The sequence below is a fragment of the Vipera ursinii genome (assembly GCF_947247035.1).
Source record: "Vipera ursinii genome assembly, chromosome: 2".
Lineage (NCBI taxonomy): Eukaryota > Metazoa > Chordata > Lepidosauria > Squamata > Viperidae > Vipera > Vipera ursinii.
In genome coordinates, this window is record NC_139513.1 from 202,212,971 (window position 1) to 202,285,059 (window position 72,089).

The 72,089-nt window shown below is 39.9% G+C and overlaps 1 protein-coding gene across 1 annotated transcript; it reads right to left on the reverse strand.

Moving 5' to 3' along the window:
• Positions 1-10,978: 10,978 nt before the first annotated feature.
• Positions 10,979-40,244, reverse strand: LPL (lipoprotein lipase). Its single transcript, XM_083351235.1, has 10 exons — positions 39,963-40,244; positions 28,287-28,462; positions 25,694-25,873; positions 22,824-22,935; positions 21,064-21,297; positions 19,419-19,661; positions 18,180-18,300; positions 16,007-16,186; positions 14,818-14,922; positions 10,979-12,886 (listed from the first exon to the last, which is right to left on the reverse strand). Coding segments are annotated over exons 1-10 (1,455 nt in total). The 5' UTR covers positions 40,066-40,244; the 3' UTR covers positions 10,979-12,885.
• Between the last annotated feature and the right edge of the window lie 31,845 nt (positions 40,245-72,089).

Below are 72,089 nucleotides of genomic sequence, written 5' to 3' on the forward strand. Positions count from 1 at the left end.
AATGCTTTGGGTGCTAGAGCAAGATGAAATATGGCCCTTTGGACAACATACTTAGGCTAACTATTTGCACCCAACTCTGCTGTGATTGGTTCATTTACCGGAAAACACCAGGGAAGGGCCCGCTGCAGTGGACTGGTGTCCTAAATGGATGTAACCCATTCTGTTTATGCCTTTCCTTTTTCTGCATCATCCTCTGCAGCACCCTGCTGCTTCCAGGCAGGGTTTTAACAGGGAAAGAGCAGAGAGCCTACTTTTCTGGAGGACGGGTGTGCCGGACGTGGGGATTCCACCAATTCCAGAGATGTATCCAGCAACAGAAGCATTGTTCTGCTCAGGCATCCGCATTCAATAGGCCCTTTTTAAGGAATTGTGAGTCTCTTTTGTCCTGATGGCTAAAGAGGAATCATTGTCATTCCCAGGATTGTCCTGAGGAAGATGAAGCCACCCTGCACAACGACTTCTCGAACCTCCCACTGTAATTTTGTTTTCTTTTTCTTCTTCCTTACCTCACTTCTCTACTCCCTTTTCCCTTCCCCATCTTTTCCACTGTTTGCTTTTGTATTTTCATTGTATCATATGTTATAAGGTAATAAAACTTTACATTAAAAAAATGTAGGATAAATATAATCGCCTTTGTTCTCACACCACAAATGGCAGCCTACAATGCAGAATCATGGTGTCATGTGCAGCTGTTAGGTGGGTATAGGGAGTGATTTTCTACCTGCTACAAATCCACCCTGACTGTTCTTTAGAAGGCCAGATCCTGAAGTTGAAACTCAAATACTTTGGCCACCTAATGAGAAGGAAGGACTCACTGGAGAAGAGCCTAATGCTGGGAAAGGTTGAGGGCAAGAGAAGAAGGGGATGACAGAGAATGAGGTGGCTGGATGGAGTCACTGAAGCAGTAGGCGTGAGCCTAAATGGACTCCAGAAGATGGTAGAGGACAGGAAAGCCTGGAGGAAGGTTGTCCATGGGGTCGCGATGGGTCGGACACGACTTCGCAGCTAACAACAACACAAATGAAGCCATCTGTTGTTTTCATCCTTTTTAAATCTCTCCCCACCCTCTTTTGGAGAGAATTTTTTTTAATAAAAAAGAATCCACAGTGTCACAATGCACATTGGTGTTGCTGTAAATAAACTTAAAAGGGCATTACCTCACCCTTCTGCTTCTTCTCTTGACTGGAGTTCCTTTTTTTTTGCACAGCCTTTCTGGATCTTAAGAACTCTCAGTTTTGGGAAAGGGAAAACGAACAGTCTCCTCCATAAATAATGGGAATTAGTTGACTAGGAGCATTTAGTTTAATCTCTAACAAGACCTCTTGGATAATTACCGTAAGCAGGCAATTAGGGTAGGCTAAGAGTTTGCATGGCATCATTTCACCACCTTCCATCAGCCAGTTAAGCACTTTGTGAGAAGTAGATCCTCTGTTTGTGTGTGTCTGTGTGATTGTATATTTTCTACCCTGGATTTGTGTGTGTGTGAGAGAGAGATGTAGAAGGGATTTTTATAAGGGTCATACTTTGTTTTGTAAGAATCCCGGGATTTCCTGTTCCTACATGAAGATTTTTGAAGCATTGCACAAGACAGAAGCAGTTCTAGGGATCCCCTCTAGATCAACCTTTGATAAATAAAGAGTATAGTAATGCTATGTCACACGGAAAAGCCAGGTCCTGTTCCAAGCTGGGAGGATGCTGTAGAAATATGCTGAAGGCAGGCCGCATGTTGGAAAAGAGTCTCTTTATTTAGTTGCCAGAAACTTCAGTGACAGCAGCATGTTTCTGGGGTGGCTGACAAAATGGAGTCAAGAGTGGATGGATCTTTATGGGGCTCTGAGACTTTGAAGTGGAAATGTTTCTAGATATTTCACTAGATATTTTGATGGCAGAGTGCTTCCCATTTTTTATCATATTTTGTTGTTAGCTTCCAATCATACACCTTTTAAAAGCCGTGATGCAGGTGCCAGGCTGCTGTTTCAGCCACTTGATTTCCTTTTGACAGCTGCTTTTCTAGCTCCAGCTTTTCTTTCACGAATTTCTCTGTTGCTTCAAGTCATTTGAGGATGGCAGAAAAGATTATTGGCAGTTCCCTCCCTTCCATCTAGGACATAGCATATAAGCACTGCTTGAGCAGGGTCCGCAAGATTGTCTGGGACACTACGCATCTTTTTCATGACCTTTTTTCCTGGTTACCTTCTGGGAGGAGGCTCCGTGGTATCCGAAGCAGAACATCCATATTTGGCCTGAATCTAGCAAGAACAATGATTAATCAAAATCACTTCAGTGTAGTGTAATGTAGTGTTTTGTGTGTGTGTGTTTGTGTGTGTGCACGCTCGCACAATCCCACATGAGAGAGACACACATTTATCTGGCTAGACAGGTTTCTTGATAATGCATACATCCAACTGAGGTAGGACATAAAGTGAGACAGGACATAAAGTGAAGGCAGGACATAAAGTGAGACAGGACATAAAGTGAAGGCAGGACATAAAAGTGAGGCAATGTACCACTTTTGTCCAAAGCAAAACTGAATAGCAGCAGCAACATGTTTTTGCATTTCAAAATGTCAGTTTATCAAGACCCAACACAGAAAAACAAATATAGAAATTACCAATCAAAAAAAACTGAACTAACACCACTTGTAATACACACATTTGTGTTTGCCTACCTATCTATTCTGACCAATAGTTGCACAGATGGAAATGGGCCTTGCTATTTTATTAGTTAATACATTGAGCTATGAAGGAATTTCAAAACAGCAGCACAATCTAGAAAGCAACAAACTACTGTAGTCACAATAAAACAAAACACTTGGAACAATGCAATCTATGTTTTGTCACAAGCTCAATATGACCACTATCTAGCTGGTCAAAATTCAGAACATGAACATTTTGGTTTCACAATCAAAATGTTTTGGGCATCTCTGTTCAGTGAAAACCCTTGAAGGAACAGCTACTAACAATTCCTGAAGGAAACGAAGGCCTTGCTTACATTGGCTTTGTCAGCATTCAGTCTCTGTTTGTGAGGTGCTTTTAAATATAGATATTCTTGCACCCCACAAAGCTTCCCACTTCAGATATATATGATGGACAGAGTCCCAGAGTAATTGTACAGATCAAATACAACAGCCAACGAATGGGTGATTTTTCACCCCACACTAGCTGATGTCTAGCTTCTAATCTCAACAAAGTTTTCCAGAATTATCCCCTATCCCTCCAAAGCAACTGAGGAGTGGTATATACAGTTTTCTGCTCAAGCTGGGATTGGACTAGAAAACCTCCAAGGTTCCTTCTAACCCTATTATTCTATGTACTATGAAAACCGTTTAACTCATTCTCAGTTATTTCAAACAGGCTCGTGTTCCAAACTGGTTTTAGCCAAAGCCAGTTTTATCTTGGAGGCCACTGAAGCGTGATGCAGAACATTGTTTCTGAAGTGAATTGTGCGTCTTTTGGATGGATACCTCTGATTTTTGTTTAATAAAGGATTTAAGGGGTTGCTCATCTTTGAACTGAACTCTTAATATTTATTTAGTTTCACAGCAGAGGGGGGAAAACACCAGGTGCAAATCTTTGACTGTCAGCCTCTGAGGCCGAGGAGATTTAAACATTTTGATTATGATCAAGTATTTCAGGACAGTACCAGTTCAAAATTTCTCTACTAGTTCAATAACCCTATTTAATGAAGCAGGCTGGTGTTTAAAACTGATACTAAAAGCGGCTGCTGGCAATACTTTTATGATGTCTGCAAGAGCAAGATAAAAGGGGGTGGATTCTGTGCTCAATCCATTTTTTTCCCTTTGCATTTAAGAGCCTGCAGGAGCCTGCTAAACACTAATTTATTAGGCTTTGTGCCAAATGCATGGCAAAGTTTTCCTCTTTAATAAGGAATTTCTCAGGCTGCTCAGATTTGTTTTTCTTTGAATTATTTATTCCCTGACAGAAATACATCCATTTCCCTAAACATTGCAACTTTCTTTTAGACCAGTACTTCCCAAACCTGGGTGAATTACCTCAAATTGGGTAAATGTGTTTCTTCTTTGGGTAACGATACACAAAGTCATTACGCAATCACAACAGGGACATTTAAATGGACTTAAAGTGTTTTATTTACTTTGGGTAAACGGGATTTTCTGTTAGGTGGTTTGGGATAATGAAGGAGAAAAAAAATTGCTTTAGATGTTGTAAAATTTGACAAGGGTTTATGAGCCAAAGAGATTGGGACCCTGTCATTTTACAGTTAGATGCAGACTGGGTGTACGACCAGTTGCTTAGCAACTGTTTGAGATTCCAACGGATCTTCCTGGGAGGAGTGCTTATGACACAGATTTGAATTTGCAACGGTTAGTTCCCCCCCCCGTGGTCACGTGACTGCACATCCTGCACTCAACAAACAGGCCACATTTTATCATTGTTTGCAGCATGCCATACTCACATGACCATATTTTACAATAATTTTGCCAAAAGTGGGCATTTAATAACAGCTTTTGGCCAAACCACAGTCATAGTGAACCATTAGTTTGCTTAACAATCATGATGATTTGTTTAATGACCACCACAAAAAGGTCATAAAATCAGGTTGGTCACATGGCTAACCTTTTTTTAGGACTGTCCTAAATTTTGCCATGATGGGCAGGCTCCATTACAGCCATAACTTGAGGACTACTTTTTTAGTTATGACTAGGCGAACAAATCAAAATGGCTGGCTGCTCCTGAATTGCTAAGCGCAAGTCAATCAACTTTATTATTATGGCTTAGTGCAATATGTAAACCCACCCATCCAAGATTTAAAAATGGCACTAGAAATTTCACTCTTAATAATGCAAACCAATTAAAGGCTAGAAGCAGAACTAACTAAAACTGAAACCATCTGCTCACTGGATTTCCAAAAGCCTTTCTGAATAAAAAAAGCTTTCCACATTATATGCAAGAACAGGTACTATGGATCTGACATGTGTACAGATTCAGGTTATGCATTTTTGCAACTCACTGGAAAAGCTCAAGGAAGAAAAATATGGACAGCAGGAGGAGGAGCGGGGGTGGGTGGGGGAGAGATATATGCACCTTAATTGAAAATTCTCCTTGATTCTTTCTTTTCAAAGCCCAGCCCACAAAATGATGTGTAGGGAATTGCTGATTTGCCTATTAAAATAGAAAACAAAACTGGACACAACTATCTTATTTTTTTATTTATCAACTTGTAAGAAACAACATAATTTGAACTGAATCCAGTGACAACAAACTAGTCATTAGTGCAATTCACTGAAAATAGATATTAGATATATTAGCTGCTCTGATTGGCAGGTACAAAATCAACCAAACTGCAACTTTCTGGATCATGTGCTATTTTGGGACATGGTTCAAAGGCATTGTTTCACAGAGTACATTGCATTAATCCAATAAAGAATCTCCACAATAATTGATACCATTGAAAAGAGATGGGATTTATTTTGATATAGCAATGAGTCTTGAGTTGACTTGATATATTTGGCTTTTGAGACTGACAATCCAGCCTACTGCAGTGTATCTCTTGTTCTCTTCTGCATCTTTCTTCCAAATATGTGTACAAAGTGCGTACATGTTTGGGATCAGCATTTTTTTAATGCTAGTTCATTCCCAAGAGGCATATAATCAGATATTGCACTGTGCCCAGGGCCCCAGTCTGTTCTGTTTAACTTTGCTATTTAACAGATCTTAATTCTCAGTGCGTTTCTTCACACTTGCCCTAGACGTAATGGCATCCAACCAGAGTAAATGGTAGACTCCAAAACAGACATTTATTTTAATTTATCACCAGGACAAATGCAAGTAGTAATAATGAATAGAAGGTGGTTCTTGTATTTGAAGTGTCTCACCTCATCTGCATTTCTTTTCAACCTCGATAGGAGTTTTGCAGAAAATTGTCAAATAATATAGTCATACTTCTGTCCCAAAGCAAGTAACAAAACACAAACAGCCAGTAGATAGGAGATATATTTCATATCATTTAGACCAGGGGTCTTCAAACCTGGCCCTTTTATGACTTCTGGACTTCAACTCCCAGAATTCCTCAGCCAGGCACACTGGCTGAGGAATTCTGGGAGTTCAAGTCCACAAGTCATAAAAGGGCCAAGTTTGAAGACCCCTGATCTAGACTATCAGGTCCAATCCCAGAAACCTGGAAATAACTCAGCTGTATAAAATTACCTGTAAAAGAAGGAAGGGGATTACAGAATCATTTCCTCTGCAAACTTTACCTGGTTGTATAGTAGCAGCTTTCTCAAACCCAGTCTTACAGGTTGCTAGCCCTGAGGATACACTGAACCATAAACTAACCAAAACATGCTAAGGTCATCCACACATTTCATTACACATCCAGAGTTCACTGTAAGCAGAGATGCTTATATTCTCTCTGGAGTCCCCACCTCTCACTTTTCAGTTTTCCTTTTACCAACCATCTTCACCTCACAAGCTGAATATTATAGATGAAAGGGCAGACAGCTTAGTTTATGGACCTGGAAAAACTCTGTAGAGAGAATTTAAAAAAATAAAATAAACTGAGATCTCATGGTATCATTCCAATCATCTCAGGCCATTAACGATATCATGCAACAGGAACAAATAACTAGGATTGTCTAAAATACGGAAGCCAAGTCACCATGAGGAGATAATGCTGCTTTACAAAGTCCTGGGGAGGGGCATTCCTAGGAGTGGGAGGTGACCCATTAAAGGAGGATTTTAATGTTGAAGATGACCACAGACATAACAACATGTGGAATAACCTGGAATAACCAGGCACAGGGACAAAAAATATATCAACAACAACCACAAAAATAGCTTATCACAGATTTCTTCTTGGAAAAAAATAGTTTTACCAATTTCCAGAAGGCCATTCTTGTCTCAGGGGGGAAGGCTGTTCCTGAGGTGGGAAATTCTCATAGAAAACTGCCATTGAGTTCTCCATAGGTGGAGGCCCTTTAGGAGGCACTGTTTGGTCAGCCAGGTAGAATCTTTCTGGGGAAGGGCAATTTCTCCCAATGAATGGATTTGCAATGTGAACCTACCCATCATGAGTGATGGAGAATGGGTCTTTCACAAGGTGGATAAAATCATCATCGGATTGAGAGTGAAAGCTTAAAAATAAACTACAAGCTGGTTTGCTTTGCAGCAGACCCCCTTCCTCTGACTACAATGGAAAAAAATCAACAAAACAAAATGAGCGAATGGAATACCTTGGACAAAGTGATACATCATTTTATCAGGCAAATTTTGTAAGTTTGCAACTAGTCGACACATCTGGTTAATTCCCCAAATTTTGAAAGGGTACATCTGCACATTCTGCTTAGCCCTTCACCAGTATAGGCTGCCCATCTGAGGGCAGGAACAAGTAACTCCCACCCATCAGAAATGCACCCACGTTTTCCAGCTTTGCTTCCAGCCTGCTCTTTCTGATCTGACCTGTCTTACACTGCTCAGAATGATCTGAAGACCTTTATTCTGCCTGTCCTAAGCTGTCCAAGATGGTCTCAAGACCTTAATTCTGTTCTAGTAGCAGCTCCAGCGCCAACCGGCTGCAGTGCCTGGCATGCAGCTTTCCCTAGTGGGTAGTCACTGCTCTGGGTTGCCATTTTGGCCTCATTTGCCAGGCCCATCTGCTTTCTGCTAGTTGGCACTTGACATTTTCTTAAAATAATCTTGTGGTTGATCCAACAATGGACCATTAAGTCAGCCAACTATCCTTAACCCTAGAAGTTCATGCTCTATTCAACACCTTTATCTCCCAGTTGACACCCTTTTGGCTTCTGCTCAGGTGGAAGAAGCAAATTCCTCTTCCTTTCCCACCCCCTATACACAATTCTGCAAAATTTCCCTTCCTCCCATCCACCCCTTTAAAAAAAAAGTTTAAGTTCCCATTATTAGTTTGTTTCTAAGAAATTGAACTGTCAACAAGAATAGCATCCTTGCTACATTTCCCCAGGCCTATAGGAAAACTTAGAAACGGAAGATGCTGTTCTCTGTTGCTTTATTACATCACACCAAAACAGGGAAGGTCTGCAATACTGGAGTGTCAAAAGACATAATGTAGGAAGGCTGTTTACCAACAGAACTAGTTAATGAGGAGGGACTGATCCCTAAAAGGAGGCCAGGACTGATAGACCTGCTGAAACAGAGGCCAGCCAATGAGGCTTCTCTCTCTTGCACAGATGACAGAGGCAAGAAACAAGAGAAATGACCAATGGACTCCTCTACTCTACTGGCACTAACTCGGCCCCTTTGCCAATTCATTACAATCCAGAGTGGAATCTCTGAAGCTGATTTACAAAAGGAGTAGAACAAAGAACCAGACTCTTTGGGTTCCAATATAGAATTGCCCGAAGTCTAAATACTGTAAATCCCCTTATAAAATTTAGATCTTCTTCTTATCATTTCTCCCTCCCTGGTTTGTGTACACACACACACACCCCACCTTAGGCTGGAGAAAATTGGCTTTATTTTTATTTAGTCTACATAGTACTTTCCCTACAGTAGCTGCAGAAGCTTGCCTGACTAGTCTAATCATTTTTTTAAATTCGTCACTTCACCACTGCAACTCTCAGCACAATTTTCTTTTCCTTTTCTTTTTGAAAATGCAGAGATTTGAGCTGGGAAATGGTCATGCTTTGAATCCTGTTATTTTATGTTGCAGACACGAGCTCCTCATTGGAGTTTAGTCACCAAAGGGAACTATGAAAATCTGCACTTTATGCACAAAAAAAATATCTGCTTTCAGAGGCATATGCAAGGAGGAATAGATGGACTAACACAGCGTTATGGCATCACAATGCAAATTCTGGCCTTTTCCTACAGGCATTGTGATGTTGCATCTGTGAGCCAAAGAAGAACACATTGTGTCATAACACAATGTCTTTCTGACCAGGAAAGCTATTTTTCTGCTCCGCTGCCTGATCTTAGAATTAGGCTATGAATTCTGACATGGAGCGTCAGAATTTTTGCTTTGCAGTAATGGCAAATTGTAATAAATAGTATCTATTTCAGACTGCATCTACAAAGATGGTCTGCCGTAGGAAAACATCCTTCTTGGTCAGCACCAAATGATCATCCACACATATTACAAAGTAGGAGGATAGCTGATGATAGTAATTATGATAATCCTATGTAGGAAAGTTGTTCTTAGTTGTTTTCAGCTTAGCTAATGGTGTCTAGGTTTCATACATTGGAAGGGATTATAAATGTGGTAATCAGCTTTTTGGGAAAACTAGATAACAAATTCGATCTTTGTGCTCTGAGCTGGGTTTTCTTGCAGACATCTCATTACCAAACAAGGTAACCATCAGTGTTAGAAGGGAGTGAAGTTTGCTTTCATTTCATACATTAGTGCTTGCCCTGTCAGTCCTGGTGGGAGTGGATTCCGTGGTGCCTTGATTAAGCTGTTGTTTATTGTTAGCTTTTGATTGTTCTTTAGTGATTTGAGCTTTCTTGGTAAGGTCACTGAGAGTTTACTAAGGAACATCTGGATGGAAGATCTCCAGCTTAATGAAATCCCATTTGTAGATTCATCTTACTTTTAAGCAAGAACTTCCACTTAACACAATACACGCAGATTCAGTGTCGAAAACTGCACTTGAGACTTATTTCTTATAATCACTTTTCTTAATTTGACTACTCAACATTGTTATCACTTGCGTGCTTTAATGGACAGTTCTCAGCCGTTGACATTTTCTCTTGAGCTACTTGTCAGGGGTTATGGAGAGGTAGAGTCTAAGACAGGTGTCTTGAAACTTGGCCCTGGCTGAGGAATTCTGGGAGTTGAAGTCCACATGTCATAAAAGGGCCACATTTGAAGACTCCTGGTCTAAGATAATGATAAGGCTTTCACCATCACCATCACCATGGGGATGCAGGGGTGAGGCAAAGAATGTGCTCTGGCCCCTGGCTATGGCAGACGTCCTACAGATCTCTGCAGATCATCAGCAGTCCATGGCCTACTACACACTGAGAATGACTACTATAGAGGATGTAAAAGAGCAACACCCAAGTAGCGTGCTGTTACTAAATACTATAGGAGCATATAGGGGAGGGAGGAGGAAATAATTTACATGCAGTTAAAGCACAATAATCAGAACACAAAAAGGTTGTACTTTATACTTCAAAAGGTTGCTGAATTGCTTTTCTGCAAATCCAAAGGATCATTATTACAACATTGCTGAGATCAGCTCTTTAAGATCACAGCAACATAATAGCAAACAAGGCTGACCAGGGACCAGAGGTGTCTGACCACCTGGGCCTGAAATGGTCATTATGCATCTCTCAGATTCATCCCACTACAGGGGTATACAGCAATCCTAGCATATATTCTACCCACCCTGCAGCTATAATTGGATGATGCCACTTTAAGCAGGGGAACTTTTCTCTTAATACCCTATACAACTAAGGATGACTCAAATCAACTGCCAATGGAACTTCAGACTGCCCCCCCCCACACCTTTGTTCGTTTCGCCAGGACCTAAAAACCTGGCTCTTTGAGCTATCTGGCCTGGACTGAGGGGTTTTAATGATTTTAAATTGTGATTTTGACTTTTGGGGGCTATACTTAATTTAATTTTAATTTTATATTGCATTGTTTTTAAATTCTGCCCTGTAAACCGCCCTGTGTCCTTCGGGAATAGGGCGGTATATAAACCGAATTAATAAATAATAATAATAAATAAATCTCGTCTCATATTTGACCTGGGGATGAGATAAAAAAGAACATGACAAAAAAAGTTGTTGCATTTAATGCATTGTCAGATGCCAAAAAGATAAAGGCCCGATGTGTCTGCACTGTTGGGGTTTATGGGGATCATAATTTCAAATAGATAACAATAAGATTTTTCCCCACTAACATGCTCTCTTCTGGTTCTGCAAATATAGCAAATCATTCCAGCAATTTTGCTAACCATGGCTTATTTCTTTTAATGTTTGCAAATGTCACTATATACAAAGTAGAGATGTCTGGAAACAACAAACGATCATTGCAACATTTTTTTCATGTAACATATTCGTGTTGAGAAACCTGTATAAACAGGTTATAAAGCAGTCTATACATGAATATAGCTTTAATTACTTCAGCAATATATACAAACTAACTTTTACATATATACACAAATATATTTTACAAATAATAAATAGAAACAATCAAAGTCAAGATATATCTTCTCATATATAAAATTCCATTTGGTGATCAAGTGCTGTTGGCATTGTATTTGACTTTGCATTAAAAATCTTCAACTTGTTAAGAAATTGTCTTTTAAACCTCATTCCTGAGAAACTGGCTTCATCCAGAAGAAATAATATACATCTTTAAAGATATCCTTCAATGTTCACTTGTTTTTCCTACCTGAATGAAAGACCTATTTGCAGGGAAACCATCTCAATAAAGAAGTCTCTAAAGTATTGCATTTAATTTTTGCCACATTTGATAACTTTTTTCCTGCATTTGAAAACCAGGTGCTAAAGTGGCAGTATCTAAGCTCAGGCACATCTATGTTTTTATGTATCTTCACTGAAGTAAAAAATTATCTTTTCTATTTTAGGATACAACTTACTAAACCACTGTGAATATAATTGGTTGCAACTTTGAAAGTCTCGAGATTTTGATTAAAAAATTAAAATGAATTATTTTAAACATAACAATAAATATATCAAATACCTCTTTTTGTGTGTACTTCCTGATTCAACAAAATATTTGTGTATTCTCCAAAAGTGGGAGTTATAATACTACATCTTCATATGCTTACATTACTTTAAAAATATTATTTTCTAAGCTAGAAACAACAGTGTCAAAAAAGAGGATTATCTGTTTGGGATATGGATTTGTGAAAGTTATAGATTTAGTTGTCATCACTGTCCACAATCAATGCAGTAATTTTGTATGAGAAAATTGTTATAAGTAATATTCCTACCATTTTTATGATAGTGCTGTGCCTTTTTTATGGATAGTCATTTGATAAAGATGCGTATGTTTAATATAAATGCATTGGATTCCTTTTTAAAGGAAAATCATGAGACACTATGTAGGTATTTTCTCCTATGGTGAATTTATTGTTATATAAAGAGATTATGGATTGCTAAGTGTTTCCTAAATTTAATTATTTACCTACTGTGAAACAGCTTACTCTGGAATCTTTCAGACCTACAAAACATCATTATTCATATATATATATTGTGGCTTGTAAGCATTTATTGAATAAAAAGTCTAAATATTGCTCTTAATTGCTTATAAAAGTAGTTTATAGCCAGTCAAAGCTCCAAAACTGCAAATATCAGCTAAATGGACATTGCACAGCAAAACATCCGTTTGTAGAACGTAAAAAAAACAACCAAAAACCTTAAACCAAATGCATGTAAAAATAAGAAATTCTTCAATAAATAGGGTTTTTTATACAAGTGCATTATAAAACAAAGTTGGTATAAGAATTATTGACATTTTTTCTGAATAATACAAAAATCACCATCTGTGAGAGAATTCTTCTTAATTATAAAAATAAAATTGGTTTATGTAGTTTTTGGTATATGCTGAGATGATCCAGATTAGGAGATCTATCTGTAGAAGTAGGTTTTACATACATGTTGCTCACTGAATCAGGAATCAAGTGTGCATTCAGATGTTGATCTGGATAAAGATAATGTCCATCTGTACTTCAGTGTTTCCAGTCAGATGTGAATTTGAATGTATATTGCTAGTCATATTCAGGCGAAACCAAATCAAGATTTCAGTCTGGGTGAATAATTCCTAGGGCAGTGTCAGCTGACAGTATTATAGAAGATAGATAATTATGTCAGTAAATTATTCCTGTTTGGTCAGCACTCTGGAGAATTTCCTTCCCAAAATAGAATGTCTTCACTCATGCATTATCCTGGCCTGGTCTCTAAAAAGAAAAATAATTTTAAAAATCTCAATAGTTGACACTACTTCCTAAATTAATTGGATCGGTGACTTCAGACATCTAGTTTAGTAATCTGATGGGGTAGCAACAGTAAATTTCTTTAATTTAAGCTATTTGCCCAGATGGTGGAAAGTGTCCTTCTATCAGTATTCAACTTCCTTACTAAAGTACATTTCCCAGTTTTCTTCTGGAAAAAACCCCTCTAGGCTACTGTTTCTGAAGTGCTTAGGATGCAATTTAATGAGTCATCCATATGTTCCATTCCAAGGAACACAAGCCACCTTTCCTTGAGCAAGATGTAAGACTAAAGGTTTCTATGCATTTTGCATTTGCAAACCCTGCAGGAGTTCAACAAGTAAAGCAAAACAAAGCATATAGGAACAGTAAAAATTCTTAACTGCTCTGAGATGTGAAGTGTAATGAATACTAATATAAAGAGCCTTTCTACCAAGTTTTTATAACCTTGCTTCACAAATCTAATGGCTACATAGGCACAATACAAAAAAAGTACATAACAAAACAGAACTTTATACTCCTAAATATCCGTTCCCAAATAAATATGGTTACTAGACGTGAGATGCAAATATCCAATTGAGCCACTAGATGGCAGCAAAACAATGCAGAAAACTCAAAACTCTTTGCTGTGGTCTAGAGGCCCTTTGGATTTTTGCTGCCCAAATCTGATAGCTATACTAACATAAGACTTGTCACTCTTAGAAATAAAGCACTTGTGGGGATAAATATTAATAAGGTGATTGATTAATAACAAATTACAAATTCTACCTGAATTCCTCTAAATTCCTTCAAATCTCCAAGCAATCAAAACAGTGTGGAAATGCAAAGTACAGAATATATATTTTTTAAAAAATCACAGGGAAAATAATATAATTAAATCCCTATTCGTTCCACCCATTCTCTACTACAAATATATCGATCACATCTCTGTATTAGCATTATGAGAAAACTTTTGGCTAGTTCTCTCACGTGCAGAATTCTGCTCTCAGAAGTAGAAGGGCTTCCTCTGCATCAGTCTTCATACAAAGACTCTTTATGGCATGAACACTGGATAAACGTGAGACACGGAGATCTAGTGAAATCTATCTTCTATCTCTCCTGGAATTTGCAGAAAACACTCAAGTCCTTTGTTACCTCCCTAAAATCTAGAACAAGCAATACATTCCTGAGGAGAGAAGCTTTAGTGACCTTCTGCTGAAGTTCAAATCTAGCTTCAACATTTCCTATCGTGGGCTCAGGTGCATATTTAAGCTGCCTCTTTTGTTTCTTAAGAAATTATTCAGGCTTTGGTAAGAGCAATATATTCTGTGAAAATAATGCCCGAGGGAGAGACAGGGATGCCTTGTATCTACCGCATTTTATGATTGACAATGGATTCTCTTCTTCTAATTACCTAGTTTTAGAACTAAGTTATACATCTAGCACAGACATGTGAAATTCGCAACGTCATGTGACGTCGTGTGACGTATCGGAACTTTTTTCCCATTTCTGGCAATTGGATGGGTGCAGTTTCGGTGTGACGCGTCCAGCCTGCGGGCCGGCACTTCGACACCCTTGATCTAGCAGAACCATTCAGCTTAGCTTTTCTTTCCCAAATGCAGGTGGAAAACTGTAGTTTGAATAGGATCTCTCCATAAAGTTGAGAGAATATCCTGAACACATAAAGCTAGCATGTTAGAGGAAACTGTTAATTTCCACTATAACTCGCTAATGTTCACAAGGTTTATATATAGGATTCCCTTTGTCCCTCCAACCCAACCTGCAGCAGAAAGACATCAGAAGCAGAAAGTGTGTCACACAATTTTCTGTCCAAAAAGCCTGCTTCTTACTATTTGACAACTGCAACGATGGAATGAATTTTCAGGGATGCACTGCATAGCGAATGAAAGAATTCTTACCATGAATCTGTGTCATTATGGTTTTTCTTACTACATCTCAGAAATTCTGCAGCTTCTCCCCCTTTTTGGAGGAAAGAAGATCCATTCTGTGAGCAGAACATCAACCTATACAAATAAACAGAACTGCTAAAGTAGCTGTAAACTCATCTTCTAAAAAGTCATATTTCATTATCTCAACTGTATTTAAAATAGAATTTCTGGCAAGGCATTAACTGATTGGTTCGTCCAAAAATTAAAAAGAAAACCAATATCTACTAGGTGTTTATAATATTAATTGTAGTCAGGTGAGTATTTAGCCTATCAGAATTGAACTGTGAAGGTGAGCCATTACAAATAGGAAACCATTACTATCAAATCAATCATAGCCTACAAGCAAAATAGGATCTAGAAATATACGCAGAATCAATAATTCAGTCTAATTCCATATATTAAACAACAGAAAATGCCAAAAAGTGCATAATGTACCACATTTCTGCGGGGGGAAAAACCCTAGACATATTTCAAGGCATTTATTCTACAGCTTCTCCATCAGTTTTTGTAATTCTATTCAAGAATAGAATTACTATTCAAGAAAATTTCTCATCTTCTCATGTAGACCAAGGCAATTACAAGGATATTGGTGTTACTACGATATCTCTGTACCATGGGATTAATAAGGGTATCCTGTGTAAAAAGTTATTTCCAACACCATTTTTGTTACTTGTTTACTAAACACCTAGTACTCTAGAGAACATAGCATTATTTCTAAGATACAGCTGAGGATTAGAATTCTCATACTGAATCACAGTATTGAAAGGGAGAGTGAATTATTATTAGTAGCAGTAATAAATTAAAGGTCATTTATAGTGATTCAAAGATACTATGTGAGTTGAAACTAGAGCACTGTGGTTGTAGACTAGGGAATAGTCATGTACTCTTCTTTGTTGTATCTTCTCCCATTAGTATAAGCAAGCTGTCAATGGAAAGAGGGGGCAATGGAAAACATTCTCCTTCATGAAATAAGTGCCTTGGTTAAGTAAGAACACCCACTGTAATTCTCCAGTTTTTTATCATTTTAATTCATATGGGATTATCTTTCAGAAAACTCAGCATACAAATGAACCCAAAAGAGAACAAACAGATAATCAGTAATCTTGGATGGTGACAAAATGATTGACCGCAGAATAAAATAAAATAAAAGTAAACTTACTTTTTCTGGGTTTCTCCAGCTTTGATTCTGACAACTCGTATGCTAAATTCAGGGGTATCCCACCATCTCAAACTGAAAAAAGATTCTTTTTCCCACTGAAGTTTTACTATAAGCAGTTCTCCAATATCTACTTCGGTAAATACCAGGAAGGAACTTGTTTTGTTAGTGGAAATCTCAGGCCTGTTTAAAAAAAAAAAAGTTCAGTCTGTGCTTGTCTTCAACTCACCTTAGAATCTTATCTGAGAACATGAAAAAAGGTTTTCATTCACAGGATATAACAAAACCTTTTAATCAGAAGCAGCAAAATCACATAATAAATAAATAATGAGCCACAGTGGCACAGTGGTTAGAATGCAGTACTGCAAGCTACTTCTGCTGACTGCCGGCTGCCAGCATTTCGGCAATTCAATTCTCACCAGCTCAAGGTTGACTCAGCCTTCCATCCTTCCGAGGTCGGTGTTGGAGGCCATATGCTGACTCTGAAAACCGCTTAGAGTGGGCTGTATAGCATTGTGAAGTGGTATATACCGGTAAGTCTAAGTGCTATTGCTATCTTAAAAATGATACCCTCCTTGTAAATCCAGAGAATCCTGTTGGCCTGTTAAGGACCCAGATGTCATTTCCAACATCCTCCAACTCTTGATTCTCACCTGCTAAATTTCAGATATATCAGCCCAGCCTCCCACATGTTGTCCTCCATTCCACCACTAATGTCTCTCCTAGTTTCTCTAACCCTACATCCTTCCAATTTTCTTCCCCAATCAGCTGAAAAGCCGTCCAAGACTTCTCTTTTCCTCATCAGTTAATGCTCTCCTTCCATCTCAAGAAGTTCCTTACATAATGATACGAAATAACTAATTGAAATATTGTTTTGACCTGACTTTTTGATGTAGACCTCCTTTTCAGAGAGATAGCCCTTGGCATGCCAGTTAAAGGCTGGAGCAACTTGTGACCCAAGCAAAGTTGGCCTCCTATTATAAATCTTCCTTTCCTAACTTGGCGTTCTCCAGATATGACATAACTCCAACTCTAGAGATTGCTGGAAATAGAAGAGCTGAACTCTCAATAAATTTGGAGAGGACTGGGTTGGGAAAGTTGGTATAATCTTCACAGTAGCGATCATATAAAGTCAAAGAGAGAGATCTTAAGGAGCATTAATTTTACTTATTTGTCCAATTCATGTAGCTGCTCATTTCACAAACATGTGACTTACAGCTTACAACATTTTTTTTCTCAGTAGCAGCCCTCTTTTTTCCAGATCACTTTCATTTAGACAAGCACATGCCCAAGATAGTAGCTGACAGCACAGCTATGGGTGACAGCAAACTGAGACAATTCAGATTAAAACATGCAACTGGTAATCCCGTTCTTTATTACTCCTGCTAGATCCCATACTATATCCAGCATGAATGGTAAGCGCCAGTATGCTCACAGACCAATCCCTTATATACTTTTAAATTCCAAACATTTATTGGGAGACTAGAATGCACCAATAGGCTTTCTTAGGGAATAGCTGATTTTCAAGGAGGGAGCATCTCACCAGATTGCCTTTTAGCAAATGATTAGTTTGTAACACATGATCATTAAGCGAATCTTGCATACTTAATTTTTTTTAAGGATTACTGTTATTGCCACTTAGCTGCTTGCCTTTGTAGTGCAAAAGGTCTAATGTCAGGTTCAAGAGATGCACATTTTATGTACTTCACCCAAGCAGAAATGCATTATTGGGAAGTCACCATTTGTACAATTTTCTATATACAAATGTACATTTCCCAAACAGAGCAACTAAATACAATCAATTTTTCCTTCTTTGTGCTTACAGGGCGTGTCAAAAGCCTAAATATTATCTCTTTTTTACACTTCATTGAAAGGCAACGGGTAGGAGAAAACGGATGATTATTCACTTGTCTCATGCAGCACTTTTGTATAATATGCAAAAAGTTATCTGAGAACTCCTAAAACACACTCGGAACAATTAAATGGAACAAAATGTACCACATCCTTTAGTGAAAACCCACAATCTGCACACATGCAGGAACCATTATCAAATGACTCTGCAAGCAATTTCTGCAGCCAATAGGAAGAGATTTTTTTTAAAAAAAAAAGTCTAGCTGCTACGTAATGCGACAATATATTGATAAATGTGTAGGCAACTGTTTCAGCTGATACTCACATTACAAACGGTACGTTCTCACTTTCCTTCTTGGTGCCATAAAAAGAAATAAGAAATGGCTCATTTCTCTTGGTAATGTTCAATTTTCCAAAAAAATGTACCTTGACCTGGAAATGAAAGACTGAGAGCAAAAGATAAAAAATATTAATAAATTCTGCCAGTTTTGGTTTGGAATATAGTATTTTTATGCTTAAGTATGCAAAGTAATTTTATAGAGAACATTTCATAAGTATAAAAAATCCTAACCCCAAAATAATTTCAGATAATCTGCAAACAGAAGGGGATGGTATAAAGTTCTGATATTCTCCCATCTAATTTCCCACAATGTTTGAAGATCAGATCAAATATTATTTGGGAATTCTGTACTGCAATACTAAGTATGATTGTATGAGATAAAGGAGTTTCTTCCTGTTACAACTGATTAATTCTAAGTATAAATTATCTAATTCTGCTATAATGTAAAAAGGATTCAGTTATCAATCTGAATGGTCTCTTATTATGAGATTTTGAAGTATATCTTTGCCTCCCCCCGCAAATATTTATTATATGAAAATAACATTGCTAATTTAATTAATAGCAGTGCAAATAACAACAGCATCAAATAACATCTGCCCATCACAGGTCCTTGGGAAGGACTGATAGATAAAAATGCCAAATCCAGTCAAAACAGCTGGCTGCACAACAACCATAATAATACATATGAATATATTTATTTGTAGATTCTACCCTAACAATTCTTAGTTAGGACTTCAATTAAGTTTCTACCAGTCTTAGATTGTGAATCTAACTGTAGATTACTCTCACATAACAACAACCTAATATCAACAATGGATGGTCTCATCAAGCCTTAGCAGTTGATACTGACTATTCTGGGGGAATCCTGTCTCAGAAAATCTGTATTCGTTTACAAATAAAATCAGGTCACGGGTTTGATATTAGAACTTATTATGCACTTGAAAAATACAAATGTATCACATTTGACATGAACTGCTTCATTTTCAATTTCAATAGTAGGATTAAATTAAAACAAGTGCATTATTTGAATCTAATAGGTCTGTCGTTCTTAAATTTATAACGAACTCAGTCTTTAATCAAGCAAAATTTTATTATTTCAATGAGGCCTGTGCGAGAGTCCTTTCTGGTTCAATTTGTTCTGAAATTAGTGTTTTCACACGTTATATTACGGCAGTGGCATACTCATGACCTAAAAATAAAAGCTTTGCAGCAGATCACCAATACCTTTATAAGGCGCATATGCACGGGTCTTTAGATACATTTTGCTGCTCCTCTTGCTTCCCACTCTTTTGACTTCATACCCTAAATTGTTGCAACGATTCTTTCGGCAGCTCAAGCAAAGCCCTCTTTCAAATGTTTCCTTTGAATTGCATCGATACGCCATGATTGGTTTTTCTTCGTACAAGAGGGAATCAATGAAGAGGTGGATGGAGCGTTCATGAGAGCATTTTATCAGCTGATCAGATTCTTAGGGAAGAAAAACAACATAAGCTGCACTGTATAGAGACGTATTTCTATTGTTCAGCAATTACAATAAGCCAGTCTGCACCAGATGTTCTCTAGTGTATCAAATTTGGCGAGAATTCTCTCATCCTCTGAAAAACGCTTCAGTTGTGAAGCTAGTGTTCATTTTTAGTCACACTGAATGCCATTGTTTTTCTTCACTGCTGCTTCTTCTTCTTCAGTACTATTTCACCCTACTTGGCTACTATTTCTCCTGTCCTGCATTAAATCTCATCAACAGCGTCCTCCAATACTGCTGATAATAATCACAATGATCTATAGCTCATTGTATTTGCTAGATAAGGAAGAAATTAAGGACAGTCTAGGTCAGGCATGGAGAACTATGGCCTTTTTTATGTGAACTTCAGCCATTTTGGAAGTTCAGAGATTGTAAAAGGGCCATTGTTCTCCAACCCTGGTCTAGACTGAATATTTGAGCATAATAGTGTGTTATCTATAACTGACTACACATAGATAAGCACAACCTACAATATAGTTTCCATGCTACACATAGTGGACCAGCTATCACTACAGCTGAAGTATCACATGCATGCAATGAAAAGTGAGCAGAGCACTAGCACATGACACCTCTTGTGTATCTCTGCAGTACTGCCTTACTTTTCATCTTCTGTAACTTGAGAAGGGATGTTAGTCATAGATCGATACAGGTAGTCCTCAACTTATGGCCAATCACTTAGCAACCATTCAAAGTTATAAGAGTCCCCCCCAAAATGTCCTTTTAACATCCCCCCACATAGTCACATGATCACATTTAGAACGCTCAGCAACCACCCCACATTATGGCTGTTTGCAGAATCCCATAGTTACATGAATGCGATTTATGACATTTTTTTGCTGGAAACTGGTGTTTAGTTCCTGTTTGTGCCCCCCCCCCCAAAAATCACCCATTGCAGACAAGAGGTTGCTTAATGGCTGAGTCCCTTAACAACCACTGCAAAAAATGTCATGAAATTGGGCTGGTCACATGATGATCTGCTAATAATCAGCAAGATTTATGACTGTAATTCCAAGCTCCTACATAGCATACATGAGCCATAGGTCAAGCACTACCTCTAATCCCTGATGTAAACAGATAGTTTAATGGGGAGGAGGGGAAGCTCTGCTTAATTTGGACCCAGTGTGAGCAGAACTCTGAGCCACATGAGGAACAAAAATAAAGACAAACTTCTTCATTACTAGGTGTTTCTACAATGAATCTAAGAAAGGGAAACAATTCTGAACAGAACTAACGTTAAGTCACGAATAGCAGTGGCCACAGAATCTTCCTGATACCAATGTCCTTGTAGCGTGTGAGTGTGTGTGGGGGGGCGGGGCGGAGGCAGGGCATTCAGATTTGAAAACTTACCTTGGAAGCCTTTCTGGGCAATCAGGCGCAGGGCTTCAGCTAAATTGCAACCTGGCTGGAAGCCACCTCCATTGGGATAGATATCAATGTGGCCCACCGGCTGTTGTATGCCAATGCTGCGATCTGGGGAGCCTCTGATGAAAGTATGCAAGACATCTACGAAGACGGCATCATCTGGAGAAAGGCGCCTGGATGCCTCAGCATATTCAAAGAGGGGCCCTGCAGGATCTAACCCTTAACGCGAAGAAAGAGACGTGTTATTTGGATGCTATTGCCAGCATCATGATAAAAACTGCAGATACGGTCCGTATTTTTATTCATTATCAGGGCCAAAATTCCTGTCAATAGTATGGGGTTTTACAATGCTCTCTGTTAAATGAGAAATTTATTTGTTTTGCCTTTATTCTTTCGATGAATAGCTTGAGTCAATCAACGTGCCTAATGTTCCTTCCTCCTCCTATTTTCCCCACAACAACCATGAGAGGTAAGTTGGGCTGAGAATATCTGGTGCTACACTAAACTGTTGTCATGAAAAAACAAGGAAGGAAGGAGGCAGGCTGTAGTTTTAAAATAAACAAGAACTCAGCTGTAATTAGGCTGTGCCCAAAACAGCATGCAACACTACAGTAATCAGTCAATGTGAAGCCTAAGATATTATGTCCGCCCCCCACAAAAAAAAACTTTCATAAAAATATAGGTAATCCTTGACTTACAACCATTTATTTAGTGACCAAAATTACAACAGCGCTGAGAAAAGTGACTTATGACCATTTTTCATGCTTATAACTGTTGCAGCATCCCCATGGTCATTTGATCAAAATTCAGACTTTTGGCAACTGGCAGGCATTTATAGTGGTTGAGGTCTTCTGGGGTCACATGATCACCTTTTGTGACATGCTGGGAAGCAAAGCCAATCGGAAAACAAGATTGACTTAACAACTGTGTTACTAATTTAACCAATGCAGTGATTCACTTAAGAACTGTGGCAAGAAAGTTGTAAAACGGGACAAAATTCACTTAACAACTCTCTTGCTCAGCAATGGAAATTTTAGTTATAAGTCAATGACCAACTCTAGTGATTTATTTATCTTTTGCTGTACTATACACAAAGCAAATGCTTGTAACATTTTGGTGTTATTTCAAAAAATTCAAATATAAAGAAGTTAAAAGAAAAAAAACACATGAAACATTTCACTGATATAGAACAAAACCATGAAAGGATCGTGCAAATGTTATGTAAATGCTTTAAGTATTTCTGAAATGTCAAGTACCTCTTCTAAAAAAAAAATCAATTTCCAGCATTTATAAATGAATTGCACAATTGTCTGCAAAGGCAGTTAATTCCAAAGTTATAATTAAGGCTTCAAATAAGTATTTAAACAAAAAGCTTAAGACTGCCATCCAAATAGCTTATTTTACAGGTCATGTGTTGCTTTCATAAAGGCAGAAATCCTCAGTTCATAAATCCCACTGAAGCCAATGACTTCCGAGGGCAAAGACTGCCATTAAGGCACTTACTTTTTAAAAAAAAATTTAAGGAGGAGGAGGAGGAGGAGGATTTGTAACATACAATGGCTCTTTAGAATCTTGAAGGAAAAGCAATGGTATGTATGCTGGAAAAAGCACCGTTTTCATTAGCTCCTCGTTTTATAATACTTGCTATCAACATATGCCAGTATTCCAAAATATTTAGTGCTTTGAATGATCCACTGCATTTTCCCTTCTAATTATTATTCTAATAGCATTAATGATTTGCTTACCTGTAATTCTATTAATCTTTCTATTGGTCAGACTTCCAGCAATGCCGGCAACATGGGCACCGAGGCTGTATCCCAGCAAATGGACATTGTCGAGAGAATAACTGAACTGCTCCTGAGAACAATCATTTTTAAAAATATTAAGGTTCAAATGCAAATTTTAACTTGCTTATTATTTAAAAAACAAATTACCGGTTTCACTTCAAGAACAAAAATATTATAATAACAGCAGGAAATTTGCACACTTTTATATAAAACGCAAGTACATAAAAATCTATGTAAGACGGCTAAGGGACAAAACTTGAGAGCAGCAAAAGAAAAGTGGATTTTTAAAAAAACAAAACAAACAGGATTTTATGCTTAAAACATTCAGAAAGACTTGTAAATCCAGAGATACATTTTTCTAAATTATTGATAACTCAGCCTTCTTCATCAACAAGATGGAATACATTTTAATTTTTTTTAAAAAAATAAGCATAAATACATCATTTAAAAACTGTATCATAACAAAAAGAAATAGAACAGCAGCCAGAAAAGAAAATATAATCCATGAGTGTTCAACATCCTGCCCAAGGGTTTTATCTGTAAGAAGAGCATTTATTGACAAAGATACTAAAGGAAGATAGGCATTTCTGGTGAAAAAGTAATAATTTATATTTTGAAAAGAAAGATGGATGGATTTGGATATGGAGATACAGAGAGAAAATTTTTCCTAGAGATACTGCATAATGGATAATGTTAGCAAATTTGTACATTTATCCTCATGTGGGATCTGGCTCAAAAGGAACCGAGCTCTGTTTACAGCCTGTTTTTCTGCAAAATGTAAAGTATCGGAACTAGCCTAGCCTCATGTTTACTCTCCATTAAAAGAGGTACTCAATTTGTGGCTCTGTCCCACCTGCCCAGATGAGGAAAGGGGGAAAGAAGGCCACCTGGTAACATTTTAAGTGAACTTCACAAGGCCTCCAATCTTTCATGCATACTGTCAACAGCCATAAAAAAAAACATTGTCTCCTTTCCAAGAATCAGCACCGCCTCATTGCTTCCAAGAACTGAATTTCAGATGAAGATCTAAACAGAGAGATAGTGCTCCACTCCACGTCATTTGAAGGTATTAGTTGATCAAATTTATACAGCTGCCCGTTCACAAGAAATGACTCTGGGCGTAGCTTGCTGCATCCAAAATTTACTTGAGAACAGCCTCATGCATTCAGAAGGCAATTTGAAGGGACTATGTTATCAAGATGGAAGTAAGGAGACAGCAAAGGAATGCACAGAGTTAAGCAGCAGTGTATTAAGAATACTTGCACAGATAGCTGGGATAGTTTCCAACACAGCTATACATAGCTTGAAAAAAGACACAGCAGTTTTAACAATCCATAGCAAGCTATTCCATATATTCCCTTGTGTTTCAAGGCCCTCTTTTAGAGGCTTTGAACAGCCCTAATGTAAGAATGTGAAGAACAGCAATATATTCATCACTACCCAGCAGAGGGCACATTTGGCACATCAGGAATGGAAGAAAAAAAACTCTAGGTCAAAGATGTCCCGAGTATATAAGTAAACCTTCAGGTATCTTGATTCCTTAATTACAAAACTGATACTTAAGACTTGACATCGCTTGCATCGCTTGCATTTAATGCATTTAATAGTAGTCCTCAACTTATAACAATTCGTTTAGTGACTGTTCAAAGTTACAATGGCACAGAAAAAAATGACTTGTGACCATTTTTCATACTTACAACCCCATGGTCACGTGATCAAAATTCAGCGGCTTGGCAAACTGGTTCATATTTGTGACGGTTGCAATGCCATGGGGTCACGTGATCACTTTTTACGACTTTCTGACAAGCAGAGTCAATGGGGAAGCCAGATTCACTTAACAACCCTGTTACTAACTTAACAATGCACTGATTCACTTAACAACGGTGGCAAGAAAGGGGGTAAAACTCACTTAACAAATGTCTCACTTAGCAACAGAAATTTTGGCCTCGATGATAGTCATAAGTCAAGGACCACATCAATTTTCCAACCATCCTTATGAACACTGTTTCTCATAAAAATATAGTAGTGTCAGTGCAAGTATTGCTAACAAAACTTTTCAGGCAAGAGCTGGAATACGAATGTTGGGATGTTTCCACAAATTAAAAATAAGAATGAACAGAGAATAACAATATTATGGATCGATCTATCTATCTACCTATCTATCTATCTATCTATCTATCTATCTATCTATCTATCTATCTATCTATCTATCTATCTATGCTACATATGTTAGCTTACGTAGACATGTTTTTCCCAATGAGAAAGCATTCCATCATGTAATTCTCACTAGCAGGCACAGCATAGCAATAGCTCCATCATAAGAATCCACATATTCTACTTTGGAAACTTTCACAAACAAATTGGAGATATACTGACAGTAAAAATAACTGTTCCATTCTGAGGTATGGCAGATCCTGCCACAAATCCCCTCCACAGAAATGAGGAACAAAATAAATTGCTTTTCATTCCAAGGCCTTATTGCATGCAGTATGCATTTGTTGGCCACATAATGAGAGTGTCGAAAAGGCATCAAGCCATTTTTCCCCTTAAAAGTGCCAGAGCAAGAAGGGTGATAAAGCAGAAAATGGACCACCTATAAGGTCCATTTAACTTTATTTTTTTAAAAAAATGGTTAAGTACAGTTTCAAATACAGTTCAGCCAGAAATAAATATAGCTAACATTGTGGAATCAAAACCCCAAGGGGCTGTTTTTTTTTAAGCAGGCATAAGTTCCTCATTCTGAAATGCCCTTATCTTGGATTCTAGGTATTCAACGCTTTTAACTCTCGAGATACTGTGCTGTACAGAACTTGCAAATAGATGCTTACCTCCATCCAATCAACGAATGCAGCAACATCTTCTCCCACCTCCTTTGTAAAGTATGCAGACGTTGTATAATGCAAACTGGCTCGAGCTAACCAGTTAACCACAATGACGTTAGAATCAGGTTCCCTGTTGTACAGTGCCTTCACCAGCTTAGGAACCCAGCTCTCATACATGCCAGTCACCTAGAATACGATAAACTCTATGTCAATTCTGTAACATTAACCTCAAAGGATAGATATTAAGTACACTTGCAGAAAGAAGAAATATAATCATCGAACAGTTTCAAAGTAAGTAACCATAAACAAGCTTAGGAGTGCATTGATAGTAACCTTGTCCAATCTGGTGCTCTACAGATGTAGCAGACTAAAGCTTTCATACATTTCCATGTTAAAGAGTTTATGAGAATTGTTCAAAACATATGGAAAATAACCAGGTGGGAAAGACTGCCTGGGCATATTATATCTTAATCCATAAAAGATTAATCCTTTAATAGATAGGAAATTCACTGCCACAGGTTGTGCAAAGGCCAGTACCTTTATATATTTATTGCAAAATGGAGAATTAGTGAATTATGCCCACCTTTCCAAGTAAACCCCATGCTGTTATGGCTATTTGAAGAGCATTAGAAAAATCAACTGTGTGACAACAAGCAAAATATTGTGTTTTTTGGTTGAGGGGTTCTAGCAGTTTTAAGGAAATATAGGGGAGAGGAAAATGAAGACGACTATAGAAAGAACTGAGAGGATTTGCACTGAATGTATGTAAGTTGAGCAAAGCACAAGTGTTCGTTTTAACTTGTGCAGACCCTGGTGGTGAAGAAGTAATCAGCATTGTAGGAGATGACCAGGCTGAGCCCTAGTGAGGGGTCCCTTCACGCCCACAAGAGATTCAAGTCCATCCTTTCTTGAATTACATGGACTCTTATCTACTGCCAATCTGTTAGTAGTTCAGATTCTTGGGATGAACTAGAATGGATTAAAGCTGTACTCATTTGAACAATCTTGGTTCACGATTTCTTGCACCCGACACTTATTTAATAACAAGAATTACAATTGTTAGATTTTTATCCTGCCTTTTGAATATATAGTTCATAAACATAGCTAAGACCCCTGTCTCCTATTTCTCCCATAACAAGCCATAATTACTATAACAAAAAACCCTGCTGGGATAATGCTCAGGTTTCTTGGACCTAAACTTTGGAGAACATAAAGTTTAAGAAATGCAAATGTGTGTGTTATGTTAGCAGGTAAAAAAAAAGGATTAATGAACAACATGGATGTCAAATGAGCTCCAAGTTTCTTTACCATTCTTATTGCAAGACTTCTTAATATTAATGCTAGCCTCAAGAAAATGTTCCCAAGCTGCAGAGAATGGCTGTAGTGCAACAGCAGGGTTTTTTTTGCTTTGCAAGCAGACAATCCTGGTTTTAATCTCTGGCTTTTCCAGGTAAGCCTAGAAAAGATCCAGCTTCCATTTCCATTTCCCTATGTCAAGTCTGCCCTTTGGAACTTAGGGCAAACTCTAGGTGGCCCTGGTCATTTAGTTCTTCCCAGACAGGAAATGCTATAAAGACTTCCCTATTAAAGATTCATGTCTTGCTTAAGCAACAAGGTCTTCCCAACTCCAATGTTTTTCATTGCTCCCCAAGCAATATGGCTTCTAGTTCTCGTCATGAATAGAATTGCCTGGATCACCTTTACAGCTATGTCCCACTTAGCATGACAGCTTATCAGATTTCAGCACTACTGGAAAAAAAGAATGCTAGGACAGATGGCCTGATGCAGCAAAACAGTTGTTTTCTTGTAAGAGTTATGATCAAATTGTGATGTTTAAACTAAGGTTGGAGTTGCTTTAAAAAGAACACGTATTATAATTTCCAAACATGATCCAGAAGACAATACAGGTAGTCCTTAATTTATGGCCAATTCCTTAGTGACCAGAATTATGATAGACACCCGTCTCCCCCCCCCCCAAAAATGGGACTTATAACAAGGCTTCAAACCTCTGACATCAGGGGCCCCTCATAAAAGGATTTTGGGTGCTTAGCAACCTACATTTACAGCCATTTTTAGCTTGTGGTCATGTGAGCACAGTATTTTTTGGTGGAAAAAGCACTTTCAGTTTCTGGAAAAATTTCCCATAGTGAACTATGGGTCACAGGGATTGCTTAATGACTGCTACAAAAAAGTTGTAAAATTGGATCTGGTCATGCGGTGAGCCACTTTATGACCATCATGACTTAAGACCAAAATAGTGGTCTCAATTACAGTCATTAGTTGATAATTACCTATAGAGCTTAAAAGGCTACCCATTCCAGAAATGAGCTGACTATAAGTAAAAATGCACGGCAATTAATTTGTTGGGTTTTTTTTTTAAAAAATCACTATATGGTCTCTGGTCACATCAGACTATCTAAGAGCCTTTAGTGCAGGGGTCTTCAAACTTGGCCCTTTTATGACTTGCAACTCCCAGAATTCCTCAGCCAGTGTGCTTGGCAGAGGAATTCTGGGAGTTGAAGTTCACAAGTCATAAAAGGGCCACGTTTGAAGACCCCTGCTTTAGTGAATAGCTATAGAAATGTTTGACTCCTCTTACCGTCCATCCATGTATAACCACAAAAGTTTTACTGGTATGATTGAAGTTGCAATCTGCTACACTTGTTTCCTGTCCAGGAACTAGGTGACAAATGTCTTCATCAGGCTTTTCAGGTATTCTTAAAGAAAATTTACTCTCAATACCATTGAAGTCTTTCTCGTTTTCTATAACGTTTTCTGAAGTTAAAAAAGAGAGGGAATTTTTAAGTGGTATGAAAGAAAGGAACTGTCAGCCAATAACATGAATAGTCTATTTAAGATTCTCCCTGATATAGAAATCAATAAAATAAGCAGGAAGCTAAGTGATTCAGCACTAATAGTGATTTATTAGCATCCCCAGTAGCAGTGGCACAGATGGGCCACCAGGAGAACTGTTTATCCTAGTACATCTTTGATAGAGATTTCTGCAGTGGCAGCTAGAAAGAAAAACAAGCCACCTATTTAAGTTTCTTTAAGTTTCCATACAATGAAGCTAAGCAAGAATATTATTTTCAGATAGCAGAGGGGAGAAAAAGTCACAATATTATACTTATTTTATTTTATTACAGTAAGTTCAGTCTACCTGCAGAAACTCACACATCTCTTTATATTGCTTATGAGCAGTTTATAAACACTTCCAGTTTGTGCATAAATATTCCTTCTGTTAGATGGGTGTTTACTGATACATTTCTTTTCACCATAAATTTTATACAGACCTTAATTTTTAGCCTTCCATTTAACTCTTTAATAAAAGCTGAGGCAAAAAGCAGAAAATATTACCATATCATATTCAAGAAGTCGCATAAAATGGTTTTTTAACAAATTTAATCAGTTTAAACCAATTTTGAAAGATTTTAATAAAATGTTATGGATTATTGCTACTGTGAATATATTTTATATACCAAATATAATTAATTCCTATTGGAGTGCATTTTGATTATGGTATGGATGGTGAATGTCATCAGAAGCAAAGCAAATTTGCTTGCAAGATTATGTAATAGTTGATTAAACTCATTCCACATTTCAGTCAAAAAATGGTCTGTAAGTTGTCCTGGCACCCTTTTAAGATATGCTTTAAAAACTTGCATTTACATCTGACACGGCTTGTATAGCACTCGGACAATAATAAGATCATTAAGCACCAGCTACATGCAACACGTGGGTAAAATGTCCATTTAAAAAGAGTTAAAGTAGCAGGATAAGAGAAAACCCAATGCTTTGGAAACTATTAGTTAAGAATTGTTTGTTTTGATGAAAGGCAACTTTATGGTCTCCCTAGATGAACTAGCTTTGCTTGCAGAAGTTATATAGAGCAACCATAGATGAGAATACAGTGGCTCCTGTGTTATGACTTACTTAAAATAAAAATCAGTGAAATGAGTGCTTTCATATTAAACTGCACATAGAGAGGGAAGGAAGAAGTTGATTTACGCATGTCCAAGATTGAAAGCCAAAGGTTTATTGTACTTCTCATGAGGTCTCTGTTCAATAAAGGTAAGTAACGTGTGACAAAGTTGAAGCTATTTCAAATCTATCCCATATAGATGAAAAGCTGTCCAGGCACTTTTCAGCAGGGATAAAGTAAGAGAAGTACAATGAATCAGGGGTCCTTGGCACTAATGATGCTACCTAGTCTGGGTGATGAAACATCTGAAAGAAATCAACCAAGCTCAGAGAGCACCAAGGACCCCTCATTTCAACCCTGACTTACAAATATTCTCCTTTATTGGTACAATGAATCAGCCTAATTTTGCCTTTTCATTTATGTATCACACGCTGAGTTCTATTTCCTAATACACTAAAGAGTCCCATGTTGATTTTTTGAATCCATCGACAAAATCTTTGCAGCCATCAAATAGATATGTCACATACACAAACTATTATTCACCAGGCTGCCCACACTGAATAACTTACAAAAGTGTTGGATTACAATTTTTAGGCTATTTGATAAAGATAAGTCATAATACTCCTGGAAAGCACTAAGTTGGGAAAGACTGTGCAGAATATTGCTCTTTTACAAAGGTTAGAAAGCATTTTAACATAATCCTCATGGCCACAGTCTGAATTGTTTTCTGAACAGGCAAACCGCAAACTCATCCCTTAGTTTTCTAGGTAACACATGTCCTACTTGGTCTAGCTCCATCTCTCAAATATTTGTTCATCTTTTGGTAACACAAAATGTCAACAAACCTGCACTGCTAATTACTCGATTTTGCATTTGATGTATAACTTCCATGGTGATATTGCAACACGCCTGAAATGCATTTGTGAACTTCAAAACAGCAAAAACAAAATTAAAAATAAGGAAATGCTATATTTGCACACAAGAATAGTAGTGCCGCTCTCAATTCGTCTGAGGTTTTGCTTAGTAACAAAAAGACAAATTGCTTGTAAAAGATTCTGGGGATAAGATATGCATGCACTAATTTTAAAGAGCTTTCCACTGCAAATTCAATCGAATTCCTAACACTGAGCCCGTATTAAAGCAGGCTGACATGTCAACTTATCTCATATATTTAGCAGTGCTGAAGGATATTCATTTAATATACAAGCAAAGCAATCCAGACATCAGGACATAAACAACTTTATCACAGCAATAGGTCTGGCAGGACAGGCAGATTACAGATCGTGTCTGCTGAAGAGTTCCATCCGAGGGGACCCAGGAGCAGGAGATGAGCCTTTCCTGCCGTGGAACCTCATTCCCTGAAAAGAGGTTAGTCCCAAATCTACTGGCCTTCTGGAAATCTCTTTAAACATAATTTTTCCAGTAGGCTTGTGGATTCCATGGAAATAGGGAGCCTAAAGGATTGTTATATGACTGCAACTGAAACCAGAATGTCCCCTGCTAAGCAAGGCGATTGCTACTAAGTGAATCACATCCAATTGTATGCATCTTTTAGCCATGGTTAAGCAAATCACGATAGTTGTTAAGTGAATCACGTGGCCATTGAATGAATCTGGCATCCCCCCACTGACTTTGCTGGTCAGAAGCCAGTCGGAAAGATTGCAAATGGTGATCACATAACCCAAGGAAGCTGCAGCCATCCCTAAATACATTGCTGGTTGCCACTCTCCTGAACACTGATCACATGACCATAGGGAGGCTGCAATAATTCTAAGTGTGAGGACCAATCATAAGTACTTTCTTTCAGTGCTTTTATAACTTTAAACGATGAATAGCTGTAACTCAAGGACTACCTGTATTATATGCAGGATTTGGTTCTTTCTACGACGGTCTCCTCTGTATTTATGCTTAGTTGGTTTTAATGGATGCTTTAGACTTTTTAACTGTTTCATTGCATGTTAACAGTCATGTTTGTGAGATGGGAGGCTATATAGGGAGTCCTCGACTTATAATATTTCATTTAGTGACCGTTCAAAGTTACAACAGCACTAAAAAAGTGACTTATGACCATTTTTCTTTGCAGCATCCCCAGGGTCACATGATTTACATTCAGATGCTTGACAACTGGTTCATATTTATGACGGATGCAGTGTCCCTGGGTCAAGTGATCCCCTTTTGCAACCTTCTAACAAGCAAAGTTAGTGGGAAAGCCAGATTCACTTAACAACTGCATTACTAATTTAACAACTGCAGTGATTCGCTTAACAAATGTGGCAAGCAAAGTCGTAAAATGGGGCAAAACTCAATTAACAAATTTCTCACTTAGCAACATAAATTCTGGGCTCAATTGTGGTCACAAGTCGAGGACTACCTGTATAAGTTTGATAATTAAAGCAGATTGTGGGGGCAAAAAATAAGAAACATTTGTTTCTTCTTCTTGCAAGTAAAATTTTAGACTTAATTATCTTACTTTTTTTCTCAGTTAAGAACACAGTGGAAGGCAGGAGAAATTCTGGATACAGTACCTCCTCCAACAATATGTCACGTGTCAATCTATTATTTAGACATTCATAAATGAAATAAAACAATCAATCTCAGCTTTCTGCTCAAGTGACAGATTGTTCAGCAGAAGGATGAAAATTCAATGCATCTGGTTTTCTGAGCTTACACCTTTCTCTCTGAAATTTCTGACCCAGTGGATTATGGATCAAAACTTCAGCTTTAAAATTTTTGACATTTCAACAGAAGCATTTGAAAAGAATTGCAAGTTGAGTTTTGCTTCACCAAACTAAAAATGTATATCCAGTGGGAGGTAAGTAAAGTTACCTGTTTACAGGAAAATGGTTTTCAAACATCGGAATCTATCTTTCTTTCCACTATCTTCCTGAGATTGTCTTTCTTGGGCTAAAAGACACTTGTCAAAGGCTTACTGACTGCAGTACATTAAAGCAACCGTCTGCCTCTTATAAATGCAAACATACTAGAAAAGGTATTGAAAATTACTGATGTAATGCACTGGTTCATTCATCCCTAAGTGCTACAACAAATCATTGCAAGATTTAAGTTTTCACATTGATTGCTCCTAACTGTAAAGTCACTGGATCTGATCAGATGGCTACACCTGGCTGATGATCTTGTGTAGAACTGGAAACTTATGCAGGACTGGATGCATCTTGCAGACAACCACAGAGTTGTAGACTACTGAAATCAAAAGCACATCTAGAAAGAAGACAGTGACAAACCACTTCCACACTGTTGTCAAAATACATGAATACATTAATGAATTCAGAGGCTGACTTGAAAATTGTAGTTTCAAATACAAGTAAGCCTTTGACTTATAGCACTTCATTTAGTGACCAAAGTTACAGCAGCGCTGAAAAAAGTGACTTATGACCATTTTTCACACTTAGACCTTTACAGCATCCCCATGGTCACATGAACAAAATTCAGACGCTTGGCCACTAACTCATATTTATGACATCTGTAGTGTCCCAGGGGTCATGCGATCACCTTTTGCAACCTTCTGATAAGCAAAGTCAATGGGAAAGCCAGATTCACTTAACAATTGTGTTACTAACTTAACAACGACCCAGATTGTTGGGGGCAATAAGCTGACTTTGTAATAATGCCGCTGGGGGGGGGCAAAAGCCCTAATAAGCAGGCATATACATAGAATGAAGGCTATTGCTAAGCACATTTGATTTGTGCTTAGAGTATAAGCCGCCCTGAGTCTTCGGAGAAGGGCGGGATATAAATGGGATTAAAATAAATAAAATAAATAAAACTGCAGTGATTCACTTAACAATTGTGGCAAAAAAGGCCATAAGATGGGGCAAAACTTTAACAACTCTCTCACTTAGCAACAGAAACTTGGGGCTCAATTGTATTTCTAAATTGAGGACCACCTGTATCTGAAAGAATGTCACACAGAAGGTGGTCAAGACTTACTTTCTGTTGTCCCAGTTTACCAAACATGTGATAAGGGATTTAAATCCCAAGAAGGTCTATGAATCCAAATATATCTTTCTAAAAAAAAAAAAGCAGTTCCCCAATAACCCTCCAGAAAGATGGAGGGTCATCCTTCATTTGTTGTGCGTAGGTAGAGGTTAAATACTCATCTGCTCTGGGATGCTTTTATTTGGATTCCTTCATGGAAGAAGAAATTAAGTACAATAGTCTAAGGCACTTCTTGGGATTTTAAGGGTTCTCGGTGCAAAAACCTAATCATTTACATGGCCATTAAATGATCTTAGACTGCTCCATTCATTCCTTTCCAACACTACTCTGATCATTCCACTCCCACATCCAACAATTGTCTACATTTTAAGTCCTAATTGAAATGCTGTATACTGTTCCAAAATATTGAAGTGGGTCCCAAAACAAAGCTTGTGGTTGGAACATACACTATCTCCAGTTCCTATCCTCACAGTCAAGTTTCTTTTGCCAATGTGAACAAGTATGCATGACATAAAGCCTGTTGCTTATATTTGCAGACTGTTTTTACCCTGGAAAGCTTTTGGGAGGGAGAAAGATAATACTGAAATCAATGAGAACTTAGACACAACCAAGATAGGTCCATTGAAATTAAAGAACTTAGGTACAGTTGAATATAACCATATGAAACACTCTCTGCATTCACCCTTCAAATTAAATAAGCATACCCAGGAAATTTACTAGACTGCATATGTGGTCACTTATACAAACTATACTTTTAAATCTTGCATGCTGGGTATTTAAAACCTTTCACACCCAGAAAACCAGTCACTGTAGATGTCCTTATTTTTACTGAAATCAAAATTAGCTTTCCTATGCTGCCCTGTTAGTTTAATGAAACTTGACATGACAGGCTGTGATAATCAAGCCTGAATTTTCTGCATTATGCTAAGTCACTTGTCTTGGATTAATACAAACCCTGTCACTTATGGGATATTCTCCAAACTGTAATTAAAGCATTCGTGGCTTGGATTATTTACAAACCAAGTCTGAATGTATGCATATTTCATAAAAATAGAAAAATGTAGCTTTCAAGATACAACCTTTACATATATTGCACAACAAAGGACAATTAGCTATCAAATCCCAAGTACTGGAAGAAGAAGGCCAGACCTTCCTACAATAATGTTATACACTTCTCTGGAAATACATCAAGAATATGCTAAGCAAATGATATCAAGTTCAAGTCTGCTTTTGATCTAGCAATACTAATATGACTGATCTAGCAAGAAAATAGAAATTGACTATATAGGACATTTTCTTCTGTTTGCTTCTTCTAATATCTAGATGCAGTACCTGTTTCCAGAGTCCAATGAAGATGTCAGAGGACTACCTAAGGCCCAGGTATATTGCTGAAAATAATATCCCCATGAGAAAAAGGAAGCCTAAAACAAGTTTTACACATTGATGCCTTTATAAAGATTACCCTCTTGTCTCTGATTTACAATATATTCCATAACTATGGCAGTAAAGCACTAACATTTTACATTTGCTTAGTCTTATATGTGCTATGGTATTAAACCACAAATAAGTTCTATTTACCTGCATTTATTATATTATTATGCTCAGCAGCCTACTTATAATGAAACAAAATACTGTTCCTTGGGGCTTTTATTAAATTGAACAGGAAAGGAAAAATGTTAGGATTTCTCTGGAAACGGCTACAGTATTATAGTATTCCTGTCCTAAAGACAAGATAATATACATTACAAATTTTGCAAAAGGTTAAGATGTCAAAAGTTTTACTTAGTTGTCTGAAATTGCTTTTTGTAAACTGCTATTCACCTATATAAACAGTCCAGATGTAACTAATTTACATTTTCATAAGGAACTATAACTGTTATAAATATCATATTATGCAGGTGGCTTACTAAACTTCTTGATCAAAGTTTTTACCTAATCCTCTAATTCACAGAAGTCAGGTTTAGAGCCTACAGTCTCTTTCTATAGAACTCTTTGCATTTTGTCAGAGTATATGTGTATCACACATCACATACAATACTGTTAACTTTCTGCTACTCTCTACTCTCATTAATTTGACTTACCCAACTTATTAAACAGAATTTATATAAGTCACAAAATACAAGAACGTGGTGAATCCAATTCTCCAATTAATGATGTATAATGCTGCTAACACTTAGTTCCATTAATGAGGAACAAAAGTCCACCAAGTGAAGTATCGTGTTGAACCAATTCTAAAACTAATCCTTGAGGAATGGTGCTTAACTTATTTGCAGTTGATATATTTGCAAAAAGGATTATGAAAACCTTTGCATATTTTCTGTGCTTAACTAAAGTACTCTCATCTCCCTCATTCCCAGTTTCTGATGTTTTAATGTATACAATCCCAGCTTAGCACGGAATGTTAGAAGTGATATGTGACACTTTTCTATCCACTTCAGGCAGCTGGTAAAATAGGCAGGACTTAAAAAATAAATAAAAGCAAACACAATGCAGTAATATGAAGCAGCATTTAGCAGATTTGAAAGAATGTATTTTGGTGCATTCAAATTATATGAACAGTCTTTCAAATCCATATGAATGAGAAACCTTGAATAGGCAAATTCCAAAATCAAGTGGATACCATCTTTTCATATTACAGTTATACATACTATACAGCGGTATGTAAAACTCCAGTGGCAGAGTAAGCAGATACAATCTGTTCATGCCTTGATTCTAGCTTGATCCTATAGACAGAACTCATCGAACTGTATGAATTTAAATACTTTATAAGGCCATTCAGGTCAGTCTAGGACAGGGGTAGGCAACCTCGGCTCTTTTATGACTCATGGACTTCAACTCCCAGAATTCCTGAGTCAGCATAGCTGAATTCTGGGAGTTGAAGTCCATGAGTCATAAAAGAGCCGAGGTTGCCTACCCCTGGTCTAGGATAACTAATAATAAAAACAAGAAGAGCAAAGTAAACTAAACATACTACAATACAGTGCAATTCTGTAAGCAAAATCCATCCTTACTACATAATAAGCATGGGGGCACACTATTAATCGCAAATGCTTAGTGCCAATTATATAATACCTGCGGAAAAGCAGATAGTGCAACAGAGAAGCAGCATCTCCAGGGTCCAACCAGATGATACCAGAGGAGACCTAGAACACGCCCACCCCATTGAATCTGGTGGAAGGTACAGAAATCACTGAAGACAGGCAGTCCTACAAGTGACCCAGACCTAGGTCATACAGGATTTCATAGGTGACAATAAACACCTTGGACTGCACCCAGAAGACAATTGGGAGTTTAGTACAACTTGTAGAAAATGATTTTAGATGGGTGTATCAGGGTGTGCAGAGATCTGCACATGTCTTCTGGGGAAGAAGCAAGGTAAGATAGATTCAATTATAATGGTGATAGATACACTGTTGGAGGATCTAAAAGAACATGTTAGGGACCTAGGATCATGTATGGTACATAACCTTACCTAAATATGGTTCTTAAATTGAATGCTAATGATTATTCACAAAGAGATAACCATGGTGATGATGGGATTGCCAGGTAATAACAAAAGAATGATTTCTAATAGTACTAGCACCATACAATGGTAATGGATCCATCCCTGGTGCCATGTCCACACACAAGGGTGTACATATCATATCCTCACCCACTGATAATAACCCTCAAGTTTCTCCACAATTTCTGAAAAGCCTAGTAAAACTTAACAGATTTCTTTGGACTTCTATAGAGCAGAGGATAGAAGCCTCAATATTTCACAACACTCTTTCATTAACAACTTATTTCCAGGCACCATTACAAATGGCTCCCAAATCCTGATAATCTGACAAAATACATCTCTTTTGATAGGCTTCTCAGGCACCTGCAGCATTCAAAGGATATCAGCTGCTTCAAAAAATGCTGAATTGTGCACTTTTTTGAGAAGGAGTAAGGTTACACAAATTGTCAATAACACTGCAGAATATTTCTTGGAGACAGGTGACATGAAGTAGTATCAGTCCAGTCAGCTCACACATAATGACAGATTACACTGTCATTGCAAGGTAAGCTTAAAAACTGCAATGTGTGTGTAATACAGGGGATCGGGTAACAAGACAGAAAAGTGCCAGTAAAATTTATGTAAATTCTTCTTGTTATCTGTGATAAGTTATACTACTGGCAGTTCTTCAGCATCCAATTCCTGTCCAATGAGAATGAGTCCCCTATATCCCATTGTTATATATAACTTCACCTTAACTTTGAACTAGGTTAATACATCTGCACCTCTTCCCCAGTATATTTCTATTCTGCTAATACTAATCAATTTTACTAGCAACAGGGAGAAAGGAAATAATCTTGAAACTAAACTTTGCAAAAGGAGGGGCAACCACAAAATTCCTTCAAAAGGGCAAATAAGGAGAAAGCACTGGAAACTATTAGTACAGCATGCATCCCAAAAAAAAAGAAAAAAAAGAAAAAAGCTTTGGCTGCTCAACGGGGACAACTGGAAAACCATTCGATTAATCCTTTGTTTTTCTACCACCCCCTGCAGAATATTTGCTTGAGGGAACCCGCTGCTGCTCTTGCAAAGTTAGGTGTTTTCACAGGACTAGTAAACGGTGGTAGTAAAACGGGTCTCGATTCCTCACGTCTTCTTTCTGCGCCCGCCAGGTTTAAGTTCCATTCGGGGGAACCGCTTTCTGCTGCTCTCTTTTTTTTCCCTGCTGTCTGCCTGGCAGGCAGATTTTCCTGGAAAGCCTCTTTTCGTGCCAGGCGCTTTCATCCTCCAGGCCGCCGCCGCGCGCCCCCAGACAAGACTTTTCTGGCCCTGGAGGAACCGGAGCGCTCTCGGCCAGCTCCGTCTCGCCCCCTCCCCTGGCTCTTAAGCAGCCCCTGAACCAGGGCGACCTTGGCCCACGTTCCAGGCATTCCTGCGCCGGCTCCTAAGCGGAGGAGTTACTAGCGGTCACCAGCGTGAGCCGAGCTTTCGGCGGGCCCCTTCCCCGCCCTCCTCCATGCCAGCCAGCGCAGTGACGGAGCTGCTCCGGCCTCTCCTGACGCCGCGGGAGTAAACACGCCAAGAGGCTGCGACTCCGGGACCGGCGGCTCCATTCAACACAGAAGGGAGGAAGGAAGCGCCGCGGGCTACACACACCGCGTTTCGCGCGCGTCAAATTCGCTTCTCCAACTCGACGCGCGCGAAACGGCCCGCCCACCAAACGGCCCCTAACACCTCTCGGCGGGCTTTCCCGCTTATTTTATCAGCGGCTCCATTCAACACAGAAGGAAGGAAGGAAGGAAGCGCCGCGGGCTACACACACACGCGTTTCGCGCGCGTCACCTTCGCTTCTCCAACTCGACGCGCGCGAAACGGCCCGCCCACCAAACGGCCCCTAACACCTCTCGGCGGGCTTTCCCGGTTATTTTACCAGCGGCCGCCGGGCTTCGGCTTTCGCGAGCGGCGAGAAACCCACCCCCACCCCACCCCCAAATCCCGGGCAAAGGCGCGCAAAGCCCTGAAGCTTTCAAGCAAAGGGGGACGAAGGAATCCGAAGGCGTGAGGGAAACGCCAGCGGCATTCATCGCCGCTCGAACGCTCCTCGGAGCGTAAAAGACATTCCGCCGCGAGCTCCCGGAGACGCCACGTTGGGGGGAAGCGACCGAGGGGGAAACACGCCCCTCGCCCGCCCTTTTGGATTTGGGCCGTCCTCCTCACCTCTGGTGGTCCCGCTCGAGCCACGCCCCTTTAGAAGAGAGCAACCCGATGAAAGCCACCTGAACCCGTTCGCGCACCTGCCCTCCGTCTCCCCGACACCAACCAACCAACCAGCCTGCCTGCCTGCCTGCCTGGCTGTTAGCGTGCCCTGGTAGGACGGACGGCTGGCTGGCTGGCTGGCCGCAGCAGCCCCAGGCAAAGAGGCAGGCGGCAGCCAGGTCGGTCCCTGCCGCTAAGGCTGAGGCTACACCTGGCTGGTAGGTGGTTTCAGGGACATGGCGAGTTCTGCCCTTTTCCTTTTTTCTTTCTTTTTTTTTTTTTACACAGCCTTTCTCCTCAGGGGACGAAGCACCGGAGCCAGCCACGTTAGCCTCCTTCCTAGAAGGAGCGCCCCGAAACAAGCCCTCTTTGAAGTCCGCCAGCGTGCAATCTTGGTCGGGGACCCCGCTGTCAGGGGCTAGGCGCCCTCCCAACTCCCCGCCCCGTTGCCCGTTGCATGGCATCGAAACTCTCCCGTTTGTCGCACGCTTCCTCCCTTCCTTTCTCTGCCGGGGCCTGGCGCTGCCCGGCAGCCGGTTTCCTCCAGGTTTGTTGGTTCGGTTCTTTTCTCCTCCACGGCCGAGGCCCGCAGCGTTTCGGCCTCTCTCTCTCTCTCTCTCTCTCCTCCAAAGGGAGACCGAGCTGCTCTCGGGACTTACTTGAGGCCCCGACGTTCCGGCTAGCCGACTTTCCGCAAAGCGCGACGAGGCAGCAGTAGCAGCTCCAGATACGCAGGGTTGTAAGGAGCGCCGGTCTACACATGGCTCGGAACGCGGCCGGTCTTCGGACCGAAACGAGGGGAAGGCGAAAGGGGTTGGGAGCGTTGGTGCAAAAGAATGAGGCGGCCGGGCGGGCGAAGAAAAGTTTCCCGAAGTTTCACGGACGAGAAAGCGGAAAAAAAAGGGCGAGAGCCTCCACGACGGGAAGAGCGAGGGAGACGCTAACTCCCGCGCGCCCGGCTCCTTTCCCCCGCGCCTTAAGTGCCTGAAGCGAAATATGCAAATGAGCCTCCCCACCTATTGGCTCTTATCTTACGCATTCTTGGTGCGAAGGGAGGAGGGGCCCCTTTTAGCCCCTGGCATTGGAGGGAAGCTTGGCTGGACGGCCGAGCCCTTTTCCTTCCAAAAGATGCCTTCGCCTAAGCCAGGGGGTAGGCAACCTCGGCTCTTTTATGACTCATGGACTTCAACTCCCAGAATTCCTGAGCCAGCCAGGCTGGCTCAGGAATTCTGGGAGTTGAAGTCCATGAGTCATAAAAGAGCCGAGGTTGCCTACCCCTGGCCTAAGCGAGCGGGGCCATTTAGCGTCCCTGCGGTTAGAAACCGAGCACGGAGTGGGGCTTCTGAAGAAGGGAGTCCTCCTCCTGTACGCCGCCAGAGTTTGCAACAACGAAAACAACAACAACAACAACAACAGTTAATTCTGGGATGGATAGGGATGGGGGGGGGGAAACAGGGATGGTTTTGATCCGCAGCGGTGTGGAACAAAGTTCCCCCCGGGAAACCGAACCCGGGACCCGCGGGCATCGATTATTTCCTTGATCCCGGTTTTTTTTTTTTTAGGCAGGGTTTGCGAACCGAGGCCGAAGAGGAGCGCGGAGTGCGCGGTCTGCCTTTGTGCGCGCTCCTCTTTAAAGAAGCTGCGGTTTCTCCCGAGTTGTCAACCGGAGCCGCGCCATCCCGGAAACGCGTTGGCCTCAAAGAGGCGTCGGTAACCGCCCGCTCCTTGCCTTTGCCGCCGATCGCTTTTCCAGTTTCGTCTTCAAAACGCCCCAGTTCCTTTTTGCCTTCGCGGGTTTAAGGGGCGCGGGCTTCCCCCGAAGGTATTCCCACGGTTACAGCGTTACGGAAGGATAATAACGCAGGTGAATATTATCAGGCACGACCTGCAGGTGGAGAAGGGTGTTCTCTTATTTGGGTCCTCAGGCTCGCTGTTCAAACAGTTATCACCAATTCCTAGAGCAGGAGCAAGTCGATTTGTTTTACATCTACTAATCAGTAACTCTCTCCAGTCTGGGGCAGGAGTGTTCAACCTTGGCCACTATATAGTACTTGTGGACTTCAACTCCCAGAATCCCCTGGCCAGCATGGCTAGGTGTCATAGCTAGCTAGGGAATTCTGGAAATTGAAGTCCTCAAGTCTTAAAGTGGCCTGGTTTAGGAGTTATGATCCACTCCCTGCCCAACTCTGGAAAAGGTAATTTCCTATTAGTGATGGGTAAACTTCAATTTTGTACTGAACTGCAAAACACAACTGCTTGCTCTGACATAAAATACTATTCCTAATTAATTTTTAATTTACTGGTTTCTAACTTCAGGGGAAAAAATGGAGCATTTAGAGTCCTGCTTTGCAGGAAAGGCAACTGTGTTTCTTATTGGCGCTTGAGAAATATAAAGGTGAAAGTCATCTAATCCCCAAAGAAAATTTTCTGTGCAAACCCAATTCCATAAGGAGGGGATGTGCAAGAGCCTAGGAAGATCTACCAGATCAAAGTTCACAAAAGTGGTTTCATCACATCATTTGCCATTTACTTCAGCAATGGTTCCCTCCTGTGTGCCTCAGTCTAGAATATGCAGTCTCCCACCCTCCCACCCCCATCTTCCTCATTTGAGAAATCACATTCCTTTTTTTTTCAGTACTCTTCTGTATCCTTCCCAGTATTTTTTTTTCTCTGATGCATGCAGTTTAAACTTGCTCCTAAAATTTTGTAATGGGCAATTCACTCTGCCATCTCTATCCCAGGTCATAGTAACTCTCCATTTGGAAAGCTTTCTTTTTTAAAAGCAATCTCCGCAGTCCCAGATGAGAAGTATACAATTTCATCAGAAAGAGAATGCAATCACACTTTCCATTTGGGAAAAATGAATTTAATCAGAGTCGATCCAAGACATTTGTTGCCTGGGGCAAAGGACAAGATGATGACCTCTTGTTATGCATGTGCAAAATTAATTTAAACTGGCAGTTAGAGGGGGATTTTTTCCCTCAACACTGACAATTAGGCAACATCTCCAGCTGAAGATGGCTGAGTCACTATGTGGAATGCAGCAGGAAAGTTTGCCCTCTGGCTTCTCAGGGCACCTCTTTAGCCTGAAGCAGTTCCCTTGTTTTGCCTAAAACTGACTAGAGTTGGAAACAAATCTTTTCCCTGAGGTAAAATTTGGCAAATTTTTCAAACTTATTTTTTTTAAAAATTCCTCTGATGTTATGTTGCTTAGCAACACAAACTAACTTTAAGTGAGATTAGGTGGCTCTGTTTTTGTTTAATGATAATGTAAAATACAACTTTTTCCAGCGGGTAATGAGGATGGCAAGGATATGTTGCAATATTCTCAAAGGGGAACTTTAATTGTAGAACTCAGAGCAGCCTGTTAAAACAAGAACTATTCAGTGAAATCTTGCACTCAGTGTATTCAACCTTCAAATTTCTCTCTCTCTCTCTCACACACACACACACACACACCTACTACAGATTGAATATCACTTTCATTGCCTTTTCCCTTGTACATAAAATAAAACAGGATTAGTTTATTAAGTACGCTGAGCACCAGCATCTGCAGAGAGAGAAAAAAACAAGCAAGAATACTTACTTGTACTGGAAGAAGAAAATAGCTGTAGCTCAGGATTGAACTGTGTGGTCCCTGATGCTCTCTGAGTTTGATAATTTTGTTGCAGAAGTTTCATTATCAAAGTAGGAAACATCGTCATTGCTAGTATTGATGATGTTACCTTGTATGGTAATGAAATGTCTACAAGAAAACCACCAAGCTCAGAGAGCACTAAGAACCCCACAGACTCACTTGCTTTGAACATGCAACCATGCCTAATACCTGCACAGAAGGATGATTGCTTTGATAGTACAATCAGTGCTTTTTTTGTAAAAGAAAAAGGTGCCGGAACTCACACGTCATACAACCCGCCTTGCCTACCCTACAAGGTTCCATCCAAAAAAGGTGCCGGAACTCACACGTCATACAACCCGCCTTGCCTACCCTACAAGGTTCCATCCAAAAAAGGTGCCGGAACTCCGTTCTGAGCATTCTATGAGGAAAAAAGCCCTGAGTACAATACAGCCAATTTTGGCCCCTGCTCCCCCACCACCACCACGGGAAATCTTTGGTGGAATTCTTATCAAAAAATTAGGAAGCGTCTACCTTTTGACATGTGACAGTGTCCAAAATCTGGGAAGTGCAGGGCAGGTTTCATGAGCGTCTAGAGGAAGGACAAAAGGGATATAAGGATGAAAAGCGCATTGTGATATGCACACAAATGCAATATTCCTTGGTCACTTTCTTAATCTCCCCAACATTCTCAATGACACACTTACAGTTGGATGGCTTCCCACAAGGAAAAAAAAAAACCCCACTGATTTAAACAGGGTCACTAGAAGGGTGGGAAGCCTGTATTCCCTTTCCCTTTGAACAATTCAGTTGGAGATAACTGATTTCCCTGCTAATGGTTACTAGGAGATAATGAGGCTTCTTCCCTCTAGCAATTCATTGTTTCCTACTGCAATTATAAATGGGCAACCAAATATCTCTTCCCCACCAACTAATTATCAGGCTGATCAGCTGACTGGTGGGAAAATCTAGTGAACTTCACCATAGTTTATGAGCGCAGTCATCCATCCAGCCATAGTTAAGAAACTTATTTTTTCTATCAAGGGTAAAGTAACATATTGGGGCCCAGTACCAAAATTTATCAGAGCTATCCCTCCTCCTTCCTTCTCTCCCTCTAGCTCTCCAGTTGCCTCTGTGGTCCAACCTAGCCGGTGACCTGCTTTGTCCCAGTAATCTGTTGAAGGACAATTGAAATTGGACTGAAGTCTCTAGGTTACATTCTCCTTTTCTACGTACCTATGTTTTGCCAAACTTTATCATGTTGCTTAACTATTACAATAATATACATGCCTGTTGTGCTTGAAAATGAAATGGTATCAATCTCTAAAATCCTTAACCCGACAGTATGTCTTTGGATCAGATACAAACCTCTCTTTCTCTGTCTCTCTGTCTCTCTCTATCTTTCTGTCCCTCCCTCCTCTCTCCCTAGAATTGGACAACTCACCATAGAACTCGCTGCGGCCAACTTGCCGTGGGACAATTCAACAACTCAGTTTAATTGTTTTTTAAAAAATAAGAAGGAGGAGGAGGAGGAGGAGGAGGATACCTTAGAGGTCATCTAGTCCAACCCCCTGCTCAGGCAGGAAACCCTATACCATTTCGGACAAATGGCTGTCCAGTCTCTTCTTAAAAACTTCCAGCGTTGGAGCATTCACCACCTCTGGAGGCAGGTTGTTCCACTGCTTAATTGTTCTAACTGTCAGGAAGTTTCTCCTTAGTTCCAGGTTGCTTCTCTCCTTGACTAATTTCCATCTGTTGCTTCTTGTCCTGCCTTCAGGCGCTTTGGAGAATAGCTTGACTCCCTCTTCTTTGTGGTAGCACCTGAGATATTGGAATACTGCTATCATGTCCCCCCTCGCCCTTCTCTTCATTAAACTAGACATACCCAATTCCAGCAGCAGTTTTTGTCGTTCATATTTCATTTTGTCCTTCCTTTTGCATCCTTTCTTTAATGATTCTGTTCCACCATTTCTTTGATATTAGTGTAACTCTTGTCCCGCAGTAAGTTGTACCGTGGTGAGTTAGCCATGGTAAGCTGGCTGCGGCTGGTTGGCTGCAGCGAGTTGTCCTACAACCTCCCTCCCTCCTCCTTGAGTGCAACACTTCATTTTTTACACTCTTATCTCACCAAATAGAACATACAGCTCATCGCTAATGCAGTCACAGCCACTAGTTGGTCTCTTAAAGAACCATCTTTTAGCCACTAGTATTTTCCAAGAAACAACCTTATTGCCAAATTTAACAAAACAGCAATTAGCTTATAACTTGATCAAACTATATTGTGTTTCCCCATAAATAAGACCCAACCAGAAAATAAGCCCTAGATGATTTTTCAGGATGTTCGTAATATAAGTCCCACCCACAAAATAAAACCCAGTTAAGATCGTCAGCCAGATGGATGCATTTAGTACCATATTTTCCCAAATATAAGCCCTAAGTGGAAAATAAGCCCTAATGCGTCTTTTGGAGCAAAAATTAATATAAGTCCCGGTCTTATTTTCATGGGAACATGGTATATGTGTGTGTGTGTATGCATATGTTTATAAAGTACTAATATCTAGAGTACTTTATATATTCTGTGTATGCTTAGTATATATAATCTCTCTCTCTCTCTCTCTCTCTCTCCATACACACACACACACACACAATCAGTATCATGCAGATAGGTGTCATTGCTTGATTTGTTATATGTTTAAGTTTATTGTTCCTGCACATTGTCCCTTGAATTCTGCACTCCAAACCAAGCAACTGAACAGAACACTGAAACTGTGGAGAAGAGAAAGCTCTTGATAAATGAGGCAACGTTATTGAGCTCAGTTTTAACTAACGGCTAAAAGACGAGTAACAAACAGCTAATGTCTCAGATGATCCAGGAATTTGCTAGCGGCTAGCCCTATGCCAGAGCTGGGCAACCTGAAATCTTTTGGCCATATGTGATGCCCCACAATCCACTGTTGTAACCCCAAGACATGAGAAAAGAGCAGGAGGGTTGTTACATTTGGGAGGCTACAGCCTTTTGTTAAAATATTTGACACTTCGCTGTAAGCCGCCCAGAGTAATTGAGATTCAAAGGGCATACAAGTTTAATTGTGCCCTGCACTTCCCAGATATGGGCCACTGTCACATGTCAAAAGGTAGACGCTTCCTAACTTTTTGATAGGAATTCCACCAAAGATTTGGGAGCAGGGATCAAAAATTGTTGTTTTACACTATCAAAGCAACCACCCCTCTGTGCATGTGCTAGGCATGGATGCATGTACAAAACAAGTGAGTCTGTGGTGTTCTTGGTGCTCTCTGAGTAGTATAGTAATTATGGAGGGTGGAGAGAGGCAACTAAGGTGGGATTGCAAACATTGCAACTCTGTTCTACTTAAGGCAGGGGTAGGCAACCTTGGTTCTTTTATGACTCGTGGACTTCAACTCCCAGAATTCCTGAGCCAGCGTGGCTCAGCTTGGAAACCTCTGCCTTTCCCCTCAGCGTGGCTGGCTCAGGAATTCTGGGAGTTGAAGTCTATTGCCCTAATTCAGGGGTAGGCAACCTTGGCTCTTTTATGACTCGTGGACTTCAACTCCCAGAATTCCTCAGCCAGCATGGCTCAGCTTGGAAACCTCTGCCTTTCCCCTCAGCGTGGCTGGCTTAGGAATTCTGGGAGTTGAAGTCCATGAGTCATAAAAGAGCCAAGATTGCCTACCCCTGACTTAAGGTATCCTGGGTGTGAGAGAGCTTGAGGAAAACCCCAAAACAGGTGGGCTTATACCTTGTTACCTTTTGGCATTATTCATTCTGAACTAACTTGGTTTCAGACAAATTAGAAGAAAGAAAAAGTAAGAGAAACAAGATGTCTCTTGCTTTTCTGAATCAGCTAGTAAAGATTTCTTCTCACATTTTTCTTTTCCTTCAACCCTCCCTCCCCTTCATACACATTCATCACCTGTGCCTGTGGAATCCCTTGGAAACAGGTTGGCTCAGTCTGGTTGTTCACCTCTGCCTGGACACTTTTAAGATTCTGATACTGAAATTCAGCAGTAACCTGAAAGGTTTAAGCAGTATGGTTGTTGTTTTTTTGTTTTTGCATTAAGGGTGAAGTTGTTTATGGTTAATACATCTATTTTGAATAATTTTCCTAGCTTTCTCCCTCTCCTTCCCCCCCCCCCCAATGCACATATATTCTTTCTGGGTACAGTTAAGTCAAAGTTAAGCACTTTGAAGTTTTGTTGATTTGAAAGGGGAAAGCTAAGATTCAGGAATGGATACAGTTTTGTACAAAGGCCATTTGCTTCATTTAGGTTCCAAGGTTTAATGCAATCTAACGTTGAACTTGAATGTATTTAGGTTATCTCAGAAAACTATTCGCAATCTGATTGTAATTATGAGCAACTAAAAAAAATAAAAAATGCATTATTTTTTTTAGAAATACTGGAAGAATTGCAGTGCCAGAACAAACCTCTTGAACTAATGTGGTATGTGTTGTGTACTATTCCTATGGACTGGGCTTTTCCTATAAACTAAGAGAAAGTGATTGATTTATGGAGCTTATTCCCTCTAGGGATTTGCATGTTTCCCTTTGGTTTATCCGAGGAATGCATATATTTGGCCTGCTTTGGATTTGCCTATGCAAATCCAGTCACAATAAAGGAAAGTATTGGACATATTAGGGGCCTGGGATAAATAACCTCTGCTCAGCCAAATATACTTCAGAAGATTGCTCTGAAGATGGAACAGAAATTCACCAGACCCTCTTGAAACCCTTGAGAGATTGACAGCATGGTATTATATTGGCAGAGTTTAATCAGCCTTGGGCTCCAGTGAGGCTTTTTGTCGTGATGCAAATAATGGGAGATGCTGAATTGGTTTGAGATTACTGCTGTGTGTGTGTGTGTTTCTTGTGTGTGTGTGTGTGTGAGAGAGAGAGAGAGAGACTTTTAGTCCTTATACGAAATCAGTAGTCTGGTATCACTTTTCCCTGATTAATGCATTGTATTAAAAGACAAAAGACTTTAAATGCATGTAATTAAATGCATAAAATGCACACTTAAAGTCATTTATTTAATAAAAGTGTATGTCTTTTAATAACATTCAGTAGTTGGAAAATATGCTATCAGTTTTCTTCTGATCTGGAGTTACTATAGACTAACATAGTGCTCCTTTTGCCTGATCCCTAATAAGTAAGATAATTGTAAATCATGGATTTCTTACCAGCTTACCGCTGTGTAAAAGCATGGATACAAATGCTTTTACTACTTGATACTACTTGAAGGATTGCATCATCTCTTATTTGTCCCTTAATCCTGCCCAATTTGCAGAATCATAATATGTCTGCACTCATAATTATTTGAGCACAAGTAAACAGCTACACAACTCTAACCTTAGGAAGTAATAGACACTGCTTGGATAAACTGGGACCAACTAAGAAATGGACACAAGATCTCATTGCACATTTAGTAAACACATTGTGTTGTGGCTAGTTTAGAGAGTAGTTTCCTGTGTTAAAAAATACAGTAAACATACAATTAAAAGGAGAGATTGCAGTCTGTCAGTGTGTCTGAATGCCTGCATCATGCTCAACAACTCTTTTGCGAAAGACATCTATCAGTAGGTAATCATCGATCTTGGCATCTCTTGTATTTCATTTCTCACTGAAAGTATAAACTGCCTCCAACTCTCAGAGTAATGTGCCGTACATCTGACAAGATGGAATACTAGAATAAAGGCTTAATATTAGTCTCTTAGGTCCACAAGACCCTCTATGCTTTTGCTGTGACAGATTAGCTCCTCTGGCAACTGCTCTGTATTGTAATCCATAGTGTGGGATTGTTGAAATGTATATTTCCACCCAGTCCACAGGAGGGCAGGAAATGAAGTAATGGGATTTAATTTACAGGAAGGAATTGTTAGATAAAACATAGAGGAGAACATGCTTAGCTATCACATCTGTTCTGTAATAAACAGCCATCCTTGGAAAAAATTTGCTTTGCTTTCTTTGAGATTGTCCTAGGTCGTCTGGACATGAAGCTACCAGCATTGCTTGAAAGACCTAATAATTCATGTCTTTCTAAGGCAGACATGTCAAACACAAGGCCCGGGGGCCGGATGCGGCCCGCGAAGTGGTTTCATGTGGCCCAGAAAGCCATCCTAGAGACAGTGAAGGAATGGCCCCCACTGCCTTGGCACTTGCCCCGGTCCCATCTCCTTCTGCCAGAGACCCTTAGATCTGTCCCACTCCTGCCCAGGCCCCCATAGGCACCCTTGATGCGAACAATGTCAAGCTGGCCATGCCCACCCAGTAGGCCATACGCACTCTAGCCACGCCCACCCAGTAGGCCACACCCACCCTGGCCACACCCAACCGGCGCCCTGAGGGCAATTGCAATGCTGATGCGGCCCTCAATGAAATTGAGTTTGACACCCCTGTTCTAAGGAGTGGAGATTCTGTCAACTCCATGTATGAATACACATATCATGGGCGGATTATAATATTCTTACAGGGTTTTTGGGTAGCGAGAATGTAGACATTGCATTTTTTTTCCCCAGATGGTGGGAAAGGAGAACCTAATGAGAGAAACATCAAAGGAATTACTGTTTTTCCTCCTGATCTTCAGAGGAAAGAGAGAATACCTTCTTAGCAGAACCAAGCCATAATCACATGGCTGGGCAGATGAACATTTTGAGGATCATGATGAAAAATAATTAATGGTTTGTATTTGTCATGATCCCTTTTAATTATAGAGCTTAACTTGAAAATGATTGATGACAAACAAAGCCACTTATCACAGGAGCAGACCTTCCCTAAAAGGGAAGGGAGACCTTCCCATGACACATTTACACCAAAGTACTGTGGCATCTTGAGGAAATATTGGCTTTTTAATTTAATTTAATTAATGTAAACACCAACCAACTCCAACCAACTGTGCGTGCTGTATACAGTGAAACCAACAGAATTTAAGCAGAATGCAATCACTATAACAGCAAAGAAAGAGAATACGACAGAATACAGTACAAAACAGCAATGAAGGCACTGCCGTTATGAATTGATGCAAGATTGATCTGAACTAGTTGTAGGCAAGTTTGAACCAGGAATATTTGTATCAATTTCAAAAAACAGGTTTGTATAAAAGGGCAGTTTCAGAAGGGTTTTGAGCATTTCAATGTCCTAAGTATAAATAAATAGGTATATTTATTTATTCCATTTAGTCTTTCAACTAGTAAGCACAGTTTACAGCGAAGCCATAGTGGGTTCTTATTTACCCACGATCTTTAAATGTTGACTAGCAACTCATCATCATTGTAAAAAATGATCGGAGTTCCTCTCTATTTTCCTTGAACATTTAATAGTGTGGCATTATGCTAGAAGGTAAAAAGACGCTTTTAGTTGGATTATATGCTCCTAATCAACAACAAGCTGACTTTTTTAGTTTACTTCATACAAAGCTTACCCAGCTGGATTATAAATCTTTTATTTTTATGGGGGATTGGAATGGTGTTTTGGATGTACAGATGGACAAGGCTGGAGCTTTTAAGCGCGTCCCAAGTCATGCTAGACTGCCTAAATCCTTTTTTGAAATGAAGGATGACTTGGAACTGCGAGATATTTGGCGCGAGAGACATTTGCAGGAAAAGGATTATACTTTTTATTCTGACAGACATCAATCTTTTTCCAGGATCGATTTTATTTTGTTGACTAATGATTTTTTTTAAGGACTAAAAAGGTGAAGATTTGTGCAAGAACTATTTCTGATCATAGCCCAGTTTGGCTAGAGATTGATAAGGAGAATAGAGACAGGCGCTCGTGGCGCATTAATGAGAATTTGTTTAGAAATCAGAGAAATGTGGAAGAATGCAAACAGCGGATGAAGGATTTTTTTGAAATTAATATGAATAAGGGCACCTCTATGGACATGGTTTGGGATGCTAGCAAGGCCTATATGAGAGGGGTGTTGATATATATGAATAATAAACATAGACGTGCTGTGGAAGCTAGGAGGAAAGAAATGGAGAATGAAATAAAGGAAAAAGAAAAGGCTTTGATCTTGAATTCAGAGGATGTGAAGACTAAGGAGGCTATTAAACTGTTAAGAGGACAATTTGATAAATTAATGGCTGACCAAGTGGCAACCAATTTGCGGTTTGCCAGGCATAATACCTTTTGCAACGCTAACAAACCAGGTAGATGGTTAGCTTATAGATTGAGGAAAAAACAAAGGGCTTCTAATATAGACAAAATTGAGTATAAAGGAAGGGTTGTGTTTCAACAGGACCTTATCAAGGATGCTTTTGTGGATTTTTATTCTAAATTATATGCTAAGGAGAAGATTAATGAAAAAGACATTGATATATATTTGGAGAATGCTAGCATCCCGGTTCTTACGCAAGTACAAAAAGAGGGGATTAATCAATTAATTACAGAAGAAGAAATTTTTACAGCAATTAAGGAATTGAAGGTGGATAAAGCACCAGGTACGGATGGTTTGTCTGTGGCTTACTACAAAAGTTTACAACTAGAGATGATGAAACCATTAAAGGAACTGTTCCAGACAATCCAGAGGGGGGGAAAGGTGCCACCGTCTTGGAGAACAGCTTTTATTTCCTTGATTCCGAAGGAAGACCAAGATGCTACTCAAGTTAAAAATTATAGACCGATATCGCTTTTAAATACAGATTACAAGATATTTGCTAAGGTTTTGGCTAATAGACTGATGAGGGTTCTGCAACAGGTGATTCATGGGGACCAAACGGGGTTTATTAGTGGTAGGCAAATAAAAAATAATGTGAGGCATATAGTTGATGTGTTAGAGTTTTTGGAAAGGAACAACCAGATCCCTGCGGCGCTAATTTTTCTAGATGCTGAAAAAGCTTTTGATCAATTGAATTGGCAATTTTTGATGAAAGTTTTAGACAAAATGGATTTTGGGGAAAAATTTTTACAACCGATTAGGGCATTATATCAAAAACAAACTGCCCGAATTATAGTTAATAATAGTCTGACAGAAGCATGTAATATTGAGAAGGGCACAAGGCAAGGGTGTCCGTTATCGCCCTTGTTATTTGTGTTAACATTAGAGATATTATTGGTTAAAATATGGAATTCGGAAAAAATTAAGGGGATACAAATTAGGGATCAGGATTATAGATTGAGAGCATTCGCAGATGATCTGGTTGTTACAGTGACCCAGCCAGAGAACTCTGTTGTGGACCTGATGGAGATAATAACACAATACGGGAAGGTTTCTGGATTTAAAGTTAATATACAGAAAACCAAAATTCTGGCCAAAAATATGACAGTTTCGCAAAAGGCTCTCTTAGAAGGATTAACTGGATTTGAGATTGTTAAAAGGGTTAAATATTTGGGGGTGCTTTTGTCGCCCTCTAATACAAAGTTATATAAAAATAATTATGAAAAACTATGGGGGAAAATTCAAAAAGAATTGGAGAGTTGGGAAAAATTGCAATTGTCTTTGTTGGGACGGATCGCAGCAGTGAAAATGAATGTCCTGCCTAAATTTTTATTTTTATTTCAAATGATACCGATTCTTAAGAAAGATTCTAATTTGGAGGAATGGCAGCGAGGTATCAATAAATTTGTTTGGGCAGGGAAAAGGCCATGAGTTAAACTTAAGATTATGCAGGATACTCGTGAGAGAGGTGGTCTTAAAATGCCTAATCTTAAATTATACTATGAAGCTGCTGCATTAGTAGGAATAAGTGATTGGATTAATTTGACACAAGAGAGATTATTAAATCTTGAGGGCCACGATTGCATATTTGTTGTATGACAAGAAGGTAGACAATGTGTTTAGAGTGCATATTTTAAGACAGGCATTGTTGAGAGTTTGGAAGAAGTATAGACATAAGCTAGATTGTAAGATACCACTGTGGGCAATTCCAAAACACGCAATAGAAAATATACATGCTGGTTTCAAACATGATGTGACTACGTACAAGGAGATCCTAAGCTTGGAAAGAAATGTTTGGTGTTTGAAATCATATAGCCTCTTGCGAGAAGAGAAGGTTGTTCAAAATTGGTTTCAATATACTCAGTTACGGGCCAGGTGGAAAGAAGACCAGAAAAATGGTTTTACAATGACTGATGAAAATTTGATAAAGCAAATTAGAAATCAGGGACCAGCACATATTAAACGGATATATCTTGCGTTGATAGAGATTAATTCAGAAACAGAACTTGTTAAGGATTGTATGATAAAATGGGCCCAAAACATCCAGGAAGTTATCACAATGGACACGTGGGAAAAGATTTGGGTGAGGAATGTAAAATTTACACAAGCTCAAAATTTAAGAGAGAATTTTTACAAAATGTTTTATAGATGGCATTTAGATCCTAAAAAGCTTGCAAGTATGTATCCGAATTATCAGCCTAAATGTTGGAGGTGCGGTGATGAAGACGCAACATATTTTCACATATGGTGGACTTGTAAAAAGGTTAAGGCCTTTTGGATAAAAGTCTGGTGGAACATGCAGAAGATTTTTAAACAGAGGATAAAGTTTTGTCCGCAACTTTTTTTGTTGGGAATAATTACAGATGCTACAGTTGTGGACATTAAGTTGATGTTGAATTTAATTACGGCAGCAAGACTTTTGATAGGTCAGTACTGGAAGAAAGAGGAACTGCCGACCATAGAAGAGTGGACTTTAAAGGTTTCCGACCTGGCAGAGATGGCGAAGATTTCGGCCTATTTGAAAGATCACTCGCAAGAACGCTATATTATGGAATGGAGAAAATGGATTGAGTTTATCCAGAACAAGTATAGGGTTAAGAAGTTTCATGTAGCATTTGAATAAGTCTTCTTTCTTTTTTTTCTTTTTCTATTCTAGTTTCTCTATATATATTTAATATTACTAAGGTTTGTTTTATCCTATATAAGTTAGAGAGTGATGGATTTTAGAGTTTATGGTTGTTAGTATATGGTTGTTTATGATTGTTTTTTTTATATATACCTTGTATTTAGCTCTGGGAAGTCGGGGGGGAGGGGGGGAGAGGGGAGAGGTAGGGGGGAGGGAGAAGGGAGGGGGAGGGGGGATTTTTAAAGAAAAAATTGTATGTTAAAACTTTTCAATAAAAAAAAATAGTGTGGCATTACAAGCTAATCGTTTGTACCCGTGTTTTTGTTCTTTCCCTTTTTAAAATCCTTGCTAAAAGATAAAAGTTAAAAACCATGTTATGCTCCTGCAACTCAACATGTGCAGGGAAACCATAGTAGCATCAAGACAAAACACAGCAGGAAGTGGGAGAGAATTTGTCTTACACAAGAAACACAGGACAACGAGCAACATGAGAGGTCTTTCCTTTGTGTTGGTGTGGCCAATGTTTCTTTATTACTCAGGGTCTATTATTACTTTATTACTCAGTGCCTATTATTTTTTGGTTGATACCTTTCATTTTCCTGTTGCCCAGGTCAGCCTCACCTCAACTCATTAATCACTTATCTGGGCGATGTCAAGTTCTCTTTGTCTTTTGCCTAGTAGACTCAGGGGTTTTCTGCTTTATAAAAGTAAAATCCCGCTTCCTGGAAAATCCTGCAGTTGGGTTTGAAATTACCTAGGCTACATTGCTCTTCTCCAGTTTGATTAATAACTCCATAGAGACCACCTGCCAAAAGCACCTCGATTGTCTTGCCAGCCCTTTTTTCAAAGCATGCCATGTAAATGACAGATGAGCACTTGCCTTTTCTCCTTCAAAGGCTGAGAAGTGAGTATTGAAGCCAAGACTTCCTTCATTAGTTACGTCTCTCCTCTGTTGACCAAGCATGTTTGGCTCTTTCACTCCTTCTTCAGCTCTGCCCTGGTTCTTGCCCATGTGCAATAATGAAGATGAAATTGGCTGATGGAAGGAGGGAGGCAATGTTTTGTTTTATTTCTTGGCCCAAAAGCAAATGATTCATTCCTGCAGAGCTATGGCTTCCTCGTAGGCAAAGTTATTGTACTTGCAAACAGGCTTTGAACCAGCCAACTCCTTCTCACTTTTGTCTCTGTATACAAATTTTAAAAAAAACAACATATGAGCCATGAGGACAGATGATTCTTGTTTGTCTCCTTAAGACCTTCCTTCCAGGGAAAATAATGTGGGGAGATGCCAAGAAACATCCCCTGTGCAAGGAAGAACACCTGGCAAGGCCAGATATTGGTGCTTTCTGCATTAAAAAGCATAATATCCTCAGTCATCTTTTTCTTATCTCTCCACTTACTCCATTCATATAAAGACTCAGCAATGAAATCTCATGTAAATACAAAGAGTTATGGCAGCAGCCCTATCTTCACTTAAACAATGGTCATGCTCTCTCTGGCAATATATTTATGTTTTAAACGTGCATAAGATGGCACTGTACCTAGGAGACCAAGACTCTTGAGAACCATAATGGTGAGCTTCAAAATAGCCTCAAAACTTTATGTTATTTATTTTTTTAATTTTTTTTATTGAAAAGTTTTATGGTACATTTTTAAATAAAAAAACCCCTCCCCCTCCCCTCTCCCCAAACCTCCCCAACTCTCCCCTCCCCTCTCCCCCCCTCCCCGACTTCCCAGAGCTAAATACAGGGTATAAAAATACAAACAAACATAATCTAAAATATGCAAACAACAATAAAATATTAAATTCTATCGCACTATAACTCTTAATAAAATAACTACAAGCTAGTTATACATCATATAAATCCACTACTTATTCAAATGCTAAGTGAAACCTTTTAGTCCCATATTTATTCTGGATATAATCAATCCATCTTCTCCACTCCACAATATATCTCTGTTGCGATTGGTCTTTCAAATACGCTGAAATCTTTGCCATTTCTGCCAAATTGGAAACTTTTAAAGTACATTCTTCTATAGTCGGCAGTTCTTCCTTCTTCCAATATTGCGCTACTAAAAGTCTCGCTGCCGTAATTAAATTCAACATCAGCTTAGTGTCCACAACGGTAGTATCTGTGATAATGCCCAATAAAAACAATTGCGGACAAAACTTTATCCTTTTCTTGAATATTTTTTGCATATTCCACCAAATTTTAATCCAAAATGTAACCCTTTTACAAGTCCACCATATATGAAAATACGTTGCGTCCTCACAGCCACACCTCCAACATTTGGGCTGGCAGTTCGGATACATGCTTGCTAGTTTTTTAGGATCTAAATGCCACCTATAAAACATTTTATAAAAATTCTCTCTTAAATTTTGGGCCTGTGTAAATTTTACATTTCTTACCTAAATCTTTCCCCAAGTATCCATTGTGATAACTTCTTGAAAATTCTGAGCCCATTTTATCATACAGTCTTTGACAAGTTCCGTCTCTGAATCAATTTCTATCAATGCAAGATATATCCTTTTTATATGAGCTTGACCTTGATCTCTAATTTGCTTTACCAAATTTTCATCAGTCATCAAAAAACCAGTTTTCTGGTCCTCTTTCCACCTAGCCTCTAATTGCCCATACTGAAACCAAGTTTGTACTATCTTTTCTTCTTTTAAAATGTTATATGACTTCAATTGCCATACATTCCTTTCCAAACTTAAAATTTCCTTATATGTAGTCACATCATGTTTGAATCCCACATTTATATTTTCTATTGTGTGTTTAGGTATTGCCCAAATAGGTATCTTATAATTTAACTTGTGTCTGTACTTTTTCCAAACTCGCAACAGAGCAAACCTTAAAATATGTATCTTAAACACATTATCCACCTTCTTATCATACAATAAATATGCATGCCATCCAAATAACAAATCATGACCCTCAAGATTTAATAATCTCGCTTGTGTTAAATTAAACCAGTCACTTATTGCTGACAAAGCAGCAGCTTCATAATATAATTTAAAATTAGGCATTTTAAGACCACCTCTTTCACGCGTATCTTGCATTATCTTAAATTTAACTCGTGGCTTTTTCCCTGCCCAAACAAATTTATTAATTCCTTTTTGCCATTCCTCCAAATTTAAATCCTTTTTAACTATAGGTATCATTTGAAATAAAAATAAAAATTTTGGCAAAACATTCATTTTCACTGTTGCAATTCTTCCCAATAAGGATAATTGTAATTTTTTCCAACTATCTAATTCTTTTTGTACTTTTCCCCATAACTTTTCATAATTATTTTTATATAACTTCACATTTGAGGGTGACAAATATATCCCCAAATATTTAACCCTTTTAACTATTTCAAATCCCGTTAGCTCTTCTAAAACAGCCTTTTGTGACACTGTCATGTTTTTAGACATTTTAGTTTTTTGTATATTGATCTTAAATCCAGAAACTTTCCCATATTGCATTATTATCTCCATCAATTCTACAACTGAATAATCAGGCTGAGTCACTGTAACAACCAGATCATCTGCGAACGCCCTCAATCTATAATCCTGGTCTCTAATTCGAATTCCCTTAATTTTATCCGAGTCACGTATTTTAATCAGTAATATTTCCAATGTTAAGACAAATAATAGAGGTGACAACGGGCACCCCTGCCTTGTGCCTTTCTCAATATTACATACTTCAGTCAGACTATTATTGACTATTATGCGGGTTGTTTGCTTTTGATATATTGCCCTGATTGGTTGTAGAAATTTATCCCCAAATTCCATTTTCTCTAATACTTTCATCAGAAGTTGCCAATCCAATTGATCAAAGGCTTTTTCAGCATCCAAGAAGATCAACGCTGCAGAGATCTGATTGTTTCTTTCCAAAAATTCCAACAAATCTACTATGTGTCTCACATTGTTCTTCATTTGTCTACCACTTATAAACCCAGTTTGATCACCATGAATTACATGTTGTATTACCCTCATCAATCTGTTAGCTAAAACTTTGGCAAATATCTTGTAGTCCGTATTCAAAAGTGATATTGGCCTATAATTTTTTGCTTGGATGACATCCTGATCTTCCTTCGGAATCAAGGAAATAAAAGCAGTCTTCCAAGACGGAGGTACCCCTCCTCCCATTTGAATTGTCTGGAACAATTCCCTTAAAGGCTTCACCATCTCTAACTGTAAATTTTTATAATACACAGCAGTCAATCCATCCGTACCCGGCGCTTTGCCCACTTTCAGTTGCTTGATTGCTAAAAAAATTTCTTCATCAGTTATTAATTGATTCATCCCTTCCTTTTGTTCTTGGTTAAGAACAGGAATATTAGCTCTTGCCAAGTAATTATCTATATCTGCATCTCTAATCTTATCTCTGGCATACAACTTAGAATAAAAATCAACAAAAGTCTTTTTGATAAGACTCTGCTGGTACACTACCTTACCCTTATGTTCTATTCTATCTATATTAGAAGCCCTTTGCTTCTTCCTTAACAAATAAGCTAGCCATCTACCTGGTTTATTAGCATTACAAAAAATATTATGTCTAGCATACCGTAAATTAGTTGCCACTTGATCTGCCATTAACTTATCGAACTGACCCCTTAATAAAGTAATTACCTCTTTAATCTTCCCATCAGATGGATTCAAAATTAAGGCCTTTTCTTTTTCCTTAATTTCATCCTCTAATTGTTTCCTCCTAGATTCCAAGTTACGTCTATATTTATTGTTCAAATATATTAGTACACCTCTCATATAAGCTTTACTAGTATCCCAAACCATCTCAATAGAAGTACCTTTGTGCATATTAATTTTAAAAAATTCCTTCATCTGTTTTTTACACTCTTCCACATTTTCCTGATATCTAAACAAGTTTTCATTTAAACGCCAGGACCGTCTATCCCTATTATCTTTTTCTATCTCTAACCATACTGGACTGTGATCAGACATAGTTCTTGGACAAATCTTAATCTTCTTAATCCTACAAAAAAGTCATTAGTGATTAATATAAAGTCAATCCTGGAGAAAGATTGATGCCTGTCGGAGAAAAAAGTATAGTCCTTTTCTTGCAAATTTCTTTCTCTCCAAATGTCTCACAATTCCAAGTCATCCTTCATCTCAAAAAAAAAAGATTTAGGCAGTCTAGCATGACTTGGGGTGCTTTTAAAAAAAAACCTTGTCCATTTGTACATCCAAAACACCGTTCCAGTCTCCCATCAAAATACAAGATTTATAATCCCACTGAATAATCTTGCTGTGTAATAAACTGTAAAAATCTCCTTGTTGTTGATTAGGAGCATATAGTCCAACCAAAAGCGTTTTTTTGCCTTCTATTAACAGTTCAATTATAACATATCTTCCTTGTTTATCTGCTTCAATTAAAGCCGCTGTCAGAGTATTCTTAACATAAATAACCACTCCATTTTTCTTATCAGTTGCAGAAGCAATACACTATGTGCCCAACCTTGAGTTTATCAAATACTTTTGATCCGTGGCTCTAATATGTGTTTCTTGTAGACAAATAACATCATTCTTAAATTGTTTTAAATATTGAAATATTTTCTTTCTCTTCTGTGGTGAATTTAAACCATTAACATTCCAGGTTAGAAGCTTTGTCGCCATCTTTTGTGACCTGAAGCTTTTGGAGCGCTTCTTCCAAGATCACCTGCACTCTCTTAGGTCGCGCTCCTCCCACTGCTTCACTGTAAGTAGGTTTTGGAGGTGCCATCATAACTCTCTGCTGTTCTTGTTCTTGCTCTTGTCTCATTCGTCTAGCAGCAGCACGTGCCATTCTCTGGTCTCTAACCTCCTCCGATGATACTGAAATTTGATCCACTCCTGTAACTTTCTGGAATTCTCCATCTTTCATCTCCGTAACTCGTTCGGCACCTTGTAGATTCTCACTTTGTGATTGACACACTCCCTCACCATTCTTCTTTTTAGATTCCAAAAGTGGTATGGGGACTGCTTTTAAAACATTAGTATAAAAATCACGTGCCTGTAACACTGTAAGAAGACGATGTCTCGTGCCTGCATACATCACCACCATGCCCACTGGTATCTCCCATCTGAACTGAATATCCCGTCTTCTTAATTCTTGTGCCAGAAAAGCAAATTCCTTCCTTCTCCTTAAGATTCTTGGAGGGATCTCTTTTAAAATTAAAACTTCTTGTTCAGCAATTGCAAATTTATTATTGTAGAAAGCTTGAATAACCTCATTTCTAATTGCTTTCTTTGTAAAGTAAACCACCACATCTCTGGGTAATTTCCTTTGTCTTGCAATCCACAAATTAACACGAAATATTTTGTCTATATCCACCATAATTTCTTCTGCTGGTCGCTCCAAAACACCTTCCAAAGCCTCTGAGACTATTTTTTTCAAATTTTCCTTAGAATCCTCTAATTCTCACAGCGAACTCCATCTCCCTGTACTGTACCAAGGTCAAATCGTCGTCAATCTTATCCACCACATTTTCAGTCTCTGTCATTTTTGCATCTAATCTGATATTATTTTGGCTGAGATCTTCCACTCTCTCGTCCAGGCGCTCTATACATACAGCCATGCCTTGAAATGCAAGTAAAATGTCTGCCCTCATTTCTGTAAGTTTCTCCTCCATAAGTTCAGCTAATTGTTGAGATTGCTTTTTCAAAGCCTCTTGCAAAACATCCTGTAGATCTTTCACTGTAAAAGTTGGTACAGGTGCAGGTGCAGGTGCAGGGGGAGGGGGCATTAAAGCTTGTAGCGAAGATTGCTGCACCGGAGAAGCCCCCGCGCTTCTAGAAGCTTTAGAAGATTTGGCAGCCATTTTCACCCACTATTGCCTGTTACGCACTTTCACTTTTATCAAACTCCACAAAGTCCACCGAGTTAAAGATCATAAACTTGCTTTCACCTGATTCTCCTGTACCGCTCTGCCTGCATCCAAGTTATCTGAAGTTAACTCTTGCTGGCAGGGATGGTTGCTATGCCCTGCTCTGCTCCAAAGCCCTGGAGCAGAGGTGTCCCGAGGTCCGGAGCAAACTCAGGCTTCGGGGGGGCTCGATCCTTCAGCCACCAGAGTTTCAACTCTGGCAGCCCGAGAGAGCTCTACCCCTGCCTGGGCGCTCACCCCCTCCTCTTCTCCCGAGGAGCGGGCTTCCGAGCTGTCAAAACAGCTGATCGGCGCTGTTTTCGGCGGCTCCACGGAGACAACGGGGCTGACAGCCAGAATGGCTGCCGGCAGCAGAGCCTTGCCACCCAGAAGTCCTATGTTAGTTTTATTTTATTTGGCAAATTTATATGGTTGTTGTTGTTGTTAGCTGCGAAGTCATGTCTGACCCATTACGACCCTATGGACAACGTTCCTCCAGGCCTTCCTGTCCTCTACCATCTTCTGGAGTCCATTTAAGCTCACGCCTACTGCTTCAGTGACTCCATCCAGCCACCTCATTCTCTGTCGTCCCCTTCTTCTATTGCCCTCAATCTTTCCCAGCATTAGGCTCTTCTCCAGTGAGTCCTTCCTTCTCATTAGGTGGGCAAAGTATTTGAGTTTTAGCTTCAGGATCTGGCTTTCTAAAGAGCAGTCAGGGTTGATCTCCTCTAGGACTGACCGGTTTGATCGCCTTGCCGTCCAAGGGACTTGCAGGAGTCTTCTCCAGCACCACAGTTCAAAGGCCTCAATTCTTTGGTGCTCAGCCTTTTTTATGGTCCAACTTTCACTGCCATACATTGCAACTGGGAAGACCATAGCCTTGACTATACGCACTTTTGTTGGCAGGGTGATGTCTCTGCTTTTTAGTGTGCTGTCTAGATTTGCCATGGCTTTCCTCCCCAGGAGCAAGCGTCTTTTAATTTCTTGGCTACAGTCCCCATCTGCAGTGATCTTGGAGCCCAGGAAAATAAAATCTGTCACTACCTCAATTTCTTCCCCATGTATTTGCCAGGAATTGAGAGGGCCGGATGCCATGATCTTGGTTTTCTTAATGTTAAGTTTCAAGCCAACTTTTTCACTCTCCTTCTTCACCTGCAACAAGAGGCTCTTCAGTTCTTCTTCACTTTCTGCCATTAGAGTGGTATCATCTGCATATCTTAGATTGTTGATATTTCTTCCGGCAATCTTAATTCCAACTTTTTATTCATCTAGCCCTGCCTTTCTCATGATGTGCTCTGCATATAAGTTAAATAGGCAGGGCGACAGTATACAGCCTTGCCGGACTCCTTTCCCAATTTTGAACCAATCAGTGGTTCCGTGTCCAGTTCTCACTGTTGCTTCTTGGCCCACATATAGGTTTCTCAAGAGACAAATAAGATGGTCTGGTATGCCCATCTCTTTGAGAACTTGCCCCATCTTGTTATGATCCACACAATCAAAGGCTTTAGCATAGTCAATGAATCAGAAGTAGATGTTTTTCTGGAACTCTCTAGCTTTCTCCATGATCCAGCGTATGTTGGCAATTTGATCTCTAGTTCCTCTGCCTCTTAGAAATCCTGCCTGTACTTCTGGTAGTTCTCGATCCACATACTGCTGGAGTGTAGCTTGTAGGATTTTAAGCATAACTTTACTAGCATGAGAAATGAGTGCAATGGTGCAATAGTTTGAACATTCTTTGGCACTGCCTTTCTTTGGAATTGGAATGTAAACTGATCTTTTCCAATCTTGTGGCCAGTTGAGTTTTCCAAATTTGCTGGCAAATAAAGTGTAGCACTTTTACTGCATCATCTTTTAAGATTTTGAATAGCTCAGCTGGAATACTGTCACTTCCACTAGCTTTGTTGTTGCTCAGCTTTTCTAAGGCCCACTTCACTTCACATTCTAGGATGTCTGGCTCGAGGTCAATGACTACCTCATTGTGATTATCAGGGATGTTAAGCTCATTCTTGTATAGTTCTTCTGTGTAATTTTGCCACACAGGGCAGCACATAATAATAAAAATTTAAAAAAAACAATAAAAGTTGTTGCTAAATTATCATTTTGAGTGTAAAACAAGAGCGGTGTCATAAATTACACAGGGAACAATTATATTATTTGCATTTAGTTCTTATCCTAGTTCTTTACGTCCTAGTTCCATCTGTTTTTTGGGAATGTTTCCATACAATTGGTTCTGGAGTATTCACAATAAGAGGTGAAGTTATGCTTCTCTTTATTTATTGTTCTCTGCAACTAGTCTTTGAAGGCAGAGGCACAAGATGGGAAGAGGGGTATGTCCCCTTCTCCCCTTATGAGAACTATCTAGACGGGAGTTACACTAGGATCCAGAGTTTCCCAGGGCAGAAATGAGAGTTCTGTCAACAGCCATTAGTTGCTGTTTTTCCACATCTGAAAAATTCAAGGCTAAATATCTGTTACCTCATGGCTAAAATGAGCAGAAGTACCATAATTAAGCACTGAAGATATCAGAAACGTTTTCACTTGAAAATGGCTTCATCCTGGCATGCATTCTTTTCTAGACATGTCATGCCAAGGATCTGGCAAACTTCTGCTGAGTTTAAGCTTAAGAGCTGAAGAGATTGCCAGCCACTGTGTGAAACAAAAAGCTGAAATAAATAGTACTTGCCCTAACAAAATATTGGTTTATAGATTATATAAGATATGCTAAGGGTCAACTAGAAAGTCTTCTTTGTCCAAACCCAATGTTGGCTCATATAGACCAGGCTTGGATTAATGGCTATTTGTGATGGTGTCCCCTGCTCATCAGTAAAAAGAGACTTATGTATGTGTATAGGAAAGAAGGCTTACCAATAGTGCATCCTGACAACAGCTTCCTGCCCCCTTTACTACAACTCTGTGACCGAAGATAAGGCCTGCAGTACTTCTGAGTCAGGCATGGTTTCAAAGAATTGAGGCATTTGGGAATCAAGGTTTCTATCATCTGTTTCCTCAGAAAATATTTTACTGTTTTCTTATACAGACCTCTCAACTTGCTGTTTAGAAAACTGGTAACATTTGGCATTAGCCCAGTAATAATTCAATGGATTTTAGTCATTCTGAATATAAAAATTTATATTAATAAGACCGTAATTTATTCATAATTCTCCAGGAAAAATTAAAACATCAGTGAAATATTTCATTATAGTTATCATTCCTTAAATCGGTTCTTTCTGGTTGTTTTCATACAGCATAACACATGCTTCAAATTTCAGGGCTTAACTGTAACAAAACTGTTTTTGTTACAACTGTAACAAAAACATACTCTTGTGTACTAAATATTTAGCTTTGGAATAAGTTAGATTTTCGGAATAAGAAGGAGGGCAAACAAACACTATGGCTTTCATGTAATCAAAATATGAACACAAACTTCTGTAGATTGGGAAATGTATCTTTCAAAGGCATATTTGGTACCTCATTGTTGAGTTGTGCTGTTATTCCATCACAAAGTCCTAATGTATTTGCTGGCCATGGTTTATTGACCAACGTTATAAAACTCTTACACAATCCCATTGAAATAATTGCGAGGTGTCTAAGAGAATCTGGCTTAGCAAAGGAGCTGGTAAATTAATACTTTGTGAAAGATGGTTCGCTTTTTTAAAAAGAAATGTATATGTTTTCCTTTTTCATGCCTTGAACATGGAATTTAAAACTTGGCTCCCTGCTTATTTTAAAAGAGGCAAATGAGGTGTTAGTCCCTTAATAAACCTGAGGCCCTTCAAATATACTGGACTTCAGTTCTCATATACTACAATACTTACGGAATTACGGTGTTGAAGAGCAACATATCTGAAAGGCACCAGGTTGACAAAGCTTGCTTTAAAAACCCACCATAAATGTTCTGTTGGAAATCTTATTAAATGGCAATGACATAGGAATAGACCACAACTACATCTCAATCTGATAAGTATAAAATCTTCAAATACCTCCCCCTTAATGCCTCCACAGTGGCGGTGGAAAATATTCCTGACCATTTTCCTTTTGGAACCCTTCCTGTGTACCTCAGTACTAAAATCATGTCCCCCCTCAGTCTTTCTTTCTCCAAATTGAACATTCCAATTTCTTTCATTCTACCTTCATGGGGCATGTCCACCAGTCCCTCCATCATTCTGTCACTCTTCTCTGAACATGTTCAAACCTGCCAATAGCATTGTAAAAATGTGGAGCCCATAATTGTATACAGTACTCTCGAGAGGATCTGTTGTGATTCAGGGTCAGCCTGTGGGTTCGGCAGTTGGGTTGGATGACTCAGAGGAGGAGGAGGAGGGGGGTGTTGAAGAGCTTGATGAGAGTCCTCAGCCAGGCCCCTCTCATCTGGTCACGACGCAGACCCAGCTGTGTGAGCCTGACAGTGTGGATGAAGATGACCCACAGCTGGCCCTGTTCAAGGACGCCCGACGCAGGAGGCAGTCAATCAGGAGTAAACAGAGGAAGGCAATGGGGCTCCTTGGAAGGAGGCAGAGAGAAGCCACGCCCTGAACTGTATTTAAGGGGGAATGCGTGGGAGGGCTGGTTTGCTGAAGGCAACCGCTTGAAAAGTTCCTGTTTCTTGGTTTGTGTCTTGTTCTATTTGTTTTTGTAGCAATAAATTTGGCATGGCGTAATTCCAGCCTCTTGCCTTCTTGTAAAAGGGGTTGTCCCTGCCTTTTCTGCAGGGCCGGTAGTAGGCTGGTTCAGAACAGGATTCTCCATTGCAGAATAAAAAGAAATGATGTAGGATAGAGACTGGCAGAGCCACGGGGAAGAATTAAATGGGGCATTAGTTTAGAATCTTAATGTAGCCACAATAGAATAAAGTCCAACCCTCTTTGATTGCCATTGACCCTTACTGAATTCTGTATAAATGGAAACAGTTAGTCTGAGAAAATTCCTTTGCATAGCTTTAGCAATAAATCAGTAATCTATAATCAGTGTGTGGACTGGTTTTTCCATACCCAGCCATAAGGAATTTGGGTGTCTTTGATACAATGCTTCTTCTTCCATTTCAATGAAGACCTGCATTAACTCTTCTAGAGCGGGACCACCTTCAGCGTGTTCAGTTTGTTGTCAGTGACCATATCCTCACCCCAAATTAGCCACAAATCTCCCACCTTGTATGTTTGCCTTATATTTTTCTTCCCCAAAAGGAATGCCTCACGTATCTCACTGTTGAAGGACAACTTGGTCCTCTGATTCCAGTTTTCTACCCTGTCTGAATTAGATGGCAGCTAATTTTCCTGAAGGATCATATATTGTATTTTCCCCAAATGTGTGGTTCTGTGCGGTTATATGCTAACTGATGAATGATGGATAATAACATCCTTGGTTGTTTCGAGACAGCCACCATCTTTTTGGCATCTCATTGGCCACTAATGCCAATGCTTCAAAGCACGTTCTCGTTACTGTTAATTTGGCATAATCATGATTTTATGGCTGTAGAAGATGCCATAAATCACTTATTGGCAAAAGGATTCCACACTGCAGAAGAAAACAGTAGCTACCCAAAACCTGAGTAAAGTAGGTTGTACTATGGAAAGATAAATTATCACCCCCTAAATTACAGAGAAAAATAAATCTATGAGACCCCCCCCCCCGTTTGTTTCTTATGGGATTGCTTTACTTTAAGTCATTCTATAGTCAATCAGACATCTACCCTCCAAAAAAATCCTTGCTCATAATTATTTTATCAGTTTGAATTGTGGAGTGAGATTGGACCTTTAGGAAACTGGAACGTAGCTCAGTTATAGCTGTAATTGATGGTATTTCTGCAAAATTAAGTCAGACAGCCAAGAACATGATAAAACCATATGACAGGAGTTCCAATCCTGGGCATTCACTCCTGGCTTTAAAGGCACTAAAATGATAAAACATCACAACTTCATAATTCAAGTTCTGTATTTGCATTGTCACTTGCTCCCTTGCCTTGCTCCCAGCATCATTACTGTAATTCCCATATGCCCTGATGTGTGTGACCAATATTTAGGTATTAGGACAGCTATAGGCCCGGGTACAGCACGGAGACGGCATTGGTCGCACTGGTGGATGATCTCTGGCGGGCCCGAGACAGGGGTTATTCCTCTGTCCTGGTCCTTTTAGATCTCTCAGCGGCTTTTGATACCATCGACCATGGTATCTTGCTGTGACGTCTTGCGGGGTTGGGAGTGGGAGGCACCGTTTTATGGTGGTTCATCTCCTACCTCTCGGGCCGCACGCAGACGGTGTTGACAGGAGGGCAGAGGTCAACCCCTAGGCCCCTTAATTGTGGGTTGCCTCAGGGGTCGGTACTCTCGCCCCTCCTGTTCAACATCTATATGAAGCCGCTGGGTGAGATCATCCGTGGTTTTGGGGTGAGGTATCATCAATATGCCGATGATACCCAGCTCTTTATCTCTACCCCGAACCAAGCCAGTGATGCCCTCGATGTGATGTTCCGTTGCCTGGAAGCGGTACAGATTTGGATGGGGAAGAACAGGCTCCAGCTCAACCCAGCCAAGACTGAGTGGCTCTACGTACCGGCATCTCGACTTGTCCAAGAGGTTCCATCTTTGGTTATGGGAGGAGAGGTGTTGCCTCCTGTTGATAGGGCGCACAATTTAGGCATCCTCCTGGACTCACGACTCAGTTTTGAAGATCATATTGCAGTCGTGGCCAGGGGGGCATTTGCCCAGGTTCGCCTGGTGCGCCAGTTGCGCCCCTATCTGGACCAAGATGCCCTACGTACGGTCACTCATGCACTTGTTACCTCTCGGATAGATTACTGCAATGCTCTCTACATGGGGCTGCCCTTGAAGACCACCCGGAGACTTCAGCTGGTGCAGAATGCGGCCGCGCGGGTAGTGATGGGAGCATCCCAATACTCCCATATTACACCCCTCCTGCGTGAGCTGCATTGGCTACCAGTTGTCTTCTGGGCGAGATTTAAGGTGCTGGTACTTACCTTTAAAGCCCTACATGGCTTAGGCCCGGGATATTTGCAGGACCGTCTGCTACCAGGGACGACTTCCCATCGCCCAGTGCGCTCACACAGAGAGGGCCTCCTCAGGGTGCCGTTGGCCAGACAATGTCGGCTGGCGACCCCCAGGGGGAGGGCCTTCTCTGTGGGAGCACCAGCCCTTTGGAACCAACTCCCCCTTGAGCTTCGGATGGCCCCGGACCTCCGGTCCTTTTGCCGCGACCTCAAAAGTTTCCTCTTCCATCAGGCTGACCTGGATTGATGATGGGTTTTTAAATATGTTTTAATTTTTAACTGTGTAGTTAATTTATTTTGGGGCTGTTATTTAATTCTTTTTTAATTTTTGTATTGTTGTTTTTTATTGTTGTTAGCCGCCCTGAGTCCTTCGGGAGATAGAGCGGCATATAAGTCCCAGAAATAAAATAAATAAAATATAGGGCAAATACCAGAAAAATGTATTTCCTGCTCTAGGAACAGTCTTTTCCTTTTCCTTCAATAAGACAATTGTCTCTCTACAAAAATAATTGCCTGCAGGCTTTCCTGAATGTAGACCCTAAGAAACTTGCAATTTTTCCATTTCAAGGTCTTTACCCCAGATTTTTCAGAAGGGACTGTATTATTTTGCAAGTACAAGATGAAATCCACGTCTGCAATGGGGCTTTTGAGATACATTCCACAGCTCACAATTTCTGTCTCTGTCACAATCCTCCTGAGAGAAGACTTTGTCTGAGATGGAGCAGCAGGATGGGACTTTCTTGTGAAATAGTCTGACTGAACGATTGCTAAAAATTGAAGGGAGGCAGTGGACTTACACAAGGGATTAGAGCAAAAATATCCCAGGAGAATTTGATGGTTTTAATCACATTTGAATGTTGAAGATTTTGGTTAGGGTGAGTTGATGCAAAGGACAGTGGGACTTCTTTATCTTTTTCTGTACCAGATTTCCCTAACGAACTGACCTTTGGATGAATAATGGTTAAACTTTTGCTAACCTGTTTGGTTCGAATTGACGAGGACTCAGAGTGGTTAACACTGAACGAGTTTATTGAATACACAAAGTCAACTGTCAAATGTCAAATGTTGCAACCCTTTTATAGAGAAAGCGTTTGAACTGTAACCAATACAAACTGTCTGTTTTCCCGCTCCTTGGTTGTGGCGTCCAATGATTGCACCTTATTTTCCCGCTTTAAACCTTGCAAAGCTGCACAGTGTTTGCAATATCTTCTATGGCTTATTGCTAACTATTTACATACACAACACCCCTTACCCCCCAGTTGGTGTCATTTCTTTACAAAGTCCTTTAGGTATTTTGGTGGCCTATGTATTCTAGAAGGGTATCTGTTACTTTGGCTGCTAGGGGCCCCTTTTCCTGGTTGACTGCTTGGCTGCTGGTTACTATGCTGGTTACTACTGGACCTGGGCTCAGGGTTACTGGCTTCAGATGTACTGCCTTGTGTATTAGGTTGTGTTTGGGATTCAGTTGTCACTGGCCTACTTCGCAGGGGTATTTCCCAATCAATTGGACTGAATTGTTGTTGATGGGCATCTGGAAATATGTCATCTTGCCCCACCACTACACCACTTTCAGGCCTAATGTTATCTGTACTGTTTGCCCTAACTGAGCTTTGGTCCCCCTCAGCTGGCACACACCCACTAGATCTTTTCCTCAGCTGGTCTATGTGTCTTTTACAGACCCTATTCCCTTCCCCCTCAATGATGTATGATAAGGGACCTAAGATTTCAGTTACCACCCCAGGAATCCACTTATCCCCTTGGGCGTAGTTCCTGGCCCAAATCAAGTCCCCCACTTCAAATGTTCTGTTAGGAATGTCAAATTCAATGTTTGGTTGGAGTCGGTCGGGGTGTAGTCTGTCCAACTTGGTCAAGATTTTTCTTCCCCACCTCATTTCAGCTGGACTTTTCCCTGTAGCCGAACAAGGGGTTGTGTGTTGGGCCAACAAGAACTCAGCTAGTCTCTGATGCCAGTCACCTCGAATAATTCTTTTAAGCGCGTCCTTCGTGGTCCTCACGTTCCTTTCAGCCAATCCGTTGGTGGAGGGGTGGAAGGGTGCAGAAGTCTTATGCTTAATCGAGTTGGCCTTGAGGAAATCCTGAAATTCAATAGATGTGAATTGTGGCCCGTTATCAGACACTATTAAATCCGGCAACCCATGAGTGGCAAAGAGGCCCCTTAATGCCTGTATTGTTCTGCCTGCCGTTACTGAACTGACCGGTACTACTTCTAGCCATCTAGAGTAGCTGTCGACCACTACAAGGAACGTTAACCCCTGGAAAGGTCCAGCGAAGTCAATATGAATCCTGGACCAAGGATTCCTAGCTAGCTCCCATTTATGTGTGCGGATGTGTTGTTGTTCAGGCCTGGAACGTTGGCACAGATGGCAATTGGCAACGCATTCCTCAATGTCTTGGTCCAATCCTGGCCACCACAAGTGACTCCTAGCTAAGGCCTTCATCCTTACTATTCCAGGGTGTCCTTCATGCAATTCAAATAGAATGGCTGATTTGTGGATTCCTGGGATTACTACACGAGTTCCCCAAAGTAAGCAACCCATATGAACTGATAGTTCATCCTTCCTTCGGAAAAATGGACTGTATTTTACGTCTGGGTTGGCGTTGGGCCAACCGCTCATGACCCAGGCCATTACTCTCCTTAAGATGGGGTCCTTATTGGTTGCCACCGCTATGTCTTTAGCAGTTAGGGGCAGATCAGGAATATCTTGTAGGGACATTACTTGTCCCACTGGGGCAGGGTCCTCCTCTGTTGTGCTAAGGGGCAATCTGCTAAGAGCGTCTGCATGACCCATGTCTTTACCTGGTCGGTATTGGAGGGAAAATGAATATGCTGAGAGGAAAATGGACCATCTCAGCATCCTGGGAGACATAATTTGGGGAGTCTGTTTATCTGTGGTAAACAGTCCCAGCAGGGGTTTGTGGTCTGTCAGGATTGTAAAGTTCCTGCCATACAGGTAGTCGTGGAACTTTTTAACTCCTGCCACTATGGCTAAAGCTTCCCGGTCAATTTGAGCATAGTTCCGCTCTGCCTTGGTTAGTGTGCGGGAGTAGTAAGCAATGGGTCTTTGCATTCCCTGGGTGTCTAAATGGCTGATTACCGCCCCGACGCCATAAGGCGAAGCATCGCACGCCAGGTAGATTGGTCTATTTTCTATAAAGTGGGTTACAGTTGAGCTACTGGAAAGGATATCTTTTAAGGTCTGGAAACTCACTTTGTGCTTGTCTTGCCAATGCCAAGGGGTCTTCTTATCTAAAAGCCTGTGCAGTGGTTCTGCAATGGCAGCCTTATGTGGCACAAAAGTGTGATAAAAATTTACCAAGCCTAGGAAGGCCTGTAGCTCAGCCTTGTTCCTTGGTTCAGGAGCCCCTTTTATTGCTTTAATTTTTTCAGGGGTAGGGTGGACCCCGCTTTTGTCAATCCTGAACCCCAAAAAATCAGTGGATTTAACCCCTATGCTACATTTTTCCTTTTTTAATTTTAATCCAGCCTTTCTAAATCTACCCAGTACCTGTTCCAGCCGCTCTACTAACATTCCTTCATCTTTTCCAGCTATTAGGACATCATCAAAGTAAGGGCATACTCCAGGTATGCCCTTTAAGGTCCTCTCCATCACTTCTTGGAAGATGCCTGGAGCAGCTGCAATCCCAAATTGCAGTCTGTGGACTCGGAACGCCCCCTTGTGGGTAACAATTGTTTGCGCCTCTGCAGCCTCTTTGGAAACAGTCAACTGTAAGTACGCATGCGCCAAGTCGAGCTTGGCGAAGATGGCGGCGTCCTGGATCATGGCGAGGACCTGCTTCACCGTCGGGACCGGGTAAGCATGCTTTTTCATTCCAATGTTGAGGGTCGCTTTATAGTCGGCGCAGATCCTCACATCCCCATTGGGTTTGAGGGGTGTGACGATCGGCGTCTCCCATAAACCGCCCTCAACGGGTTCTAAAACTCCGAGGCCTACAAGCCGGTCGAGCTCGGCCTCGATTTTTTCTTTTAAGGCAAAAGGTACCCTCCGGGCCTTTAGCCTGATTGGATTTACTGAGGGGTCTAGGTTAAAATTAATGGGGGGCCCTTTGTACTTGCCTAGAGATCCATCGAATACGTCTGCAAATTCTTTGCAGACGGATTCGAGGGTCTTATTTTTAATCACAGAATTTATTCCCCCTATCCAAATTCCCAGGGCAGGAAACCAATTAAGCCCTATTAAGCTAGTCCTATTCCCCTCCGTAACTACCACATCTAAGACCCCCTTAAATCCCTTAAAATTAACTCTAAGGCTGGTCTTTCCCTTTACGATTATTGGACTTTTTTGGAAGTCCGTTAATTGAATATTTGTTGGGCTAAGTGGAATTCTTTTTCCACTTAGTTGTTCAATTTTTTTCAGGGTTTCAGTGGAAATTATCGACACTGAAGCCCCAGAGTCGATTTCCATTCTGCAAGGAACCCCTTGCAGAAGGACTGTGATTTTTAATTTTCCGTCCGGAAAATTGTGCCCCCTTCCCTGCCT

Excerpts from the sequence above, each read along its gene's own strand:
- LPL (XM_083351235.1), bottom strand. The coding sequence starts at position 40,065 with ATGTGTAGACCGGCGCTCCTTACAACCCTGCGTATCTGGAGCTGCTAC. Across the intron at positions 18,301-19,418 it reads TGCATATGCGCCTTATAAAG|TCTTTCATTTCCAGGTCAAG; the intron begins GTATTGGTGATC and ends TTTTGCTCTCAG. Across the intron at positions 14,923-16,006 it reads GCTGGAGAAACCCAGAAAAA|GTTGATGTTCTGCTCACAGA; the intron begins GTAAGTTTACTT and ends TTATTTGTATAG.